General features: G+C 33.0%; 3 protein-coding genes, 1 long non-coding RNA gene and 1 other non-coding gene across 5 annotated transcripts; all 5 read right to left on the bottom strand.

Annotated features, from left to right (window-relative positions):
- Positions 1–9399: 9399 nt before the first annotated feature.
- Positions 9400–10368, bottom strand: LOC107960669 (putative clathrin assembly protein At4g40080). The gene has a single exon (XM_016896973.2). It carries the CDS (start codon positions 10366–10368, stop codon positions 9400–9402), a length of 969 nt encoding a protein of 322 aa, XP_016752462.2.
- Positions 10369–11541: 1173 nt separating this feature from the next.
- LOC107957792 (2-oxoglutarate-dependent dioxygenase 19) lies at positions 11542–13358 on the bottom strand. The gene is made up of 4 exons (XM_016893368.2): positions 13081–13358; positions 12742–12977; positions 12319–12652; positions 11542–12220 (listed from the first exon to the last, which is right to left on the bottom strand). Exons 1-4 carry the CDS (start codon positions 13300–13302, stop codon positions 11972–11974), a joined length of 1041 nt encoding a protein of 346 aa, XP_016748857.1. The 5' UTR covers positions 13303–13358; the 3' UTR covers positions 11542–11971.
- A 16996-nt stretch (positions 13359–30354) lies between these two features.
- On the bottom strand, positions 30355–32173 carry LOC121229487 (uncharacterized). Its single transcript, XR_005927265.1, has 2 exons — positions 32112–32173; positions 30355–30903 (listed from the first exon to the last, which is right to left on the bottom strand). It is a non-coding gene; the product is annotated as an uncharacterized lncRNA (long non-coding RNA).
- A 4837-nt stretch (positions 32174–37010) lies between these two features.
- On the bottom strand, positions 37011–37116 carry LOC121230156 (small nucleolar RNA R71). Its single transcript, XR_005928108.1, has one exon. It is a non-coding gene; the product is annotated as a small nucleolar RNA R71 (small nucleolar RNA).
- Positions 37117–50294: 13178 nt separating this feature from the next.
- Positions 50295–53212, bottom strand: LOC107957793 (protein DETOXIFICATION 27). The gene is made up of 8 exons (XM_016893369.2): positions 52750–53212; positions 52104–52645; positions 51933–52019; positions 51756–51812; positions 51032–51270; positions 50833–50948; positions 50605–50691; positions 50295–50506 (listed from the first exon to the last, which is right to left on the bottom strand). Exons 1-8 carry the CDS (start codon positions 53044–53046, stop codon positions 50456–50458), a joined length of 1476 nt encoding a protein of 491 aa, XP_016748858.1. The 5' UTR covers positions 53047–53212; the 3' UTR covers positions 50295–50455.
- Positions 53213–60948: the final 7736 nt, after the last annotated feature.

Genomic DNA, 60948 nt, shown 5'->3' with positions numbered 1-60948 from the left:
TCCACCTAGGGTATCAGCTTAGAACAACTTGTAAGCTCGATTACTTATAATTTGCTGGATTGTACTATTTGCAGACAATCCCCCACTTACATTCAAATCAATTTAGAAATTAAATCTAAAAAATAAAATTCACATATAAGTCTGACAAAGATTAAAGTTTCTATGTATGAATTTTGAGTATTAAACAGATTATATTTTTGTAAAATTTTAAAGAAAATCACATAAATTTATCTGCAAGTGAAAGCATGCAATGCAACTATGACGTACATATTAAACTAAATTATTAAAATGAAATCTAGGGTTACTGTATATCCCTACTCTATATTCCTGTAAGAAAAAAATAAAGAAGGAAATAGAATTACGTGGGAATATTATGTGAGAGTGGTAGTACAACCAGAGTCAACAGAAAATGATAGGAAACGAGGGATGATGAATATCGAAATCGTCTGATTCGAATGGAACAAAGAACAAGTTGTGGGGGTAAATAGGAGCCGTACACGTGGTCCAAAGCCCAACCACATGATTCTTGTCAGTGGCTCAGTCAGAGCAGTTGTAACGCAGCGAAACCGCGGTCCCTACCTAAAACCAGGGGCTACCGCCTCAATCTTCACCTTCTTATTACAACATCACCGATTGCATTCCACACGATAACCAATCCCACAAATTTGTTCCTTTCATTTTTTTTTTAATGTTTGTCGGTCTATATTATATTTTGTCGATAAATTCGATGTTAAATACTAGGTTTTATTTACACTTCTTCAATTGTAGGAATATATGCTCCATTCGTTTTTTTATTTGGATTGGTTGGGATAAACCTGATAAAATAATGAATAAATAAAATAACGTAGAAATTTTAAAAATTAAATATAAATATTTAAATAGAAAAATCTATTTGAAGAGGATAAAAAATTGAGTAAAGATAATTTTTATAAATCAGCAAAAACGAAGAGTATAAAGATGGAGATAAAAATTAAACTCTAAAACACGAAAAACAAAACTCAAAAAATTTAAACACAAAATTTCTTGAAAGCTTATAAAAGTTAATACCTAAAAGTGTTATGGGTTATCTTTTTTAGGTTTGTACAATGCCTATTTATAAGCTAATTTCATAGGTTAAATATTCTAAAAATTGCATTAATCAGAGTTCGACTAGGGCAAATAATAAGAATTTGACTAGAAGAAGAAAATAGAGAAATTTGCATGACACATCACCACGTCCCCTATCGTGTCATCGTGACGTCATTTCTACTTCTCCCCTATTTTCGTCGTCACAACGTCACTATCTGTTTGTGCCTTAATTTGACTAAAATGCGAGACATACTCCACAAATCTCCATCTTGACTCGTATTTCTAGAACGCCTTCTTTGCTAAAGCCCACCACAGACCTATCTCGAACTTTGTAGGATATTAATTGAGTCGAAGTTGTGCTTGAACTTTGAAGCTGGAAGAATTCTAGACTTCGACTTGTGCACTACCAAATCAAAATTGACCCATGTCTAATTTACACGAATACAATGCCAAATCTTTTCAAAACCTGCACCAAAAAGAAAACCTCTCTTATACAAAATGGTCATACCTTTTTCCCTACTATGACCAAGTTGCCTTCGCTTCAAACGAGTTGACTTCAACTCCTTAACAGACGAGGGACGTCCTGTTTTACCGATCATCGTTGATCCTTCCAGAACATAAAGATTGCCATTTTTTTACCTTTCATCAAAATGAGAGGCCCACGAGATACCTTAATACTGTTTGACTCGAATTTAGTTCTTGAACCCTTCGAGTCCAAATTTCCCAAGGAGATGAGATTTCTCTTTAAATCATGTACATACCTAACACTTGGCAGTGTCCTAATTGTCTCGTCGTCCATTCTGATTTGAACAGTACCAATATCGAATACCTTACTGGGTGAATCATTCCTCATAAACACAACTCCACCTTCAACTGAACTGTATGTGGAGAATTAGTCCCTGTTGGGAGACATGTGGAAAAAACACCCCAAATTTAGGATTCACTCGGACTTAAGCTTAGAGCTTTCGCTTGTTGACCCAAACAAGAAATCATCACTCTTGTCATCGGTTAAATTCGCACCAACTAAATATCCTTTGTTGCTCCCAAAAACCCTTTTTATTTCGCAGTTTGCAACAATCTACCTTGACGTAACCTAACTTCTTACAATAGCAACATTTCTTGAATCGCTTCCTTGATATTACCAAAAACTGAGGCTTCGTATCTAACTTACTATTCGAACTAAACTCATTGTCAAGTTTGTCTTTACTCAATAGATGATCATTCACATCATCGAACGAGAGTTTATCTCTACCATAAACCAAAGTTTCCCCGAAAGACTTGTATGAAAGGGGTAAAGAGCACAATAATAGTATAGTTTGATCTTCTTCGTTAGTCTAAACCTCGACATTCTTTAAATAATTCAAAAGAGTAACAAATTGACAAATGTGACTTCTAAGGTGCTCACTTTCGTCCATGCGAAATGTGTATAGACGTTGTTTTAAGACCAACCGGCTAACTAGAGACATTGTCACATAAAGAGTTTTTAACCTTGTCCACAATATGGTTACCATTTTTTCCATCTACGCCTCCTGCAATAAATTATTCATGAGGCACAACTGAATTGCAGACAAGGCCTTCTCATCAAGCTCTTCCCATTCTGATTGTTCCATATTTGCAACATTCTTCCTTGTAATGACCTTTTGAAAACCATTCTGGACCAGTATTGTCGTCATCCGAACTTGTCACAGATTGAAATTTTTTATGGCATCGAACTTCTCAATGTCAAACATTGTTCCTACCATCTTTGAACGAGTTGAATGCGAAAATTGAACTAGCTTTGATAGAAACTTATTGGGGATAAACTATTGTAAACAATGAACAAGTAAAATAACTTAGAAGTGGAAAAGATCGAACACAAATATTTTGAGGAAAAATCCTCCGAAGAGGATAAAAAACCATGGATAAAGATAATTTCACTAAATTGGCAAAAAAAAGAAGAGTACAAAGATGGAGATAAAAACTAAACCTCGAAACCCGAAAAACTTAAACACAAAATTCTCTGAAAGCTTGTGAAAGCTAATACCTAAAAGTGTCATGGATTTTCTTTTCTAAGGTTGTAGAAGGACTATTTATAGGCTAATTTCACAGGTCAAATAGTCTTAAAATAATCTACATTAATTAGAGTTCGACTGGGACTAATAATCAATATTTGACTAGAAGAAGAAAATTGAGAAAATTACATGACATGTTGTCATGTCGCGACATCCCCTATTGTGTCATTGCGACGTCATTTCTGCTTTTCCCTTGTTTCCGTCGTTGCGATGCTGCTATCTATTTGTGTCTTAATGTTACCGAAATGTGAGGCATAATCCACAAGATTTTATAATTTTGGTAATAATATTTAATAATTTTGAATAGTATTTGTTTTGATTTTGATATTTTCCGTGCCGTTTCAATAAAAAACCGAGCTTGACAGTACTTTTCGAATGTAAAAGCTACGTTTGAAGAGTTTATGTAATAGCCCAAATTTTAGTGATGTCGAAAATTGTGGTTCGAGGCCACTAAATTTGGAAAATGAGCTCATAAATTTTATTATTTAATATTTATGAGTTTAATGTGGTTTTTAAAAGATTTTTGAATTAGTAAATTTGTGTTTATAAAAATTTATTAGGTCAATTAATTGAGAAAAAGAGATATCGAGACCTCGGTGTTATAAACTGAGTATAAATATTTTTATAAATATTTACAGAGTGTCAATATGGTGGTATAAAAGTTTCGTCAGAAAATTTTAACGTTTCAGTAGTCAATTAATTAAAAAAGGACTAAATTGAAAAAGGACTAAATTGAAAAAGGTGTAAAACTTGCTAAAGTGATTAAATAGCCTAATAGTAAATAAAGGAGGACTAAAAAGGGAAATATACCATCTTAAATGGCTGAGGCGGCATAACGTGAAAAAAATCAAAGATATTCATGTGATTAGGGACAAAATTGGAATTAAAATAAAGTTTATATGGCCAAATGTTATTTTAATAGTTTCTAGACATTTTCTTAATCAATTTTCTGTAAAAAAAACAGCCACTGAATAGGGTTTGAGCTGGTCTTTCATATTTTAGCTTCAAGTAAGTTCAATTCTTGCTTTTTCTTTGAAATTTTTATGTTTTGGACTTTTACAATTAGGTCCAACTTGTTATTTCATTAGTTTTTGATTCTGTTGTAAGTTTTGGAAGATACCGTTGATAAGTTCATATGACTTTATTTATTTTATGATGAAATTGAGAAGTTAATGGATATGTAAAGATACTTTATTAAAGAATTTTGAGTGAAATATTGATTTAGGGATAAAATTTAAAGTTGTTGAGTTTATGGAAAATTCTGAAATTTCATGGAATTCAAGGGTTGTTATTGTTATATATGAAAATATTTAGGCTTGTTACAAGGATTAAATTGTATGAATTTTATTTTCCGAGCCTAGGGACGAAATCATCATTTATTAAAAGTTTAGGGGCAAAATGGTAATTTTTCCTAAAATATAAAATGGATTAAATTGAGTATGAAACTACATTAAATTGATGTTAAATTTAATTGTAAAGATCCGGTAGTCTGAATATGGAGTTAGAGCGAGGAAAGGAAAAAATGTCGAATTAATAGATTTTATGTACACGAACAACTATCGAGGTAAGTTCGTGTAACTTAACTATGTATGTTAATATGCTTAAATTGAATTGTATGAATGTGATGGTATATATATGTGTGTGATGATAAATAAATCATATATATATTATGAAATTAAAGATGTTCAATAAAGCCCAATAAATGATAATATTCCATAAATGGTAAGTCCCGGTTGAATAATGATTATCGATGGATAGTCGTGATTTCCCTATTGAAATGAGGTCCTGCACATGTTGCAGAAAGGATTTAGCTCGGACAAGTAATCCATTGATCTCATTATAGAAAGGATTTAGCATGGACTGGTAATCTTAATTGACTGGATTTAGCCTTGACTGGTAATCCATATTGGACTCTATAGGGAATTCTTTGTCATATAAAGGATTTAGCCTGGACTGGTAATCCGACAAAGCCCTTAGAGTATATGCTATACAAACAAAATTTAGCCCGGACTGGTAATCCGACAAAGCCCTTAGAGTATATGCTATACAAACAAAATTTAGCCTGGACTGGTAATTCTGCTGTATAATATGTGGCTCGAGAGTGTACCTAAAAGGTACTACTGTATATGAATTGACAGATTATGATTTGTACACTATGAGTGTACTACATGAGAATCCATCGATAATTTAAATAAATTCAACGGGCAAAGTTCTAATATGAGCAAATATGAAATTGAGATAAATAGTTATAGATTGAGACATGATATGTGAAAATATGAAAATATGTTACATGAAATGAATTATGGAAGTGTGAGATGTTTATATATGAACATGAAATGGTTTGATGAATACATTCATCTATGAGAATAGATTAGTACACCTTGAGTGTACTACCTGAGTGATTATCAATAGAGCAATTGATTATTGAGTAAAGTCTTGACATGAAATATATCGGAACTCGATATGAATTAATATAAAATATATCTGAAATACATGGAAATAATTTGTATATATGTTATGTGAATACATGTTGTGGAAAAACATGTGTGTATGAGAATCCAAATATTGATGAATTCATATATGTGTTTCTTGAAGTTTATATGAAATATGTGACTAACAAGGGTGATGAGAATGTGTGATAGGGCTTGTGAGATTAAATGGTTTGATTATGCCCCTTTATATTTATTTTGATGATGAATGATGGTAAGTTTTATTACTAATTTATACGGACTTACTAAGCATTATATGCTAACTCCGTTTTATTTTTCCCTGTCTTATAGTAAATCGGAATGCTCGCTGGATTGGAAGCTTGGCGGAGATCATTCACACTATCCAACAATTCATTCAGTGTATAAGGTAAAACAATTATAGTTATAATGGCATGTATAGGCTAATTCGACTAAATCTTGTTTTGTAAATTATGGTTTGAAACCTAGCCATTGGAATGACTAGTGATGATTGGTTTGGTATATTTATGAAATTATGATATGGTGATTATGTATGTGTTAGAATAGTCTGACTTTGAAAACTTACCAAAAATTGTGGAAATCGAATTAGAGGTTGAATAAAGAGTCTAGTTTTTTATAAAAGAAACAGTGTAAGAAACGGAGTTATAAATTATGAGATATAATAAATTTTGTGAGATAAGGTCAGAATGATTTTGAGTTCCTCTGTTCTGACTTTGGAAAAAAATTGAAAATTGTAAAAAAATAATTAGGGGTTCAAATTTATATGCTTAAATTTTTAATGAGTCTATTTTCAATAGAAGCAAACAGAAGCATCATCCAAACTCTATAATAAGAGATAATTAATTTTTAGTAAAGAAAGGTAGAAGCTGTCAAACAATAAAACAAGGGTAAATTTGAAGATTTTACTGTACTTATTGGCTAAACCATAAATTCTGAAAATTTTATGGTAGAAAGATATTTGAGTCTAGTTTCGGAAAAATCTAGTGGATCTTAATTTAGAAATCTGTAGCTCACGATATAAATAATTTAGTAACTATGGCTCAAGTGGAGAGTTTTGCTATGAACAGTAATTTACTCAAATTATCTGAAAATGTTCTGTAATTATCGGTAATGCTCCATAATCCTATTTTCAGCGTCGGATACGAGTTGGGGTGTTACAATTTAGATGGTTATTAAATGAATGTGATTATCTAAGGTGTCATAGTTTATTTATTGAGATGTTTTTGACTACTTAAATCAACAAAAGGGTTCATTCAAAGAGAAAGTAAGAGCTTTTTGAAACAAAGGAATTGAGAGTATAAAGAAGAAAATAATGCAAAATTTATTTGGGATTGAATTTAAATTCTTAGATTTACACTATAATGTTTTTGTTACCGGACTAAGAGATTAATATTTATACTTAGTCTTTGAGGTGTTTGAAATACTGCTTAATATGTGTTCATCAATTGCTATATTTAAGAGTTAATGTGTAAAATTACTCCTTTACTTTAAGTAGATATTGAGATTTATCACTAAGTTTTGACTTCGATTGAATTTTGTCATATAAGTTTAATTTAAAATATTTTGAAGACCAAATTTAGTATAAAAAAATATTTTCAATAATTTATTTAACATTTAACCATAATAAGTTAATATAATATTTAAAATTAATAAAAACAATTACTTTATAAAGAAAAAAATTATTTTTGTATTTGTTTTTTGCTTTTCAAGTTTGTTTTATAAAAAAATTAAGGTAATTTATTAAATTTTAATATTTTATAAATTAATTTTCTGTGTTTTTTTCTTGTTAATTTTTTTAAAAATTTTTGAAAGAATATGTTTGTTTTGCGTGATAAATTTTAAATAGCGTTTAAAGTTTTGTAGGTGCAATAAGAAGGGCCCACATAGCCCAAAAGCAGTGAAGTTTAATTAAATAGATGAGCCCAATTGTGTGCTGCTTACGAGCCGAGCATTCCGAAATGTTGGGCCTGAGTGGAATTTTAGGTATATTAGAAATACTTCAAATTTTCAATGGGAGGTGGGAGCTCCGTTGAATTTTCTTATAATTTAAGCTTGAATATATTTTAATTGTGATTGTTGTTATTCAAATATACTTACTAATCTACCTGCAATTATACTAAAATCAACAGACTGTTTTCATATTCACTTATCAAAATTCCCATTTTGTCACATTAAAAATCCAATTCAATTTCATTACTTCAAATCAATATAATCAATATTAATGAAGGAGAGTGATACGAATAAATAATTGTAAATGAAGACAAGAAAAAAAGTATATATTAAAAATGAATGGTTGGTTTAATATACTTTTCCTTGTATCTCTTTATAAATTATAGGTGAATTGTCTTATTTTCTGCTTAATCAAACTTCATACATGTCTTTAAACTAATTTCTTTTTTTCGCATTTAAATTAGAATTGATATTATTGAAACAACTTTACATTAATATTAATCCAGCTTGAATAGGACTATATTCTCTACTATTTTTTTCCTAATTGTAAAAGTTGTAAGCTCATTTTCAATTCGTCCACCATTTATTTCAATCTGTTGTATTTCTTAATCACTCGCCTTTTCATTAAGTCTTTAATATTATTGAACAAATATGGGTCCATACGCAATAACCATAATATTTATAAGAACCTCAAGTTGTAGCCTATTCAAGAATAGTTTAGGTTTAAATTATCGTTGCACAAAAAAATTCATAATATATATAAGCTGATCAAAATGCTTTTTACTTTCCATTAATAATTAATTTAGAATTATTAGTTTAAAAAAGTTTATCTAAAATAGAAGTAGTGATAATCATATATTTAGAAATAATTATAATTTAATAGAAATTGTGATAATATAATTTAATTTTGACGTTTTACAGAAAAGAAAAATACCTACAAAAAGTTGTACTAATTTTATTAATGCAAAATAGAGTTATTACTTGAATAGAATGTTAAATATCTTAATTATCACTTAATTAAGATTAGAGTTATATATTAATTAGAAATTAAGTTTAACTTTATAAGTAATATTTTGATAGTTAAGCATAATCAATCAAGTAACACCTACGAAAAATTACTTGTAAAAAAATAAAAAAATATTAGCATAAGTTAGAATTATATAAAAAAAGAATTGAACATTAAAACAATGGTTATTTGAAGAGGCAATATTAAATCACATTTGGAAAAAACAATCACACCGGAGAGAGATGAAGTAATAATATTATGATATTATTTTTTAAAAAAAATTAGGTTGGAATGGAACTGTTTTTATTTATTTGTTTGTTATTTATATGGTGTAGGGGATTTGATAATTAAATTAATATATTTTAATTATATTTAACAATTCAAATAAAAAATAAAAAAAATAATTAAAAATTAAACGCATATAATATTATAAACTAGTATATTAAAATTGTGAATTAAAACAATCAAATCTCGTAACTTTTTTTTAAGAAAAAAATAATTTTTCAAAAATATTTAGATTATAAATAACAATAATTAATCTCTTTATTACATACTCTTTAAAAAGTAAATAACTCACTATAAAATATAACCCATTTTAAATAAAACTCCGGTCATATAATTAAAAAATAAAATAAAGTAAACAACCCTCACACAACATTATTATTTTCAAGTCAGCAAAAATAATAAATGCCACACATGTACCCAAAAAAGAGAGAACCACGAAATGTATATGTCCTTGAAAGAACATCATTGTAATTTTTCCGAAAATAAAAGGGGTTATAGGAACCGGTCAAATAGACCCCAGCCAACCACCACTCAGTTCCACACCATATGCCAACCGGTTAACTAAACCTAGTCAACTCGCTCGACTCGTTCGTTGTAGTAATCTAACCACTAACGTCCTTTTGCCGTCATTTCCTCTATCTTTCATCACTGCCACAAGCTTTGCCTTTGTTTCCTTCACTAAATCCCACAACTCATCGTTCCTGTTTCTGTTTCTAAACAACAAAGATATTCCCTCCTTGCAATCCTCGAACTTGGTTAACGAATTCAGGAATTGAGTCCACTCGCTAGAACTCAAACTTATCATTCGCGCTTCGAGTTCCGCAACTCGAGTACCGATTTCACGCTGGACCAATCTGTAATCTTCGCCGATAGATCTTACAATCTCGTACACCAAACTTTTTCGTTGAAGATGAAGGGAATCGGGAAGGTCACCTACCTGGCATGCGAACTCAACGAGAGCATCGATATCATTTAGTAAATCCGAGTTCAACGAACTCGAGATATTGTCTTTTTCCTTACCGATAACATTCTTGGCACGTTTACTGTAAAGGTGACAACCTAAGACCTTGGAAACCACCAAGTTTTGTTCCAAGATGGCTGCGTACCATCGAACCCATTTGGACATTTCCCTTGTTTCTGGATCCAAATCGTCTCGAAACAACAACAACTTGAGGAAATTTCGACCCCCAAAGTACTCGTACATTGAGAGCTGGTCTTTCAAGATGAAGAACCCTTTCCCTATGATGTTATGGATGGTGTAGAGGCATTTTAGTGCAACCAACGCGTCGCTCGTGCTATGCAGTCTATCCATGAGAGCTTGGATACAAGAACATGCCTCGGTTTTTGATTCAAGGCCAAGGGAGATGACGGCTGCAATTCGATGGTTTGATGGTGGGGAGGAGGAGCCGTGGGTGGTGGCGCGTAGGATCACGCAACGAACGGCAGATTTGTGGGGCTTTGATGATAAGACGGTCTTGATCAATGAACCCTTATCTTTCAGGCTACCGCACACTATTCTTAGGTTTTTCCGATACCCCATTGAATTCAAGAAAAAATAACAAGAATGGAAGAGATAAGAGGATAAGATAACAGTTAGCTTTCATGGAAAAGGAGGTTAATTTATTGCAGTTACGAATGAATAAAGTAAAAAAACCAACGGTTCTTTTGTCAACTATCAAGCTTTTCGCTTCTAGAATGAGCTATATTTGGCATTTGGTCGCGGTAATTATCCGTCATATTTCCCGAAAAGAAAAATCTCTCCGTAACTGGATAGACAGGGATCCACGTGTTTCTTGTATCGGCATTCATTAAGTCCAGTCAACTTTTTTCATTTTTGGATAGAAAAGTCCAATCCGCTAATTCTATACTACGTTATGGCGAGTAAACAACAAAATTCTATAATTATATGTGTATAAAAAATTAATATAGATAATAAAGTATAAATGTTTAAAGTTATCAGGCTTGCGTGATATAAAATAGAAAATTATATTTGTTTAAATAATATAATTTATTTTATAAAATAAGAATATTTTTATTATTATCCAATTGACATTTATATTTAATTGTCTCGTCATATAAACTCAATCAGTTAATATACAACAATATTATTTACTACCTAATCGTGATCTAGAAGTAAACGTAAGCTTTAGAGAGCATGGATGATACCCCCAACACTTCACCAGTCCAGTTAGAGGTGCTAATTAAACTCGCTTCACTGAAGCTTACTGGTGCTTATGGGGGAGTTTTGAGGGATGATAACCGTAGAGTGAAGATTCTTTTCTCAGGGCCTTTAGGAATGTTGGAAACTATTGATGCAGAACTTGAAGCTATTAAGGTGGCATTGGAACTTGTCTCGCTTGCTGATTGGAAAGATTATGTGAGGATGTTACTTGAATCAGATTCTCAAACGACGGTATCATTTTGTCATAATCCGGCATCTCGAGTTCGACCTTAGAAACTGAGGGCAGTGTTGGTTGCCATTTCATCTGTTCAGTTCTGTTATATACCAAGAGAGATGAATTGTTGGGCTGATGCTTTGGCCAAGACATGCGTTGACAGAACTTCGATGTTCAAGGTTTGTTGGTGAATTTTGTTTGCTTATGATTTACTTATGTGTTTTGTATCATGACCCCTTATGGTTATTTGTTCTTACTGCCATAGCGATGCTTGTTTCTGTGTTCTGTATATAGTTATTGATTTTAGGGCATAATTAAAAATAATCATGATTTCTTTTTGATGATCCTTATCTAACAATTTAGTCACAAAAGCATGGTTCAACAAAATATTATATACCATCTATATAAAGACAATAATTTTTGCAAGTGATACAGCAGGATAATTATTTTTTGAACCAATCATTTAGGTACAATTACCATGGTTGACTCGAGCAACATAGCACCAATTAACTTTTTCCTTTTTTTTATGAATTAAAATAAGGCACACGTGATGTTGACGAAATGATGAACACGGTGACTAGAACGATATCATATTGAAAGGCGGAGGCGATCCAAGCTGGATTTTCCACTGAGACTTTTACTCGGTTGTAGCTCCACACCAATTAACTTTTTCCTTTTTCTATGATTTAAAATAAGGCACACGTTATATTAAGTGACGAAATGATGAACACAGTGACTAGAACGAGATCACATCGAAAAGCGGAGGCGATCCAAGCAGGATTTTCCACTGAGACTTTTACTCTGTTGTAGCTCCAAGTAGTTCCTATACGTGATACCTAGATATGCTTGGCCGGCGTCGTCCGCCACCAGCTCCTTTGCTCGGCTTACGGGGGTGTCAAGCGGTGGGCCATGTGCAGTTCCAATGGATATCCTCGTGGATTTGTTGTTCACCACAGCTCTGTGCACCACGCTTTTATACTTGCCGTTAGTCAGTATCTGAAATCAACAGTGCAAAAGGGTAGGGATCCATTTTTCAATCAATAACGTCTTAATCAACTATCAAAAACCTTACAAGAAAGGAAACCCATAAGTACCTCCATGTGATCGCCTGTGTTGACGAGGAAGGAGTTGGGAAGGGGATTGATAAGAACCCATTTTCCTTTGTGCATCACTTGAAGGCCTTGAATCCCATTTTGCATGAGGATTGTGAGGAGCCCGTGATCAGAGTGCGGGGGTAGACCCATTGCAAGCTCAGGTTGTGGGCAAGGAGGATACATATTCGCAACGAACAGCTGATGAGACTCCGAAGATTCCACTCCCAGTTTCTCATTTATGTACCTTTCTTCCAGTCCCAGGCTTTCAGATATCCCTCTAAGCAGCTCACTTGCCATTTCTCGAGTCTTTTCGCAGTATTCCCGCAGAACCTTGCTGTTAAGCAAAGAAGCAAAAAGAAACATCTCCCGGTTCATGAGTTGGCAAAGATTAAAAAACAAAAAAAGTAATGGAGCATGAAGTACCTGAAGCCATAAGGTTTGGAAGGAGCATTGAAATGGGGATGAACGTGAATCTTGAGATAATCCCTCCAAAGAAGAGTCTTATCCACATTAGCATTGAAACTGGTTCCACACCTTATAGGATCAAACAGCTTCTTCCCTGCATACTGTTTCTTTTCGTCCCCTCTTAAATCGAAGAAACTTTCAGTTTCCCTTACCATTTCGTCTCTCAATGTCTCCGCCACTCCATGATTTATTACCTGCTCAAAACAATAAGATAACACACGCTAAGACCTTTCATCTGTACGTAAGAGAAAACATACATACATACATATACATATGTAATTGAACCGATCAGTTTACCATGAAGAATCCCCAGTCCAAGCATGCATTGCCGAGTTGAGTAATGGTTTTGGATCGTTGATGAGGATCATGAGATGTGAGCAGAGAGAAATCTATGATGGGGACTGTTTCTTCTGGCTCCATGAGCAAACAATGACGATCAGATTCTGTATTACCGAAGATATAGTTGGAAGGAAGTGAAGTGAGGCTTACTGACTCAACTAGTTCTTTTACAGAAAACATTTTTCAGTTTCAGATGAGTTGATATAACTAAAAATCTCAAGGCTAAGATATGTTTGTATTTTGTGAGTGATTCACTTCCCGTTTGGCTTCTTATATAGACCATGAAAAGATGTTGGTAGTGACTACTTGATAAGAATCAAGTAAGAGAAACCTTATCTCGTGGCCACATTTAAGGTAAGTTTAATGAATGAATAATAATATATAATAATTAAATAAATATTAATAAATTTATTTAAACATAATTAAATATTAATAACAACTATTAAAAATAAATATTAATAACTCTCAAATTTAAAATATTAAATTTAAGAGTTTATAGTGTCGGATTTATAATCTGAGGCTTCAAAATTTAGCATTTATTTAAAATTAACTAATTTTAAAAAAAAATTATCAATATTTATTTATAAGTTCTACACTATTTTATATTTTATTTAATGATGGTGTATGACGTTATTATTCATTAATAGCGAATAAAATTTGTACTAGAGTACATTAAATATTCTACATTATTTTTATTCGAGATAATATAGTGACACATATTTTAGTTTTTATTTTTGAATATGTTAAATATAGATATTATTTTGTCAATAATTATAGATATTGTTATATTAACTTGATATGTTTATTTTTACATTTCTAAAAGTAAAAAACATTAGCCAATAAATAATTCGGTGACAAAGAATTTGTATTATTATTTAGTGTCGAATTGAGACTAAATCAATCAAGAAAATTACTTAAATAATTTTACGTATTTGCAAAAAAAATATTTTATTATGAGAATATTTTTATTTTTTTCTTATTTGTAAAAAAAGATAAAAAAAATTCAAGTGTAAATAATATTTTTAAATATAAATTAATACATGATTATAAAACGAAAAATAACACAAATATGATACAAATGTATAAAATTTTCATGATAAAAAATGAAAAAAAATAATAAAAACTATAAAATAAATAACATGAATTATTTACCTGAATTACCTGAAAAAGTAATTTAAAGGTAATAATTAGTTGTCTAATGACCAACCTCCTCAAATTATAATCTGATCAATCTCAAACAAAAGAATAACATTTAATTTTTAAGAATTAAGTTTAATGTTGTACAAAATTTTGTCTTTAATTTTTAAGAATCAAGTGTAACATTTAATTTTATGTTGTTAGTTAAAAAAAAGTAAATAATCTCACATTGTCTAGAAACAAACTACAAATGGGTTATGAGTCTATATAGATCCATATCCCATATTGCTTAAGAAAATAAGAGAAATGAAACTTGAGATCTATATATAGACTTGTTTTATAAATTTTATTTTTACAAGAGATGACACGAAAAGATATTGGGGGTAGTAAGCATTTCCAATTGGAAGTATTTTATTGTCAAAAGTATTTTCCTGTCATTACACTAAAAATGCTTTTAGTTTAAAGACATTTTCTTACAAATTTATTGAAAACACTTTCAGCTGGAAATGTTTCGTTATTTCGATTTAATATTAAAATTTTTTTTAAAAAATAACTTAATTTAATATTTAAAAAAAACCGTGATTTTTAAAAATTTACTCCATCTCTTAAATATAGAATGATAGAACAGGTTACTAAATTTTAGTGTAAAAAATTTATTGCATTTTACAGAATTCGTATTGTAATGATATTTTCAAGGCGGTAATAGATTGATAGTAATTTGGGATAGATAATTTTTTCCACAAATTAATAGTTTTCTGGTAGAACTGAAACAATTGGCTCACCTCGACTTATTGATGGGATGCTCTAATGTGCTACGAAATTCCGCATTAAGCAATTGGACTGCCTTGCTTTTCATAGATAAAGTACTAAATTTGATTAAATAAAGGCAAACGATTCAAAGGCTAATGATGATATGACTACCATATATTATAATCCAACTTTGGTTGTGGTTTATCTTTGCATATTATTATTATTCTTATTTTGTGGAGAATTCTTAATATTAGGTGGAGAACACAAATGAAGTGAAATATATATAAGAAAAATGAAAAGAAAGACTGAACCAAATCTCATAAAATTGATTGTAGCGCAACGTGTAGGGTTGGAAGAGGCTTAATGCATCAATCTGTATTTAAAGTATATTGTATTTCTTGCTTAGTTTTTCTTTTTTCAGATTAGAATATAAAATATAAATCCTTAAACGGTTCAATCTTTTTACCTTTTTGAAAAAAAAAAAAAACTTCCGGCTAATAAAATCTTACCAAGTTAAAAAAAAATTTCCATCTCATTAACCTACGTGAAATTATCGTGTAAGTACCTTGAATTTGAATAAAAAAATTAATTTCTTTTTCATTAAATAAAAACCAATAAATTAAATTAAATTCCCATAACAATTTCAAAAAATGGTTTCTCAATTTCTCATTTCTTTTCTCACATTTTCTTCATCTTCTTTAAAGTTAAGGTTTTGCCCGCCGGAAAGAATCATCTATGGAAAGAATCATCCATATGCTTTCATCTCTTGGTCCACTTATTTGAAGTAAGATTTAGTACTAAAGGTTGTCCAATGTCCACCAGAACTTTGAAATAGCACACAGGTTCCATGGGTAGCGTATGATATTGTAGATAGAAGTCGCCTATGAAATAATTTATTTTTCAGTGGTATCGAAAATAATAATTTTGGAATCATAAGTTCAACGAGTAAGTTCGTATAAATTAATATTTAAATTACACAAGTCACTAATAATATTATATTAAATTTTGATTTGATGAATTTTAACTAATATTAAATTAATGGTTAGTATGAGTGGTTGTTCCGAAAGTCAAGTGATTTCAAAAAATGAGGTATCGGGACCCCGTTTCTGTAAACCGAGCTCGTGAATATTTTTATTAAATATTTACAGAGCTGTGTTATAGGTGAATTGAAGTTTGGTCCAGTAATTTTGACAATTGGTTGCTTAATTAAGGTAAAATGATTAAATTGAAAAAGAGGTAAAAATTAATCGCTCTAGATTTAAAATAGTAAAGGGACCAAAATGGCGATTAGACCATGATAAAAAATTTCAAGACGTGGATATGATTAATCCACTAGCTATTAGGCTATTTGCTCATTTAGTCCTAATTAGTTTAGGGTTAAAATTGAAATAAAATTTAATTAACTAATAATTTAAAATAATTGAAGGACCAATTGTGCAATTAAACCCTCATTAGATAATTAAACCATATACTTATATTATGGACATGATTTAGTAATTTTATAAGTTGTAATAAAAAGGGTAATTTAATAAATAGTTAAAATCAAAGAAATTAAATGATAATATGAACATTTTCTTTTCTTCTTCGAGGAAGAAAACCTGAATAGCCCTTGTTAGGGTTGGGAAAGCTTTGGTCAAGCTTTAATCTCCTTTTGGTAAGTGAAATTTCACCCATTTTTAGTAATTTTTATGTTTTTGAACTTGTATTAGCTTAATCTAGCTAACTCGAGGACCAATTCGTAAAACTATCAAATGTTATAAATTTTTCCGTTGGAGATTTGAGTTTTTTCTTGAATGTTTGTGGACGATTATTAAGTTTTGGTGTTAGATTGCACTATTTTGTAAAGTAATTTTTGATGATTTTAACGTTAAAGAACTAAATTGTTAAAGATAATTAATTACAAGGATTTGTTGTGAAATAAAAGCAAATAGGAGCTGTAGAGAGGCCCTAAGAGATTCGGTCAAGGTGGGTTTAAAATAAAAATGGTTAATTTGTATGTTTAGGGCCTAGGGACTAAATTTAATAAAAGTGAAATGTTGAGGGTAAATTTGTAAATTTTCAAAAAGAACTTAATTGCATGAGATTATTTAATTTTTCTGCTGATATAGTTAATTTAATGAAATTATTATTTTAGATCAAGAAAGTTTTGGGAGTGGCAAAAAAGAGAATAGTAGAATAGTTTCTGTACTTTCGTTGTCACAGCAAATTAGTCTTGTAAGTTCACTCGATTTAAATCTAATACTTTTAATTGCATTTTTGGATGAAATAATTTGTTGCGACTTGGATATTATGTTATGTATACATATGAAATTTGGATGAGAAATCATTATAGCATTGAATATTGTTGAAATCTCTTGAGTTGATAAACGTAGGATAGAGTACGATTGGCATGCCAATAGACTATTTTGTATGTGGCACGAGATTGATATGAAATGTAATAATGACTCCGTATATCTTTTGTTTACTGAAAATACTAAAGTCTTGCATTTGTCGCGGACTATCGTGTCATATTTCAATGTTTTTCTGGTGTGTTACCGGGGGCAGACGTTAGCCTACGAGCTAGGCACTTGACGCCAAGGTGTGTTATCAGTTGGATTAGCTCGTATGAGCATTTGGCTTGTTCTCGGGTGGTTAACCGTGTACTCTTATCCGTGCATCTTTCATTAGGCGTTGATTATTAATTCACTTTAATGCTTGAGTATTTTTTACTTGTTGTTAACTGTGATTGATAGGAATTTTGTTATTAGTCTTGTGATTAGAACTCTATTCATTAATCTATTATTTGAATTATTGTGTTTAAATTCGGTAAGTTATATCGTTTTATCGACGAACTTACTAAGCTTTAAGTAAGTTTACTCATATTCTTGTTTCCTTTATAGACTACGTTTTGTGAAACCAAGAGATTGAGTCAACTCAAAAAATCATACTATTCGAAAACTTACACCTAATTAAACCCTTGTAAATCAATCCTTTAATTAACATTCATAAAAACATTTTTAACCACCAAAATATATTTTATCACTTATTTTTCATGGGTATCCCAATTTCTATTGTTAGTTTAATGTTGAGACTTGTCTCCGTCCATTCTTTTATGTTTTTTCTCGGCATTCCCGTTGTCTTTTTTACACTATTTTTTTGTCTTTTTGCCAAAGTTTTGGGCACAATATAAATGTTTACAAATTAACCGTCCTCATTTTTAAACGCGGGAATTCAGCCTAAGAGTCTTCAACAGCAAAATGGACCCACAAAATTATGTTTATGTTTATGTTGCTTGCATAAAGTACTAACAATTTGGTCAATGGACCCATATTTAGAGTTTCCTTTTTCTAAATGGACTTGTCTGTGACTACAACCTCATTCCTTTATTGTTCCACACATATCACGCGTTTCACGCATATTTCAATTACTCAGAAGTTCTAATCATACTCAACTCTATTCCAGCAGGTGCGAAATTAGAAAAATATTTTGGGTTAAATTTAAATTATAATTTTTATAATAAAAAATATATAAATATTTATAGGCTATATTTTTATATTTTTTAAAAGATTAAATCAAATTTTATATTTTTAGGAAAGTCAATATATAATTTTACATTTATTAATTTAATAAAAGAAATTAAAAACAAGTTCATTCATTTAAATAAATGAACACAATGTTTGTGATTGAAATAAATAATTTATATGTAATAATTAATTTAAGAAAGTAATCCTCTAATGATGACAATATATGTAACTGAGATTTCATTTTAATTATTATTATTTAAAATTTGGTTTTAATTTATAATTAAATAATAATTCCTGTTATTGTTATCTTCACTTACATAATTTTAACTAATAATCAAAATAATTATTGTAAATTTATAAATAATATATACCTTTGAAATAATATTGTTTCAAATATTTATTAGTTTTATAAAATTAAAAGATGTTTTAAATTCTTAAAAATTTTATCAATTTTATAGAACCTTTTTATAGCAAAGTGTGTAACGTCATGAATTAATAAATTAAGTCTCCATATCTCTTGAAATCTAAGACCTTCTAATATATGATACTAGTTTGTATATTTGTACAATGCAAGATTTTGATTATGATATTTGTAAAATAAATCTTCCTTATTTGTGTGTAAACTCTTTCAAAATGATGTAAAAATTTTATTATTTCAAAATGTTTGATTTAGTGAGAATTAATTAACCACCGACATAAATAATTATATTAAAATATAGGTAAAAAATTTACAAATTGAAAGGAACATTTTTAAAATATTTTATCTCATTTTTAGAATTTAATAAAATATATACCCGTTAAATATGATACGAAACAGTATTTGCAAGTTTAATATTTTTTAAGGGAGTAATTAATATTGAGTTTATTTAAATAAAAGTTGGTGGTATATTTCAAAACTGGTTTCTAAATATATGTTTTATGAATATTGACTTTGATCTGATGATTTTAATGTGAAATATGACATTAAATTTGATTTTTTTAAAATTTTAAAATATGACAAGAAAAAGCCCTTGTTTTTTAAACATAATTCTTTTGTTACATTGTTATTAAATGATTTTTTTTTAAATTTTAAAATATTAGATCAATAAATTTAATATAAAATAACAAGTGGAGTTAAATTTTTAAATTTAAAAATGATTATTGTCATTTTTCGTGAAAAAACTTTTACTAAATCCGTCAAAATCATCATAGATTAGGGGCGAAACCAAGAGCAAGTAGCGGCCTCGACTCTCTTAAAATAAAAAAATTTTCATTTAAGTCATTTGTTTTAAAATTTTAAATTAGTAAAGATAAAATTACATTTTAACCCCCTAAAAATAATAAAAATTAATTTAATCTTTTAAAAATTATAAAAATAAAAACTATTAAAATATTAAAATTATATTTTTACTATAATATATATTATAATTTAATTTCGATTCTCCTTTAAAAAAATTTAACTTTCTCCCTATAATATGTCACATCAACCTAAGTCTCAAAAAATCATAAACAAATAGGTGTGCTTTACAATATATATATATATGTAATAATTGGTACTTTTGCTTTCAAAAAGAAAAATAATAATCTGTACTTGATTTCGACTTCACAGCTGATTATTTTGGCGGTGGAGAATTTTGTAACCGTTAGTACATAGTTTTCCACGAGTGCCACGTTTATAAACAAGTTACAACAAAGAGATCAGGAAAATATGAATGAAATTTATTAGGAGGGTCCATTTTTATGTTGGATATACCACGTCTTGTCCCCATCTAAAACCAGCTTTGTACCTTTGATTTAATTTTGAAAGACAATGACATTTTCTTGGATAATCTTGAAATGATTTAAAATTTTGAATCAATTAAATTTAAATTATTATCAAATTTTGAATTTAATTGATCTTGAGTTCCATCACATCTTTTAAAATGTACAATGATTAATTATTTAAGTTTTTTTTTTGACGACTTCAAGTGAAATTTTAGAGGCTCAGTTTAGTTTACAACTATTCTTTTTGGTAATAGAAGCACTTATTAGAAAATATTAGCTAGCATTAACAACATTCATAATACCCATGGTATCATTAAGAAAAATTCTCTATAGATGTGCCAGAGGTCTTCCAAATTGTTCCATCCATAAGGGTTGACCATAAGCCAACTTCATCATGCCGTTCGCAAGCTGATTCGCCATTCGATACACATGTTTAAAGGATACTTCTCAAGGCCGATCACACATCGAGACCATATCTCATACTAATCACAATCTGTTGGAGATGACAGCTGCACAAAGAGAAAGAAACTCAAAACAACCTTTAAAAAATAAGAGATGGTAAAAAAGGTTTCTAAGAGTAATCTTATCAAACAGTCTATGGACACAAATAAGTTATAGTATATTTGGGAAGAACTGATGCATATTATTCAACTAAAGATCAGCCTCTTATATAGGCTTTACACAGCAGCAAATCTTAATAGAAAAATTTAGCACTAAATTATATCTCAACAAAAAATAGAAAAATAAGGAAAATAATAAATTGATGCACAACCCAATTAAATCTAAATTTAAAAAAAACGACTAACTTTGAATCATTCTCCAACACTCCCCCTTGATTCAAACTTGCACACACCAAGTAAGGTTCTAAAATAATAAAACTTCTCTTTAGACAATGACTTGGTCAGCACATCTGCCAGCTGATCTTGAGTGCTGCAATATTCCAATGTTATCTCCCCATTTGCAACCAGATCGCGTATAAAATGATAGCGAATGTCTACATGTTTCGTTCTATTATGGAATGTTGGATTTTTTGTCATGGTAATAGTTTCTTTGTTGTCACAAAATATTTCCATTGCTCCCTTTTGCTCATGTTAGAGATCTGCTAACACTCTTCTTAGCCAAATGGCTTGACAAGCTGCTGAGGTTGCTGCTATATACTCAGCTTCTGAAGTTGATAGTGCTGCTGTAGCTTATTTTTTTCGAACTCCAAGTGATCACTCCCGAACGTAGAGTGAAAACATTTGCTGAAATACTTCGTCTATCATCCAACTAACTTGCCCAATCACTGTCTATGAACCCACACCATCTGAAATTTGAAGATTTGGAGTACCAAACACCATACTCTAAAGTTCCTGCAATAAAACATAAAACTCTTTTTCAGCTCCATAATAAACTGTTGAAGGTTGTTGTATAAACTGAGAACTAACACTAACAGGGAATGCAATATTGGGCCTGGTGTGCGTCAAGTAGATTAAACCACCTACCAGGCTTCTGAACCTTTTTGCATCTGCCATTTCTCATTTATCTTCTTGCTGCAATTTCTCATTGATATTCATGGGTGTAGTTGCAGACTTGCAATTAAACATGCCAAACTTACTAAGAAGGTCCTTGGCATATTTTCTTTGTGAGATAAAAATACCATCTTCAGCATGATAAACTTCAAGACTAAGGAAATAATGCAGTAGACCCATATCCGACATCTCAAATTCATTGATCATTTGATATTTAAACTCATCCACAAGAAAGGTAGAAGGACTAGTATAAATGATATCATCAATATAAAGACAGACAATTATGAAATCATTACCTTCCTTTTTCACATACAAGGTGGGCTCGTTCTCACTTCTCACGTACCTTTTTTTTTTGGAAATACCCATCAATCTTGCTATACTATGCTCGAGGGGCTTGTTTCAATCCGTATAACGCATTTTTCAGCTAGTACACCTTCATTTCATTGCCCTTCTTTATGAAACCTTCCGGCTATGCTACATAAACCTCTTCTTGTAGATATCCATTAAGGAATGCTGACTTGACATCAAATTGATAAACAGGCCATTGCAATTGTGCAGCCAATGCTAGAACAAGCCTCACTGTTTCAAATCGAGCTACTAGAGAGAGTTTTTTTGAAATTAACACCATGTTGTTGTGCATAACCTTTCGCCACAAGACAAGCTTTGTGTTTCTGTACGCTTTCATCGGCAGCAAACTTTGTTTTGAACACCCACTTCAAGCCAATTGCACTTTTGTCTTTCGGTAAGTCTACCATTTCCCATGTTCCATTCTTCTCAATAGCTTTTATCTCTTCCTCCATTGCCATTTGCCACTCTTCTTTTTCGCCAGCTTCTTGATAATATATAGGATCTGAAACAGCAAGAGCAAACTGATAAGATGCATAAGTGTCATCAACATATTTCGGATTCGGCTTTCTGACTCTTGTTGATCTTCTAAGTGGGAGTTTCTCAGCTAAAGTCTCTTCAGGAATTGTAGCTCTTAGTGAGTTAGGAGGTGAACTTGCTGAATTTAAATCTTGTCTTTCATATTGTGAAACCTCAATCGGCATAGAAATTTGCTGATGTACCTGCTTTTTATTCCAATCCCAGCTTGCATTTTCATTAAAAACAACATTCCTGCTAATAATCACCTTGCCACTCAAAGGGTTGTAAAGCCTATATGCTTTGAATTGAGAGCAATAACCAACAAAGATGCATTTTACAGACTTTTCATCAAGCTTGCTTTGATTGTGTGAATCTACCAAAGAATAGGCAATACAACCAAATATTCTCAAATGGCTTACTGAAGGTTTCCTAGCACTCCACGCTTCATAAGGTATTCGGTTAAAAACCACCATTGTTGGAGACAAATTCAATAAATAAACAGCAACAACAACACTCTCAGCCCAAAACTTATCTGGCAACCCCTTAGATCTCAACAAACTTCTTGCCATTTCGACAATTGTTCGATTCTTACGTTTAGCCACACCGTTTTACTGCGGTGTATAAGGTGTTGTCAACTCTCTATGTATGCCCTGCTCCTCACAAAACTGGTTAAATTCATTAGACAAAAATTCTCCTCCTCTATCAATACTCAAAGCCTTGATACTTCTTCCACTTTGCTCTTCAATGAGTGCCTTGAACTTCTTAAAAGTCTCGAATGCTTCTGATTTGGAGTGAAGAAAATACACCCAACTCATACGGCTGCAATCATCTGTAAATAACAAAAAATAGTGACTTTCACCCAAGGATGCTGTCTTCATTGTAACACCTCTTGCCCGCATCCGACGCCGGGACAGGGTTCGAGGTGCTACCTAACTTTTACTAACACTTCTATACTAAATAGGGCCATGAAATCTCAAATAATTAAAATGAATTTATAATCCCATAATCAAAATAGGCCAACACATATGGTCAAAGCCAGATCACATACTCTAATATTTAAACTCCTATACATGCCATAGACTCAAAGTACTTGAAATCACTACACCAATAGCGTTAGCTTGACAGTGTGATAATATCTCCGACGAACTCCAACCCGAACAAACCTGGAAACCCTAGAGAACATGGAAAAGAAGGGGGTAAGCTTTCGCTTAGTAAGTTCATATGAAAACAATAAGCAACTCATTAACTTGTTTTATCAATGTTTACAACATATTCTCAAGTTTACGACAAGCTGTCTTCCTACACAACAGTCACTGAATTATTTATATCTGGAGCTACGAAACTCCGAATTAAGTTCCATAAATTTTCCCTGAAATTAGACTCGTTTATCTTTCTTCCATAAAATTTTCAAAATTTTTGGTCGATCCATTTAGTACAGTTTATTAGTTAAAGTATTCCATGTTTTAGGGTATGACTACTCTGACCCCTGTACACTACGAACCGAATTTCTCCCTGTACAGAATTCCAATGACCATGCCGTTTGTTTCCCGTAAAAATAGACTCAATAAGGAATCTATGCATGTAAGGTATGACTCTTAATAATTTTTTTACAATTTATGGTGAATTTATAAAATCAGAACAGGGGATCTCAAATTCATTCAGACCCTGTTTTACAAGAATTCAAATATCACACAATATAGAATTCTTTTTCTTATCCTGTTTCTTTCATGTGAAAAAAGACTCATTAAGATTTAATCCCATACTTTATTCTGCCTCTAACTCATTTTTCACTATTTTTAGTGTATTTTCAAAGTTACACTACTGCAGTAACTCAAATCTGTCAAGGCTAAGTTACTCATTCATGATCATTGTTCACAAAATTAATACAACATCATTTCATCCATCATGGTAAGAACACATATTATGCATCATAGATCATCACATATCAAGGCATTCTCATAGGCTTAGTATACATACTTGCACAACTCGTAACATAACTCAAGTGCATACTCACCAATGACTTACCTCATTGGGACCATCATCAACTCTTTCCTTGGATTACCCGTTGAACACTTGGAATACTAATTGGATACTCGGAAAAGCCTTTGCACATAAGTGCCTCAATTGTAGCTAAAGCTACCTCATATCTCATGACATTTCAATGCTCACTCTCGAGCTAGTCATCTAGACTCATAATTCCTAGAGACATGTCACTCGTATCCTATTCTATTCCAAATGTTCAAACGGGATTTTTCCTCGTCTATTAAGGCTTTGTCTTATCATATTTCTATTAATCACATACACATTAGTATTTGTACAATTCATGTAATGATAACATTTAAATACATGTATAACATGGTATTGTTTACATACGAACTTACCTCAATACCACAAAGGTAAAAAAAAGACGTAATTATCCCTTAATCGATTTCTTTCCGTTCTAGGTCCAAATCTCGATTTTCATCATCTAAAACATCACATTCAACTTATTAAAACAATGTACTGATCAAATTAGTCCATTGACACACTTGGGCTATTTTTACAATTTTGCCCCTATATTTTACCAAAATTGCCAAATTACCCCTAGGCTCGTAAAATAATTTTTATCATGTTTCTTTACTCTTTGAGTCTAGATGAACCATTTTTATAACTATAGCAACTCATAATTTCAACTATTTCACACATTTTACAACTCATTTTACAACTTAGCAATCTAGCCCCTTTTAAGGTGTTTTCATGCAATTTCTTTCACAAAAGTTGTTTATTAGACAACTAGAACTCATAATCTTCCATAAAAACACAACAAACAACACATTTACTCTCATGGAAAAACCCTAGACTCTTCATCATTTTGCACAATAGTCCCCTCTTATGAAAGCTCATGCTTTAGGGGTTACAAAAATGTAAAAATCTTCAAGAAAGACATTAAAATCACTTACTTGCTAAGCCTCAAAGTTGCTGAAAATATGAAGCTTTCAAAACCCATTTCTTGGCTGGAAAAATCGGTGGAAAGAAGATGAAAAAGGGATGATATCATCCTATTTTTATTTTATTACCTATTTGGTCAAAAGTCACCTAATATCCCATAAATTTTGGCTTTTTTAAAAATTTTGTCTCCCCTTGGCCGGCCACACACTTAAAAAGGGTCCAATTGCCCTTTAAAGGCCTCCAATTTTAGTTCTCTAGTCTATTAACACCTTTAGGCACTAAAATACAACTTTTACCTTCTACGCGATTTAGTCCTTTTTCGAAATTGGACTAGAAATCGCTAAAGTTAACTTACCAAAATTTACATGCACTTATAAAATTATATTATAACACATAAAATAATACTAAAATATTTTTCTCTAGCCTCGGAATAGTGGTCCCGAAACTACTGTTTCGACTAGGCCCAAAATCGGGCTGTTACATTTCTTCCCCCCTTTAGGGATTTTCGTCCCCGAAAATCTTAGTAGCGACTAGGTTAGTCCTCTTATTGAATTATGTCCATATAAACATTAGTTCATCAATAACAATTGTAATTCATTACTGCTTTGACATCGATCTACAAAATCACTTTCTTATCTTAAAACAAATACATAAACATTTCTACAAGTATACACATACATCTCATTTTCTTGATTTCATAAGCAATAATCACTTAATTGAATTTATACTTGCATTTCAAACACATATAAATCACATATTAACATGTATAATGCATAACATCAACTCACATATTCATAACCCACATTTTCATTCATGTATAAGCTGCAACCTGGCCGAAAGTATACATATTCTCAAACATCCCAATGAATATCTTTTATAACTTTATCACATCTCAATATTCAACTTAACTCATTTCCAAAAGAAAAGTCAACTTCCACGTACCTGAACATTTAGTTCATTTAGCACATTCAATCATAGTTAACGTTACCCGTATACAGTCGATTAGGCATAAAGCTTAATATAACACACTAGCATGAGATTTATTCTAGCGCATAACTTGTATATCCAAAATTATCAGCATTCATCAAAAATTCTTACAAACTTTCGAATGTCAAAACTTAATCAAAATAACTTCTTGAACAAGATTAACAAAATAGTGTCCATTCAGCAATAGCACATATAACTTCATATACCGAGAATCTCATAGACTAAATCCATAACACATTTTCAACTAAGCACTTAAGTGTACATATAACGTAAATCCATTCCTTAACAACATATCCACCATTTTTTTACGCATCCACTTATAACAAAATTACAGCCGAAACAATAATCAATCGTCAATTTATATCTATTAATCCCCAATTCAAACTCAAATACCAAATATCAGTATCTAATTAAAATTCAACATCTAACTTCAATTCTACTTCCTAACATTTGTCAATTTAAAGAGCGTCGTACTTGTCTGAGTATGTCGTTTACTTAAAGCCATAGTCCAACCATGTTCTTACATGTTATCACATATCGAGTCGATGCCATGTCCTAGACATGGTCTTACACAACATCTCAAATCAATGCCTTCATCCTAGATGAGGTCTTACATGAATCTCATTTCACACACTTAGTGCCCACTGACCGATCTCGCACACATAGTGCTCGGTTGAAGAACTTGCACACACAGTGCCTCAATTACCAATCTCGCACACATAGTGCTCGGTTAAAGGAATTCGCACACACAGTGCCTCAATTACTGATCTCGCACACATAGTGCTCGGTTAAAGGAATTTGCACACATAGTGCCTCTAATCATTCGCACACATAATGCCCATATTCATTCGTTATTACACATTGAAATGACTTAACCAAGTCTATAAAACATCATATATGTACACTTTAAACGTATTCTTTCATTTAACTTTGAATTCATATAGTAATGAACACTTAAACCTTGCTCGAATCACCAGTATTAAGCCTGCTAAGCACGAAGACCCGAATACACATCACCGGCACGAAGCCTGCTAGGCACGAAAGCCTGAATACACATCACCGACATGAAGCATCTAGGCACGAAGGCCGAATACATATCACTGGCACGAAGCCTGTTAGGCACGAAGGCCCAAATACACATCATCGATACGAAGCCTGCTAGGCACGAAAGCCCTAATACACATCATCGGCACGAAGCCTGTTAGGCACGAAGGCACGAATACACATCACCGGCACGAAGCCTGCTAGGCACAAAGCCTGCTAGGCACGAAGGCCCGAATACACATCACCGAGTTTCATGCATATTTATTCACATTTTAATACATTTCATATAGCATATCATATTTTTAATTCACTTACTTCGTTTCAATATATACATATCATATACACCTTGACATTATATCATAGATATCATTTACATGTAGGCTCATTCCAAATACATTATTTTCTCTTCAAAGTTCTCATTCACATATTTAAAACATAACATCATATATAACATTAACAAAGCATAAACTACACAGCAATTCCATCTCTAATAGATGACATATATATGTATATATTTCGCCCATTTACATAAAATCCTGAACCAAAATATAACTTCTCATGCATACAATATACATCACTATTATCCTAATATACCTTTCCATATTTATTTCATAACACATTCAGCAAAATTGTAACAGCCAAATTTTTCAGTGGTGTTGGAAACAGTGATTCGAGATCACTAAATCCGACGAGTAAGTTTAGAAATTTTAACAAATAATAATTATAGGCCAAGCGTGAACTTAAAAGAATTATTTTTAATTAGTGAATTTTGCGATTTTAAAAGAATTAATCAGGTAAATTTGGTTGAAAATGAGGTATCGAGACCTCGGATTTATAAACCAAGCCATAAATATTTTTATAAATATTTATGGAGTGTTATTAAGTTAGTATTAAAGTTTCGTTAGAAAATTTTAACGTTTGGTTAGTCAATTAATTAAAAAGGACTAAATTGAAAATAGTGCAAAATTTATTAAATTGTGATTAAATAGTTTAAGTGATTAAAAAGGAGGGATTTAAAAGGCAATTGGACCCAAATTGTATGGGCTGGACGGTTGGGCAAGAAAATCAGCAAAAAAGACAATGAGAAACAAGGGCAAAATGGGAAATTTTGCAAATTAAACATATAAAACAAGACAAATTTGAAAAATCTAGAGATATCATCATTTTTCTTCAGTAAAAACGCCATGGGAGGTTTGAAAGCTGCTGGTTTTTCATACTTTGACATATGTGAGTTCAATTCTTACCCTTTTCTTTGAGATTTTTATGTTTTTGTGACTTTTACAATTTGGTCCAAGTGTTTAATTCATTAGTTTTTGATTTTATGAACAAAATTAAAAGCTATCATTGATAAGTGTTAGCTGTTTATGATGAAATAAAATGAATTTTAAGCTTTTATTTTGTTTTTTGATGATTTTATCAAGTAATTTCAATAGAAATTGATTTTAGGACCTAATTGTGAAAAAGTTGTGAGTTAAGGTTTAGTGTTAAAATAATGATTTTTAAAGATTCTGTAATAGTTTAGAATGATGGAATAAAATGTTAATTGAGAAAAATTAGCTTAATAGATGGGCTAATTGAGCAAGGACTGAATTGTATGACCTTTGAAATTTAGAGGAAAAATGGTAATAAACATCTTGAACTAAAACAATATTGGACAGCAGAAGTAGACCAACTTTGAAAAATCACCATAAATTCTAGAAATCGAATTAGAAGATGAATAAAATATTAAATTAAAGCTTATTGAGTCTAGTTTTTCATAGAAGAAACGGTGTAAGCAATGAATTTGTAAATTATGAGATATAATAAATTTTGTGAGATAATGTTAGAATAAATTTGGGTTCCCCTGTTTTGACTTTGGAAAATCACCAAAAATTGGAGAAAATTAATTAGAGCCTAAAATTTATATGCTTAGAATCCTTAATGAGTCTATTTTCAATATAAATCAATGGGAACATTATCTGAGTTTTGTACTGTGATATAATTAATTTTTAGTGAAGAGAGGTCGGAACTGTTGGATAGTGAAACAGGGGAAACTTAAATGAATAAACTGTACTAATTGGCTAAACTAAAAATTCTTAAAATTTTATGGTGGAATGATATGTGAGTCTAGTTTTAGGGAAAATTTACAGATCTTAATTTTGAGCTCTGTAGCTCGAATTATAAATAATTGAGTGACTATGACTCGTGTGAACAAATTGATGTGAGCATTAATAAGTAAATTGTGAAATCGTACTTACAAGAATGTTATATACATTAAGGATGTGGAATGGAGAGGAGGAGGAGGAAAAATATATATGAATATTCAGTTAGCATGGCTAATTTGCATGTTTTAAGCTCATGGACTAAATTGAATAAAAATAAAAATTTAGGGGCAATTTTGTAAAAATGTCAAAAATGACTAAATTGAAGGGAATAAATTGTTTTATTATCTAAATTGATAAATTGAATGAAATTATCAATTTAAGATTGGGTGAAATTTGGGAAAATGGTAAATTACCAATATGCCCCTAAATCTTGGTATTTCTGCAATTTAGTCAGGTAGGTTCGGATACCCTGGATGAGCATGTAAATATAAAAATTTAAGTATTGTATCGTATTTTATATGATATTTTGAATTGAATATATGAAAAGGATGTTACATGAAACATGAAAATGAATACTAAATAATATAAATTAATTGAAATTATTTTGAAAATTTCGGTAATGCCTCGTATCCTATCCCGGTCTCAGGTACGGGTATGGGGTATTACAAAAATTACTTTGCATTTCAATACTTCAAATGTATATCATACTTCTATTCATACCTTTCTCGATTTTGACACATCATAAGCATGTTTCAATCCTCTCAATACCATCTGCTACAGCTTGATCGGGATTGGAATTCATTATATTACGAAAAACACATTTTAACTGTCAGAAATCATCACACTATCATTTTATCACTTTATGGCATGTATAGCTAGACTCACACGTGCTACGTTAGTCCTAGAATCGACTAAATGTAGCCTGATACCACTAAATGTAACACCTCTCGCCCGCATCTGACGCCGGGACGGAGTTCAAGGTGCTACCTAACTTTTACTAATACTTCTATACTAAACTGAGCCATGAAATCTCAAATAATTAAAATGAATTTATAATCCCATAATCAAAATAGGCCAACACATATGGTCAAAGCCATATCACATACTCTAATATTTAAACTCCTATACATGCCATAGACTCAAAGTACTTGAAATCACTACACCAATAGCGTTAGCTTGACAGTGTGATAATATCTCCGACGAACTCCAACCCGAACAAACCTGGAAACCCTAGAGAGCACGGAAAAGAAGGGGGTAAGCTTTTGCTTAGTAAGTTCATATGAAAACAATAAGCAACTCATTAACTTGTTTTATCCATGTTTACAACATATTCTCAAGTTTACGACAAGCTGTCTTCCTGCACAACAGTCACTAAATTATTTATATCTGGAGCTACAAAACTCCGAATTAAGTTCCATAAATTTTCCCTGAAATTAGACTCATTTATCTTTCTTCCATAAAATTTTAAAAATTTTTGGTCAAGCCATTTAGTACAGTTTATTAGTTAAAGTATTCCATGTTTCAGGGTATGACTACTCTGACCCTGTACACTACGAACCGAATTTCTCCCTGTACAGAATTCCAATGACCATGCCGTTTGTTTCCCGTAAAAATAGACTCAATAAGGAATCCATGCATGTAAGGTATGACTCTTAATAATTTTTTTACAATTTATGGTGAATTTATAAAATCATAACAGGGGATCTCAAATTCATTCAGACCCTATTTTACAAGAATTCAAATATCACACAATATAGAATTCTTTTTCTTCCCCTATTTCTTTCATGTGAAAATAGACTCATTAAGATTTAATCCCATATTTTATTCTGCCTCTAACTCATTTTCCACTATTTTTAGTGTATTTTCAAAGTTACACTACTGCAGTAACTCAAATCTGTCAAGGCTAAGTTACTCATTCATGATCATTGTTCACAAAATTAATACAACATCATTTCATCCATCATGGTAAGAACACATATTATGCATCATAGATCATCACATATCAAGGCATTCTCATAGGCTTAGTATACATACTTGCACAACTCGTAACATAACTCAAGTGCATACTCACCAATGACTTACCTCATTGGGACCATCATCAACTCTTTCCTTAGATTACCCGTTGAACACTTGGAATACTAATTGGATACTCGAAAAAGCCTTTGCACATAAGTTCCTCAATTGTAGCTAAAGCTACCTCATATCTCATGACATTTCAATGCTGACTCTCGAGCTAGTCATCTAGACTTATAATTCCTAGTGACATGTCACTCGTATCCTATTCTATTCCAAATGTTCAAACGGGATTTTTCCTCGTCTATTAAGGCTTTGTCTTATCATATTTCTATTAATCACATACACATTAGTATTTGTACAATTCATGTAATGATAACATTTAAATACATGTATAACATGGTATTGTTTACATACGAACTTACCTCAATACCACAAATGTAAAAAAAAGACGTAATTATCCCTTAATCGATTTCTTTCCGTTCTAGGTCCAAATCTCGATATTCATCATCTAAAACATCACATTCAACTTATTAAAACAATGTACTGATCAAATTAGTCCATTGACACACTTGGGCTATTTTTACAATTTTGCCCCTATATTTTACCAAAATTACCAAATTACCCCTAGGCTCGTAAAATAATTTTTATCAATTTCTTTACTCCTTGAGTCTAGATGAACCATTTTCATAACTATAGCAACTCATAATTTCAAATATTTCACACATTTACAACTCATTTTATAACTTAGCAATCTAGCCATTTTTAAGGTGTTTTTATGCAATTTCTTTCACAAAAGCTGTTTATTAGACAACTAGAACTCATAATCTTCCATAAAAACACAACAAACAACACATTTACTCTCATGGAAAAACCCTAGACTCTTCATCATTTTGCACAATAGTCCCCTCTTATGAAAGCTCATGCTTTAGGGGTTACAAAAATGTAAAAATCTTCAAGAAAGACATTAAAATCACTTACTTGCTAAGCCTCAAAGTTGCTGAAAATATGAACTTTCAAAACCCATTTCTTGGCTGGAAAAATCGGTGGAGAGAAGATGAAAAAGGGATGATATCATCCTATTTTTATTTAATTACCTATTTGGTCAAAAGTCACTTAATATCCCATAAATTTTGGCTTTTTTAAAAATTTTGTCTCCCCTTGGCCGGCCACACACTTAAAAAGGGTCCAATTGCCCTTTAAAGGCCTCCAATTTTAGTTCTCTAGTCTATTAACACCTTTAGGCACTAAAATACAACTTTTACCTTTTACACGATTTAGTCTTTTTTCGAAATTGGACTAGAAATCGTTAAAATTAACTTACCAAAATTTACATGCACTTATAAAATTATATTATAACACATAAAATAATACTAAAATAATTTTCTCTGGCCTCGGAATAGTGGTCCCGAAACTACTGTTCCGACTAGGCCCAAAATCGGGCTGTTACATTTGGCCGGCCAAGGGGAGACAAAATTTTTAAAAAAGCCAAAATTTATGGGATATTAGGTGACTTTTGACCAAATAGGTAATAAAATAAAAATAAGATGATATCATCCCTTTTTATTTTATTACCTATTTGGTCAAAAGTCACCTAATATCCCATAAATTTTGGCTTTTTTAAAAATTGTCTCCCCTTGGCCGGCCACACACTTAAAAAGGGTCCAATTGCCCTTTAAAGGCCTCCAATTTTAGTTCTCTAGTCTATTAACACCTTTAGGCACTAAAATACAACTTTTACCTTTTACGTGATTTAGTCATTTTTCGAAATTGGACTAGAAATCGCTAAAATTAACTTACCAAAATTTACATGCACTTATAAAATTATATTATAACACATAAAATAATACTAAAATAATTTTCTCTGGCCTCGGAATAGTGGTCCCGAAACTACTGTTCCGACTAGGCCCAAAATCGAGCTGTTACATTTGGCCGGCCAAGGGGAGACAAAATTTTTAAAAAAGCCAAAATTTATGGGATATTAGGTGACTTTTGACCAAATAGGTAATAAAATAAAAATAAGATGATATCATCCCTTTTTATTTTATTACCTATTTGGTCAAAAGTCACCTAATATCCCATAAATTTTGGCTTTTTTAAAAATTTTGTCTCCCCTTGGCCGGTCACACACTTAAAAAGGGTCCAATTGCCCTTTAAAGGCCTCCAATTTTAGTTCTCTAGTCTATTAACACCTTTAGGCACTAAAATACAACTTTTACCTTTTACGTGATTTAGTCTTTTTTCGAAATTGGACTAGAAATCGCTAAAATTAACTTACCAAAATTTACATGCACTTATAAAATTATATTATAACACATAAAATAATACTAAAATAATTTTCTCTGGCCTCGGAATAGTGGTCCCGAAACCAATGTTCCGACTAGGCCCAAAATCGGGCTGTTATATTCATGGGTCCACAAATGTCAGCATGTACAAGCTCAAGACACTCAGACGTCCTTCTCGAGTTTCCTACAGGAAATGGTTTTTTACATTGTTTCCAAAATATACACCCTTTACATAAATCTAAAGACTCAATTTTTGGCAGCCCGAACACCATTTCCTTTTGACTCAACAATTTTAGACCCTTTATATTCAAGTGCCCATACCGTAAATGCCACAGCTTAGACTCACTATTCTATTTAACAACAAGATTCTGACTTTCTACATTAGAGACTTCAAAAGGAAAGAGCTTGTTTGGTGCCATCTGAACATCAACAATAATTTTTCCTGATTTTTTATCTTTAGTCACACAAGACATATCATCAAACATGACAGAATATCCACTACCCATAAGCTGCCCAATGCTCAATAAATTTTGAGATAAAGTAGGAATAAAATAGACATTATAAAGGAGCTTTATGTTACCATGGCCATTGCTTATCGCCAAAGTACCTTTGTCATCAACTTGCATCTGCTTATTATCACCAAGTCTCAGCTTCACCTTGAATGACTCATCCAACTCTTTGAACAAAGATTTTATCCCTGTCATATGATTTGAACAGCCACTGTCCAAAAACCATATGTCTTTTAAAGCTATATCGTCATTTTGATAAGCCATGAGTAGCTTAATCTCTTCGTCACTTTCTGCATAGTTGGCTTGTCTTTCTCTTTTCCAGCAATCCGCCTTCACATGCCCATATTTCTTGCAATAATAGCATTGAATATTACTCCTGTATTGCTTCAGTTTTTCTGTCATCTGCCTTTGTTCATCATGTCCAGCACCTCTACCTCTGCCTCAACCTCTTCTACCATGATAACTAATAAACCATAATTTATACATATTTTTATCCCATTCTTAGCCCATTTATAAATAGTTTCTCCTTAAATTTGGTGAATTCGATGCTCTTAAACCTTTAATTTCATGTTTTATACTTAGGTGAGCATAGGAGAGTAAAAAGAGCGAGAAACAGGCTGAAAATAAAGAAAATAGACCCACGTGGGAAATCAACACTGCCTGAACTTCCTCACACGAACGTGTCACACGGCCGTGTCCATTTGGCAGGATTGAAGAATGACTTACACGGGTAGACTACATGCCTGTGCCTATTCAACAGCCTTGACCACGGGTTGGAGTAATCGCACACGGTCAATGGAGGGATAGTCTTATTCGGAAAAGGCCAATTTTTTGGGCTTCTAGGCATTCAAAAGCCAATTTAAACACCTGATGAGGCACTTAAGGGAGGGATGCAGAGTAGGAAGCAGAGAATTACTCAAGGAAAGCCGATTGATCCATCTTAAAAGCTGGATTCATTATCAAGACTGAAGATCTCCCTTCAAGTTCCTTCAGGGGTTTTGGGTTTTCTTATGTTTTGTTATCTTTATGCTTTTGAGATATTTTCTTTCATAAGTATGAACTAAACCCCCTAAATACCTAAGGGGAATGAAACTTAAGACGAATCTTATTATTATTCTCTGAATTGTATGATAAATATTTAACTTGTTCTTAATTATGTATTCTTAATTCTTGCTTTAATATTCTAGGATATTGATTCAAGCTAATCTCTTATTCAGAGGAGGAATAGACCCTGTCTAAGAGTAAAATTGTCAAAATTAAGCGGAGTTGATTGCACGCCTAGAGATAGGATGACAAGATTTTTCCGGATTAGGGTGAAACCTAATAAGGGAATCCATAGATCGAGTTAATGCAATTCTAGGGTGTTAATTAGAAAGAGATTTCAATTATTCAACCTTGGGTTAGACGTTATTAGTCTCGAGAGAGATAATAATATAACTTAGGGATTTTTACGGATCAAGTCAAATGAATAAATCGTCTGATTCAGAGTCAAATAACAAGTGAAGTCTAGGTGGATTTTCCTTAGGCATTGTCTTAATCAATCGAATTTTCCAAAAAGTATTTTCCCAAATTTTCTTTCTGTGCATTCTTAGTTTAGTAATTGGTTTAGATAACCAAACATCTTAATTTTTAGGCTAGATCATAAAAAGGAAGTAAATACTAGTACTCGTGGTTCATTTGGGTTCGATAATCCGGTCTTGCCGAATTATTCTACTGTTCGATAGGTACACTTGCCTTAATCGTGATAATAAGTTAGTCTCAAGAATAATTCATCTATAAATCTTTAAAACCTGCCCAAATATCACGTATCAAGTTTTTGGCGCCGTTGCCGGGGAACTAGGATATTAGGAACACTCGATTTTTATTATTTTAGCCATTTTACTTTTATTTCAATTTCAATTTTTATTTTATTTTCTAATTATTCATTTATTTTCTTCTAACAGATTTTTCTAGTTTATGACTAGAAAAAACCCGTCAGGACCACTACTTTTTGACGGTGAGATCAATCGCACAGTTCGCAAAAACTGAAGAAAAATAAGGTAAAGCTTACGATATACAGAGGAAGAGCAAGAGGATGATACTTCAACCACAACCGAAGAGATGGTTGAAAACCAAGAAAATCTACTACCCCCTGCGATTGCTGCTAATCTGAATCCTGCTCCGCGTACTATGTATGATTATGCTAAACTTTCCTTAACAGGAACTAAATCTAGCATAGTTAGGCCTGCTGTTGCTGCAAATACTTTTAAACTAAAACCTAACACCATTCAAATGATCTAACAGTTTGTTCAGTTTGATGGTTTGCAGGACGAGGATCCCAACGCTCACTTGGTAAATTTCTTAGAGTTTTGCGACACTTTTAAAATCAATGGTATTTCTGATGATGCCATTCGCCTTCGGTTGTTTCCCTTTTCATTGAGGAATAAGGCTAAACAGTGGTTGAACTCGTTACCACGAGGGTTAATTACTACTTGAGAACAAATGACCGAAAAGTTTTTATTAAAATATTTTCTGCCGGCTAAAATAGCCAAATTACATAATGATATCTCCTCTTTTGTGCAGATGGATTTAGAAACACTCTACGATGCATGGAAAAGATACAAGGACCTTTTGCGAAGATGCCCTTACCATGGGTTACCACTCTGGCTACAAGTTCAAACGTTCCACAATGGCCTGAATCCTTCGACTCGGCAGATGATTGACGCAGCCGCTGGTGGAACTATTAATAATAAAACACCTGAGGCAGCTTACGAATTTATTGAGGAGATGTCACTGAATAACTATCAGTGGCAAGTTATGAGGACAAAGCCAACGAAATCAGCCGGTGTTTTCAACCTCGATGCGGTTACTATGCTATCCAACCAAGTAGAACTCTTAAATAAAAAGATTGACGGTTTGGGTGGTTCTACTCAAATTCATCCAGTGATGAAGTGCGATTCGAATGGAGGAGGAGCATGCACAGAATATCAACCCTTCAACCCTAGCATCGAGGAGGAACAAGTCCAATATATGGGTAACAATAACTCTAGACCCCAAAATAACCCATATAGTAACACTTATAATGCAGGTTGGAGGAACTATCCCAATTTCTCGTGGGGCGGTTAAGAAAATCAAAGGCCACAACATCTTTCGGGTTTTCAACAACCACCTTACCAACAAAAAAAAAGCCGAACCTTGAGGAGATGTTAACGAAATTCATCTCAGTGTCAGAGACTCGTTTCCAGAATATCGAGACAGCCTTTAAGAATCAACAAGCGTTAATCCAAGGGGTCGAAACTCAGATAGGCCAACTCGCTAAACTGATTTCTGAACGACCACAAGGTAGCCTGCCTAGTAACACAGAATCTAGCCTAAGGGAACAACTCAATGTGATTACCACTCATAACAAGGAAGGGTTAGTTGAGCCTGCACCAGAACTGAGGCAAGGCATTGTGGTAAGTCAAGATAAAGGTGAGGTGGACCACAATGACCAAAAATCGATAAGTAAATAGTACAAACCCCGTGTGCCATACCCAAACGCGACAAAGAAAGATCGCACAGAAGAACAATTCGGTAAATTCCTTAAATTATTAAAAATGTTACATATTAAATTAAAGTTTATTGAAACTCTTTCGCGGATGTCAAACGCAGTCAAATTTTTAAAGGAGCTTTTAACAAATAAACGAAAGTTGGATGAGGCGTCGCATGTGGAGTTGAATGCAGTTTGCTCAGCCATATTACAGAATAAACTACCCAACAAATTGAAAGATCCAGGGAGTTTTACGATTCCTTATTTAATTGGTAGTTTAGATGTTCACAATGCATTGGCTGACTTAGGGGCAAGCATTTATGTTATGCCTTATAAAATGTTTAAACAGCCAGGTCTTGGGAAACCCAAACAAACTAGGATGAACATTCAATTGGCTGATAAAACCATTAGATTTTCTAGGGGTATCATTAAAGATGTTTTTGTTAAGATCGATAAATTTATATACCCAGTAGACTTTGTTGTTCTAGACATGGAAGAGGATAGTAACGCACCTTTAATTTTAGGACGACCCTTTTTAGCGACTGCTAGAACCATTATTGATGTTGGTACAGGTGAACTCACACTTCGAGTGGGAGACGAAACAATCACCCTTCAAGCTCGTAATTCGAGTAACACATCAAAAATTGAAGGTGGTTGTATAAATCATTCTACTAGTACTGACCATGTGGTGAAACTGTCTATGTAGGAAACAATTTCGAAAAAAACATATAAGCCATGTTCAAACAACAATAAAGGACCTATCTATGAAGAACGAAGGCTACAAATCGAGGAGCTAGACGAATGGCGGACACAGAAATTGAGAACACTCGGTAAACCGAAACCGAGCCAGGACAAGCTAAATACCTCACCAAATCACTTAAGGTTATGACAAAGTACTACTAGATGCAGCAGATCCTCGCATTGCTACTTCTGAACCTAATGAAGAAATTCCTCTTATGGTACTCAGTATTTTGTCGTATGGTACAGTCGAGGGAATTTATCCCAAATTCGGAACATTTAAGGTAAACAATACTCGTCTTAAACTTTATATTGATAAAGTTGATAGCAGGGATGAGGAGTGTAAACTCCTCGTACCACCTTGACCATGCAGAAGAGAGGTAAGTCCAGCTTAAGACTATAAATAAGTGCTTATTGAGAGGTAACTCGAGCACTAATAGTGATGATTTATTTAAGTTCTAGTTTTTCACATCTAACCTACTAACTAAGTATTGAAACACAGGGTTTTCCCATCCACACGGCCAGGCACACGGGTGTGTCGTAGGCTGTGCTCACACCACAAGAGAAGACACGGCCGTGTGCTACGGCCATGTGAAAATAGGGTAAAATTTTTCCCCAACACGGGATGCGATAAGTCGCCACTACCGTGTGATATGGCCGTGGACGAAACTGCCAAAACAACACGGGTGTGCGACACGCTCGTGTTTTGAAACTGTGCGCGAACCTGTCAATTTAGCACGGGCGTTCGACACACCCGTGCCACCTACCTGTGGTTAACACTGTTAAAACGAACACGGGCGTGGACCTATGTACACAGTATGGGAGAAGCAAACGAAGCAAGACACGACCGTGCAACACGGTCGTGTGCACCCACACGCCCAAGGAACAAGGGCGTGGGCCGAATGTTAGACGCGCCCAAATTTTAAAATCGCGAAACACACGGGCAAAAATTAGGACACACGGGTGTGCCCTACGACCGTGTGCCCCAAAATCTATATAAACCCTTCACTATTCATCATCTCCCTCCCAAAAATCCCTAACCCTGGCCGCTGCAACTCCCTACGCCCTATCTGCCATGCCCGTGCGCCCTTACAACACTGTTTCCGACAACTCAAGCTTATCTCTTTTGCGTTTGTTTACTCTTTTCTCTCTATTTTTTTCCAAATATTTTGCCTATTTCATGTTTTCTCTGGTCCATTTGACTATTTTAAGTGAACATTCATAGTAGAATAATAATAATACTCATGCTTGTCATTAAAGAATATTGCTATTTTTCATACTACATTCATCCATTTTTCTCGTTTCCATGGATTCTATGCTTACCCACATACACTCATGCATTAGATATTCCCGTAGCATTATTCTCATAGCCCTATTTTAATGACTTGATATATTTGCTTTAGTTGTTTTAGTTTTGTTCTCTTCATTTAGTACGCGAGTCTTATGAAATTTTCCTAGTTAGTTTTGTTTTTCCATGCTATTTTTGGGACGTATTGGTTGAATTTCGACTTTTCAAATACAGGTACAATGTCGTCCTCACGTGGTAAGAAAACCGTTGTTCCCCCTCGAAGAAGAGAAAAGGAGTAGCGTCATCCTCGGGTCCTACCATGGAGGTTAGGCATCCGTTCCTCCAGGTTCCCTTGGGACTCCAGGAGGAATTATATTAGATATTACGGGCCTGACCCCTAGGTGTGGGCCACTGCATTGACTCTGCACTTGAACAGATTTATTTAGCTGACACGGTCCGAGCCCTCCTGACGACTAAGCTGTAGGGGCTCTTCTTTGAGATCGTCGAGCCAACGTATCTCGAGTTCACATTAGAACTCTGCTCGACGTTTCATCTTTAGACCATCATGACTAACTTTGACGATCTTAGAATGGTCCAGTTCCGCCTTGGTGGTCTAGTACGCCAGTTGAGCGTACCCGAGTTCGGGATTGCACTAGGACTATACACGGAGGAGTTCATGGACGACAATAAACTCGAAACCCTCCACCGCCACATCCACTACTCCCCCTCAAATTACTGGTATGACCTCGTCCCTGCCTCGGCCACCTACGATTTTAACTGCTACAAAACATCAGCTCTCCCTTCATCCTTGAGGTATCTATTTCTTATAGAGCATGGCGAACGGACACGCCCTCGACCTTGCTTACTTCATCACCCTCACCATCCGCCATCAGACGGAGCAACATAGGAGAGGGGTCATCTCTATCGGGCCCTATGTGACTCGACTGGCTCGGCACTTCGAGCTCCTCAACACAGCAGCACAATCATCCTCCCCCACTTTCATCGGCCAGATGTCCCTACAGGGCATCTAGAGCATGCTAAGTATGAGGATAATCGAGAAACGACGTGGCACTTACCCTCCTTAGTACCATCTCATCTAGTCTACCGAGGAGGAGGACCTAGAGGAAATTACTGATGATGTCCCTCTACGTCATGAGAACCCACCGTCTCAGCCACTACCCATCCATCGTCCAGTTCATGTGGCGGCTTCATATTCTGACATCTCTGAGCACCTTACATGATTTAAGCAGCAATATTTTCAGCGCTTTGATCACATTGATGCGACTCTACATCAGATTTGTCAGCACTTCCACATCTCATCGCCACCACCATCTCGCAAACTATCCAGCGATGACGATGTTTAAAAACTTTTTATTTTTTATTTTTATTTTCACTTTTATCTTTATTTATCTTAATTAAGTATTTTTTACTTCATTTTCCTTTAATATTATTTTAATTTTAGTTTTTATAATTTTTATTGAATAATTTATAGTTTTGGCTATTTCATTACGAGTAATTATACTTCATTGTATTCCCTAAAAAGTTCCTGATTCTATCACAGTTATAAAGAGCTCCAAAGCTCATCATCGCATAGGAACTACAAACTCCACTAGGAAAGGTTCTCCACGACTGCCATGTCCTGCTCGATCACTACCATAGCTACCACCAGATATAATATTCTTTTGGCACATGACCTATGGGCTAATGAACCTCTACCAACAACGGAGTATCCTCCTCCACCCTCATCATTGTTTTGGCCGATTATTCTCCATAACTCCAATTCAATGAGTTCATTCATCATTCAAGAAGTTTCACTTCTCTCCCTATCTTATGATTATATATCTATCTTTTTCAATATATATTAAGTGTGGGGAGTCTTTTATATCATCATTAGAAATCCCTGAATTTTGTCTTATTCTCATATGAATTACTTATATCACTATTAGAATGAATTTTAATTAATTTATTATTTTTATTGATATGTCTTGAATTAAAACATAGGCAATTATGCATTGATTGTTTAAACTTTAAGACATTAGGGAATCAAGCATGATAAGTTGATTTTTGAAGAATTAAAAAATTTTAGGTTGTTTCCCTAAGTTTAGGTATTATCTTGAGTTGAAATTCACAAGTTTAAACATCAAAAAGCCATAATTTTTGTGAGATCTTGAGCCTTTAGAGCATATTTTATTCATTTCATGAACACTTTCATTATGAGTGCGTCAATTTTGATTTGTTATTCGAGTACTTGCTTGATTATGCATGTCAAGACCACACCATTTGATTTGATATGTCAAGATGATAAAGGAACTTAGGTTTAACCCACTCACTTTACAAAAGTCTACCTCCATATTAACCCATAACTCATTATTGTTGAAATCCCCTAATTTGATCCCTATTTTTCTCGAGATTTGATTTGAACAAATTGTTTAGCTATGTTTTTTTCTTCTATGTATTTGACTTGTTCTTAAAAAAAATTTTACTTACATACATGTTAGTGATAATTCATCATTTTTGAGCTTGAGTGTTAATTCCATATTCTGGGAAGAAGCTCACTTGTATTCAATTGATGACTAGTTATTTTTCTAGCTAGGTAATTTTTCAATTCAATCTCGATTCTAACATCTTCTTTCAGCTTGTGACCACACCCCCTAACCAAAGCCACATTACAACCCTCTAAAAGACCTTTTTGATTGATGTATCAGCTCAATTTATAGTGGTGGAGATTTAATTTTCAAGCAAGCCTATGGTAATAACTTTTCATATTGACTAATGAGTGCTTTAATTGATGTCCGTAAACACCTTGAGTGATTTGATTGAATCTTTAGTAAGGATGTTAAACTCTGCGATATTTTGATTAAAGGTAATCACTTAGATGATGGGAGACACCTATGTTATCGTGATAAATGCTCAACTAGGAATGTTTGAAACTTTGATGTACTTTTAGTTGCATTTTTAATGTATGAGTACATATGGATTATTTTGAGATATTATTGATAGGGATTATAAATTGAGAAGAATTTATTTTGATTCTGAGTTAAGGATTTTGCTTGAGGACAACCAAATGCTTAAGTGGGGGTATTTGATAAACCATAATTTATACATATTTTTATCTCATGCTTAGCACATTTATGAATGGCTTCTCCTTAGATTTGATGAATTCGATGCTCTTAAACCTTTAATTTAATGTTTTATACTTAGGTGAACATAAAAGAGTAAAAAGAGTGAGAAACGGGCCAAAAACGGAGAAAATCGACCCACGTGGGAAATCAACATGGCCTGAACTTCCTCACATGGGCGTGTCACACGGTCGCGTCCATTTGGCAGGATTGAAGCACGACTTACACGGGTAGACTACACGCCCGTGCCTATTCAACAGCATTGACCACGGGCTGGAGTAATCGCACACGGGCGTGTCTCTACCGAGCCCAAGTATAGTCCTATTTAGAAAATACCAATTTTTAGGGCTCTTAGGCACTCAAAAGCCTATTTAAACACCTGATGAGGCACTTAAGGGAGAGACGCAGAGTAAGAAGCAGGGAATTACTCAAGGAAAGCTGATTGATCCATCTTAGAAGCCGGATTCATCATCAAGACTGAAGATCTCCTTTCAAGTTCCTTCAAGGGTTTTGGGTTTTCTTATGTTTTGTTATCTTTATGCTTTTGAGATATTTTCTTTCATAAGTATGAACTAAACCCCCTAAATACCTAAGGGGAATGAAACCTAAGACGAAACTTGTTATTGTTATCTAAATTGTATGATAAATATTTGACTTATTCTTAATTATATGTTCTTAATTCTTGCTTTAATATTCCAGGATATTGATTCAAGTTAAGCTCTTTATCAGAGGAGGAATAGACCCTATTTAAGAGAAAAATTGTCATAATTAAGCGGAGTTGATTGCGCGCCTAGAGATAGGGTGACAAGATTTTTCCAGATTAGGGTGAAACCTAATAAGGGAATCCATAGATCGACTTAATGCAATTCTAGGGTGTTAATTAGAAAGAGATTTCAATTATTCAACCTAGGGTTAGGCGTTATTATTCTCGAGAGAGATAATAATATAACTTAGGGATTTCTACGGATCAAGTCAAATGAATAAATCGTCTGATTCAGAGTCAAATAACGAGTGAAGTCTAGGTGGATTTTTCCTTCGGTATTGTCTTAATCAATCGAATTTTCCCAAAAGTATTTTCCCAAATTTTCTTTCTACGCATTCTTAGTTTAGTAATTAGTTTAGATAATAAATGAATTTTGTAATCCAAACTACAATTATTTCCTAACTTGTGGAAATTAAGGGTTAACTCATAAAATTGGGAAAATTTTTATATTAGAAATAAAAAAGTGAAATGCATAACACTTAAAATGAGAAATATATATGTTGTAGTAAATTTTGAAATATTAATAAGTATTGAATTGAATTGTGATTTAAATTGAGAATAATTTGAATGGAAAATATGAGAAAGTAATTGAATTGAAATATGAAAATTGAATACTCTATTAACTAGTCAGGCTGAGACGGATATAGTTGGCATGCCATAGGATTTGGAAGAGTACGGGATTTTTCAGCTTTGCCGATCAGGCACTTTATGTGTCGTATATCAGGCACTTTATGTGTCATATTTCAAGCATCTCGTGTGTCGTATCAGGCACCTCGTGTGTCGTATCAGGCACCTCGTGTGTCGTCTCAGTAACTTATGTGTCGTATACTGATTAGGTACTATGTACCATTTTAGGCACAATGTGTCGTACTGGTGTGTTTGGTTGGAATCCGTGTATCGACCAAGGTCCGAGTCTTGTTAATAGGGGTAAGAAAATGAGATTATAAAACGAATAAAAATTGATCAATTGATTTATTGAAGAAATGAAGAAGTTGAAATTGTTTAGCACATCTGTGCTTTCTAAATAGCACTTTAGTGCTCTCTGTTCATTAGTGCATAATAATGTATCTCTGTATTTGTTCCGTATATCTTATGTGTTCTATTAAGTCTATTGAGCCTCTGAAATTGTCAGAAATTTTAGCTAAATGGAATAAATGAAAATCTAAAATAAATCATGTGATTCTGGTATTATATAGATGATAACTAAATTAATATGTTTAGTTTGTGGATAATGAGTAAATAATAATAAAAGTGAACTTAATTGTAAGAATAAGTGAATTAATTGGTAAATTATGTATGATAAATACAAGCAAGTCATTTAAATGATTTTGTGTAGTAATAATAAATAAGTTATAATTTATAATATAGATTATGATCTAAATAATAGTTGTACTTACTAAGCTAGCAATAGCTTAAAGCGTGCTTATACACGTAGGTTAAAAAGTAGAGAAAAAAATGGATTTTTGAAGATTGAAGGCACCTCGTCTCATCACATCAGTGGATACGAGAAAAGGGTAAAGTATTAATTTTTATTGTTACAGTAAATGACATGTACCTAGGTGTGTGTATTAAGGTTGAATGTGATGAGATTTAAATGTGATACTCAATGTTTGCTTGTTTTATATGAAATAGTTTAAATGCTAATTAAGTGATATAAGAAAATTAAATCTTAGAATACTTAATTATGATTTACATTTGAATTAAATTGGTTTAAAATTTGAGAGGTGTACAAGGGTTAAACTAGGTAAACTTTAGGAATTAATATGTACAAATTATAATGTTATTTTTATTTAGAAATTAATATTAGAGTTTCTGAAAACCAATATAGCACTTCTATACTTGATCCGGTAATTAGGTTGGGTATAGGGGTGTTACACCAAGCCTTTCAATTTCTAAAATAAATAGATATGGGAAAAGAGGATCATCTTACTGTAAGCCTCTACTTGAAGAAACACATTTGACGATTCCCCATTTTATAAAATTTGCATAGTCGACGAAGAAGTGCAACTCATAAGCCTAAATAAACTAGTAGGAGTCTCCACAGAAAGTAGAGTATCCGCCATAAATTTCCACTCCACTCTATCATAGGCCTTCTCAAGATCAATCTTTATTGTCATCCACCCTTTCTTTCTTTTACACACACGTATGAAATGTGCAACCTCCTGAATAATTAAAATATTATCTATAATAATTTTATTAAGGGTAAAATTAGAGGTGTGCATGGGCCGGACGGCCTGGCCCGGCCCGAAGGCCCCCGAAAAATGGGAGGGTTTGGGTAAAAATATAGGCCCGAAAAATGGGCTTGGACAAAAAACGAGGCCTGTTTAGAAAATAGGCCGGGCCTCGGGTAAGATTTTTTTGGCCCGGGCCCGGGCCCGACCCGACCTGATTTTAATATTAAATTATTTTTAAAAAATTTTTATTTTTAATTTTAAGTAACTTCAGTATTTTACTTTACTCTTTTTGTTGTTTTTAATGTTATTTTAATATTGTAAAACTTTTGTTATTAATATAATTTAGTTCTTAATTTAATTTTAATTTGTTTCAATTTTTCAATTTTAATATAATTACTTTTTATTTTATTTTTAATTTATGTATTATTTTAAGAATTATTTTAGTCTTATTTTTTATTTGTTTTTTGTTTTAATATTTGTTTTTATGTTTTAAATGTATTTGATTTATTATATTTTAAAGTTTTTTATTTAATAAAAAAAAGATTTTTTATGGGCCCGGCCCGGCCCATGCACACCTCTAGGTAAAATTGAGATGAGAAAATTATTTAATTAGAAAATCAATGTTTATTTTCGAAAATAAAAAATATGTATTAGATTAAATTAAATTAGAAAGTGTTGGGTCAAAAAATTTAAAAAACACATATAATTAAGTCCAGTATAGTGAGAGGCCTGAATCCCCATCATAATATATATTAGCCTATTAGCCTCTCTCTCATTCTTAGTTGGATTAGGAAATTATTTTTTTATTTGAAATACCCCTTTACAATTCAATAAGAGTTCTAAATTTCTCATTATAAATAAATGATACTACTAGAGCTATTTACAAAACTTGGAGATATTGTTATTCTGTAAAAAAATAAAAAGAATTTATTCTCAAGTATTAAATATATTTTTTCATAATAACAATTCTAATGGTTTTTACTAAATAAGAAACAATTTTCGTTTTTACCCTAAAGATAAAAGAAAACATTTTCTAGTTCTATGTTTTGATTTAATTGGTTTGACCCCACACTCGAAGTAGTTCGTGGTACGAGAATAGCAAAGAATGTCGTTTTGTTGAAAACTAAAAAACGTCAAGAATTCACTTATCTGAAAACGTAAGTATGATTTCAGTTCAAAGTTTATTTTTATAAATAAAAAAATCGATTAATTTTTAAAATTTTAATTTTTCGCTCCTAAAAAACCGTTTTCAAACTAAATTTTTCCCAACAGCTTTCCCCTTACTTTTCAGTCCATCCATCAACCTTCACGTTAGGAAGCCCAGTTCCACCCTTTACACTCTTTGATCTTAAGGGCCGGTGAACTGGTCCATCCTCCTTATTTGAAACTGACTCAACAGTAGCTTTACAGCCCACAACCGAGCAATCATTTACCCTTTGCCCAATTTCAGTCTTTTACTACTCATCTCTAGCGCCAATTAATTCTTTCTCTTCCACCAAATTGGATATGATATCAAATCTTGATCCTAAATTAATGTGATTATAATCAATCTCCTTATTAAAATCCCTAAAATTATTCTTCTTCTTCTTTTGTTTTTTTGTTGAACGTTCATCCCTGGCCCGTACGCCTCCTTCACCGCCGTCGACTCCATCCTCTCCACTGGAGCCGGAACCTCCTCTTCCGGATCATCCCTTGTTCCCTTATGTCGTGCCATTAGGCATAAAATTCCTTCAAATGCTAAAGCATCCACATTTAAAACAGACATTTCACAAGGACTCATATTCCACTCATTGCAATTTCCCATCAGTTAGGACCTTCGACACTAAAGACTTTGACAAATCACTGGTCATGGCCATCCTTGCAAAGCGACCCTGAGCCCCATTGTTGGTGTTGTAGTCAATCTTCATCACTTGCCCAATAATATTACCAATGGCTCGTAAGGGACTTTATTTAGACATTGCGCTCGACAACTAAGGTAATTGAATTCATGACATCAAATTCAACGGATAATTTTGTTCCGTAGTGAAAGTTTTCACCCATAATTAGATTGTAACGATCCTTTAGACAAAGCCTTTGTATAATCCCAAAAGGCTTGGAATTTAGCGAGGAAGTAACCATTCTCTACGTCAACCAGTTGGAAAGACTGAAAATTTCCATAGACTACAGATCTTGTTCCAGAGTGCATTAAGACTAGTCCGTTTGCCAAGCAGCTTGACGATCATTGTCTTTGCCATACTTTGCTTCACTAAAATATGAACTCTCTCTGAAAAAGAGATCGATGGTACACCATTCTCCACCCCAGTAATCACATCCCTATTTTCCAACATAATATCATCATCCAGAGCCCCTGTACATGGCAATGGCTTAGCCGTATGAGTTAGAATATCCTTGAAGGACGTCTGATCACCCTGATGCTCATTCATTATTACATCATTACTTTTGTCGTCCTCCTCAGGTCGTCTTCTAATCCTCTTGCTACCTTTATCCATCTCGCTGCCAATTTGAGGGCCCCCGTTTGTTACTTTTGGAAAGATTATGAATTTTCATGTTAATTATCGTTCTTGAATAACTGAATCAAAAGAAAGGAGACATGTTTTTTACTATGCTCAATGAGTAAGTTGTAGATAATATATAGTAACATTACTATTTTGAAAGGAACATTAATGAAAATAAAGGTGTTATAGCAAGTATTAAACAACTTACTACTACGAGTCAGCTTGAAAACAAAACCATGTTCCTTTCTTGCTCAACAATGTAAAAATTGCAGAAACTAACCAATATAAGTACCTTCAACACTAAAAACCTTATTCAAAAAGTAAGAATTTGATCGAGTTTCATCTCTAAACCTTGCTTCTTTGTTCTGGTTGTTACTTTTTCCCAGTAGCAATATTGAAACTTTTTTCCTAGCCATGTCTGTTATTATTACTCTCTTTTAACTTATTGCTTGTTGACTGGTTCCAGCTAAACCATTTGTTCCCTTCAGATGAATTCAATGACTTCCAATTGTTATCTCATCTAAATTGAAAATCATCAAAATGTAACATAAAAGAATGTGTTCATCATCAAAACTAAAATCAATGTTTGTAAATACCAATACCCTCAGGGACTTGACCTTAAAGTCGGAAATGCCTTCGACTCCCTACAAGGATATAAATTCTTTAGGGTCTACAAAAAACTAAACCTTTTTCAGAATTCAATAGCAAATATAAATTCATCCATAGATAAAGCAAGTTGAGAACACTCAATAGATACGTTCACCTCATGAACCAACAACTATAAGAAGAGTCAAAACTAAGTTGATAGCTAAAAAGAAAGAAATTGATACAGAAAACAAGCTGCACTAGAGAAAAGAAGAAGTCTAATCTGTCGAGCAAATGGAAACATAAAACCCCAAAAAACAAATAGATATAACAAGTAAATTTCAAACTGAAGCAAGAATTAGAAAAGGATATTAGCACAACAAAAATAAGAAGTAAAACAAAAAAAAACGATCTCTTCTTCCTTCTCTCTCAATTTCTTTCTCTGTCTTTGGGTTTTGTTTCCCAAACTAAAAAAGTGCCAAAAACCAACAACTTCCCATTGTTGAATTTACTAATTATACACTAACTTGGTGGGATCAATTGTTGTGTAGGAGTCAAAATTGACAACTTCCCATTGCTACTTGGGAGGATATGAAGATTGTTATGGCTAAACAGGGCTTCAATGCCTTATTTTAAGGAGATAGAGATGATCATGATTCGTTCTAATCTTTAGGAGGATCAAGAGGGTGTCATGATGAGATTTTGTAGTGATCTTCAAATTGAGTGGACATAAATGAGATGCTACGAAAGTATATCAAGATTTAAAAGTAATTGAAGAGTAAAAGGGGTTCCAGTTTGAATACAATTTGTAAGAATCAATGGCCAGAAAGAGAAGAGAAAACTAGATTTTTCGAATCCAAAGAGACACATAAAGAGAAGGTAACCATATTCTTTCTCTCAATATTCTTTCAGTATTTTTCTAACTTGATTATTTTTTTTTCAATTCAGTTTACTTCTGCAAAATGAAATCTGATCATTAAACGATTTAATTAAATTAGTGTAATTGAGTGCAGATGAAGAAAATTTAATTAATTAAGTGGTGAGTTGAGTGAGTTCCCAAGTGAAAACTCATCATCCAAGGCGTGTCCGATAATATAATAGCAACCATGGTTTATGCATGCTATAGTTCAGTGACTCCTACTCATTTAGAAGAATGCAATCTTTTATCTCTTAAAAATACATAATTTTGTTTTGAACTTATGAAAACGAAAATATTATACAAAAAACATAAAAGAACTATCCTATTCACTCACAGCTTGAACAAAAAGAATTGTATTACAAGTATAATCACACTTTAAAATGACGTTATTGGTATGAAGCTGTTTCATTTGATATATATGAACGAGCCTTTCTTGCCTGTAATTAAGATTTAAGACAAGAAATTTAGTAACTTGATTTAGAGCAAAGGAAAACAACCAAGGGTTTATATTTGAAATATTACAACAAAACCTTACCTCTATTTCCCATTTGCATTTAATTGTTATGACAGCTAGTATCAATGTCTGAACCACAGTTCCACATAGCATTCCAGCCCAGATACCCTGGTATTAAAAACATAACATGCTTCAGTTTTAAACACTCGATTTCAGCCATGTTTTTTGTGTTCCAGTTCAGTAATACCGTCTGTTTACGAAAGAGAAGATTCTTTTGTCAAAAACTTGTGACACGATAACTGTACTTACAGTGATACCAAATTGAAGCCATCCGAACAGGACACCAATAGGAACTCCAACTAAATAGTAGCTACCTATATTTACAAATGCCACTACACTTTGCCAACCAGATCCGACCGCCACACCTGAAGGCAAAGCATGAAGATCAAATATACAATGAGCCTTAGGTCATGATTGCAAATAGATATACATTGTTTGAGCTTATTACCTGAAAGAACTGGTTGAATGCAGTTGAGAGGAATGGTGAATGCCAATAAGGTAGAGTACATATTAACCATTGTAATAACAGAAGAACTTGAGGTGAAGATCATTGCAAGTGTCTCATGAAAGGCCATAATAATTAACCAAAACAAAATTCCAACTGCTAAAGATGTAATCACTGACACTATAGTTGCAAATTTGGCGCCTTTCGCATTTCCTGCACCGAGCTCGTTCGCCACACGCACACTGCATTAAGGAAACACAATGTTTCGTAAGATGAAAGAGCATTTAGCATATACTCCAATGAAAAAATCTTTGTTGGTTTTTATGTAAATGAATTCATTTTATATCAGACTAAAAGAACCTAACATTGATTATATGGGGATAAAATACATTTTATATAACCCAATGCCAAACATACGAATTGGTGATGGGTCAATATCTTACAGCAGTTAGCATATATAAATGTCCTTCAGCAATCCACCATTTTGCTAGAGACACTAGAATGAATGATATCATCATTGAAACCAACATATCAGAGTAAACTACGGCAGAACATGTATTCAAGGAAATCAAAATTACTCGTCAATAACACCGATGATAGGGCAAAGTTCCATTGAATTTAAATTAAAGACAATAGGTATAGTGAGATGGAAACCTAAAGATTCCTATTTCTATTGCTTAGAACTTGTATAGTGAGATGGGAAGGGAGCTAAGGAACAGCAACTTACCCGGTTGCAGCCAAAAATCCCAGCGGAATCATGGATTCCCAGCCAAAGATGGACATGCTGCCAAACAAAGAAATGAAAATGTATTAAAAAGTAGCAGCATAGTATGAAAACAGCAACCAAATAGTATAATTTTATGTAACATTAATAATAAAGGTGAGCAAGGGAAGTGGAGCTAACCAAATTGAAAGAGCATCAACTGCAGTTTCTGTATTGTGCAAATATCCAGACACTATGATAAATGTTCTGTAATAAATATTCTCCAAGCTGAAACATTAAAAAGTCGCAATCCATTACTAATTACTTCAGTGTTATATAGGAGGTTTAACTGTCAATTAATCAAGAACATACAGAATCATGACACCAGAAGCAAGCGAGAGTTTGACGAAATCCCAAAGCTCAGAGAAAGCCTGTGTAGAAAAACCAATCCAAGAAAGTGGACAACCACCATAAACAACATAAACAAAGAATCCTAAAACAGTCAACCACCAGGAGAAATCAAGGGTGAGAGCTGTCCCAACAATCCCAACTCTTAACTTGTAAACAAAAATCCAACTTATTAATGCGTGAACTGCAAGTGCAACCCCACAAACCCAAGCAATCACTGCAGTCTTCAGTTGGCTCTGCAGAAATCTTTGCAGTGTGAACTGAAATGGTAAGCTTAAGTGAAATGGTATCAGCCAAATTGCAACTAAACCTGTTTGATCAGCCACGTCGGTTGGCTGTCCCATGAATTTTAAGAGCGGAGCAGCAAAAATGAATAATGGTAGTAAAAGAATGGAACAAATGAAGAGAACAATCCATGAGCGTTGCAAGTATAAACCCAACATTTGATACTGTTTTGCTCCGTAAGCTTGTCCACATAAAGTCTCTAGTGCACTAGCCATTCCTAACTGTAAAAAAAAAGAAAAAAAAACACACATTAAATCAATTTACAAAGGAGATATTTTGAGATGAGAAAAAGAAAAAAATTTCGATATGGGTTATCGGTCCTTACCAAGAATCCAAAAGTGATGCAAATAATAACAGTGGTGGCAATGGAAATGGCAGCGAGATTGAGGTCACCTAGGTGGCCAGCAAATGATTGGGTTATCGTAGTCATGGAGAACATGGCAAGGCGGCTGAAGATGGAGGGTCCTGCAATTAACCATAACTTCTTTGATTCAACCCAGAATTTGCTAATCAGATTTGAGTCTTTAGGCCGTTGATGACAGTGAAAGTGTTGAGTTTGATCGGAGCTTGAGAGAATCAAAGCTTCTTCTTCTTCTTGTTGGTCGTGGTGTATAATGCCCATTTTTGGGGCGTCTGGCAGGGATCCTCTGACTCTGCCACCACGCAATAGTTTACCCTGTAGACGCGGTGGCTTGTCTTCAACTCCACTCAAAATCTGTACCCTTGGGTTGCGCCTTTGGGCCAGGCGATCTTTTAAGTGTCACTAAAACGGTACAATTACACTCATCAGCTATAACGGTAAAATTAATTCAGTACAAAACACAAGGATGAAAAATAAAATATAATTTAAAAAAATTATTCATGAGATTCGATGTGACGGAAACTCACGCATTGTAAATGCGATAAGACTTAAATTTGAGTAAAATAAACTCAAATGCTTAAAATATCAATAAAATTATCAGTCTATTGAACTTTTCTATAAAGATTTTCGCTCTATTATGTAATTAGTTGATAGTTGATTACTTATTAGTGTGGATAATTTAATCAACTGATTTTATTAACTTATTTGATCAACTAATTTTATTAATTGTTTATTTAAAAGTATTTAGTAAAATTTAACTAATATCTTAAAGCTGAAATGTATAAAATAACAAATAAATGCATGACACATTTTAGTATTAAGTATTTATTTGTTTATAATATTTTAGTCTTTATTAGGTGAAATTATTGAAATCATATTGCAAATGAATATCTATAGTTGATTTTTGTAGATTCACGATGATGTTTTTTAAAATTTATTTTGGATTTTGTAGATGAAAGTGAAAATGAAAGAATGGAGGCTATTTTTACACCCTTATTAATGTTGAGCTCAACATTAACAACTATTCAATCTCTTTCATTTGGTTCACTTCTCTTGTATTTCTTTTTATCAAATTAGGAAACGACTTACGAAATTGAGTACGTTGTTGTTCAGTGTCACGATTCATAACTCAGTATGGTTTTCCTCATTGAAATACCATACCTACATTTTACAACTCGGTATGGGAAATGCCATACCTACATTTCTTAACTCAGTATGGATTTGATAATACCATACCTACATTTCACAACTCAGTATAGATAATACCATACCTACATTTCACAACTCGGTATGGATAATACCATACCTACATTTCACACTTTTCCATGGAACAACCATGGTCTTATCTGCCAATTCATCACATGTCACGATACGAACATACTCAATCCTGCGTTTTTCTTAATTTGCATTTCCACATTTATTCTTTCATTAACAAAATTTTCACAATCTCATAACAAATTCAAATATAATCACACATTATATCATTCAATCATTCGCAAATAAACATCTAAATTCAACCATATGAACTTACCCGGCTAATTTGTAGAAGATATTGAAATTTAGGGACTATTCCGCAACTTTTTCTTTTCCTCGTTCTCCTTTGGATTCTTGATCTATAATATAAAATATTTCCACTCATTATCATTTATTTGATTTCTATTTCACTTCACAATTTATGCTCTTCAACTTTCAAAATTGCACTTTTACCCTAAAATTTTCAATTTTTACAATTTAGTCCCTGCTCAATTCACCCATCAATTGAACTAATTTTTCTAAAATAACACTTTATTTTATCATTATAAACTATTTCAAAAACTTTGAAATTCTGAATTTCAACATCAACCTTCAATTCATAACTTTTTCACAATTAGGTCCTAAATACCATTTTCTATCAAAATCACTTAATAAAACCACCTTAATATGAAATTAGAACTTAAATTTCATAATAATTAATCATAAAATTCCCTTACCCATCCATGGTAACATCCAATTTCACCCGTAAAATCAAAAACTAATGAATTCTATAGTGGACCTAATTGTAAAAGTCATAAAAACATAAAAATTATCAATAAAAAGCAAGAATTAAACTCACATGATGTAAAAATATGAAAAACCATCTTTCTCCAGACCTTCTATGGTGTTTTGGCTGAGAAAATATGAGGAGATCTCTAGATTTTTCAATTTTGTCCTTATTTTATATGTTAAATTGTAAAATTTCCAATTTTACCCTTATTTCCCTTATTTTTCTGCTAATTTTCTTGCCCTTTCCGTCCAGCCTATTCACTTTTAGGCTTAATTTCCCTTTAAATCCTCTTTATTTTAACACTTGAGCTATTTAATCCTTTTAACAAATTTTATTTTTATTACAATTTAATCCTTTTTATTTAATTGACTACTCAAACGTTAAAATTTCTCAACCAAACTTTAATACTAGCTAAATGACACTTCATAAATATTTATAAAAATATTTATAGCTCGATTTTCAAATTCGAGGTCTTGATACCTCTTTTTTGACTTGTTTGACCTAATAAATTCTTTTAATTTACTAAATTCACCAATTTACAATTTCTTCTAAATTCTTACTTGAATCATAAATATTTAATTACTATCTTGTTCAATCTTACTTTTTGGATTTAGTGATCTCAATTCACCATTTCCGACACCACTGAAAATTAGGCCGTTACAACTCTCCCCCCTTTAAAAATTTCGTCCTCGAAATTTGTTACCTGAAAATAGATTTGGATACTGTGATCTCATTGACTCCTCTGTTTCCCAGGTTGCCTCCTCCATACCATGTCGATGCCATAATACTTTAACCAATGGTACTCTTTTGTTCCGCAATTCTTTAACTTCACGAGCCAAAATCTTCACTGGCTCTTCTGACTAAGTCATATCTGGTTGAAGCTCAATTTCAGTATGAGGAATTACGTGTGAAGGATCTGACCTATACCGCCTTAGTATAGACACATAAAACACATTGTGAATCTTCTCAAGTTCCGGAGGTAAAGCCAACCGATAAGCTACAGGACCAATCCTTTCCACAATTTCATATGGCCCTATGAATCTCGGACTTAATTTTCCCTTTTTACCAAACCGTAACACCTTTTTCCATAGTGAAACTTTTAAAAACACTCTATCACCCACTGCATATTCTATGTCTCTTCGTTTTAAATCCACATATGACTTCTGATGGTCTAAAGCAGCTTTTAGACTATCTCGAATAATACGGACTTTCTCTTCAGTTTCTCGAATCAAATCAACCCCAACTATTTTTGATTCACTCAATTCAGACCAACACAATGGGGTCTTGCATTTTCTACCATAAAGAGCCTCAAATGGTGCCATTTTTATACTAGACTGATAGCTATTGTTGTAAGAAAACTCAGCCAGCGGTAAATACCTTTCCCAACTATCACCAAACTCGAGTATACAACATCTTAACATATATTCTAAAATTTAAATCACTCGCTCTGACTGTCCATCTATTTGAGGATGAAATACTGTACTAAAATTCAATCTGGTACCTAAAGCTTCTTGCAATTTATTCCAAAATCTTGAAGTAAACCTTGGATCCCTGTCTGAAATGATAGATACTGGAACTCCATGTAGTCTTACAATCTCTGACACATACAATTCTGCTAACTTCTTAAGTGAAAAATCTGTTCTGACTGGAATAAAGTGTGCTGACTTTGTCAATCTATCAACAATCACCCATGTCGAATCTTTCTTTCTTGGAATCATAGGCAATCCTAACACAAAATCCATTGTAATATGCTCCCACTTCCATTTAGGAATCATAATAGGTTGTAATAAACCCGTTGGCACTTGATGCTCTACTTTAACTTGCTGGAAAGTCAAACATTTTGCAATAAATTCTGAAATTTCTCTTTTAATACCAGGCCATCAATATGTCTTTTTCAAATCACTATACATTTTTGTACTATCCGGATGAATAGAATGCATACTATTATGTGCTTCAGAAAGAATATCATTCTTTAAATCAGAATTATTTGGAACACAAATCCTATTATGATAACGCAACATACATTCATCATCAATACTGAACTCTGAGTCTAAATATCCCGAACCATTTGCCGTTTCAGCACCAATTTTGGATCTTCATTCTGCAACTTCTGAATTTTTTGAAGGAACATTGGTTTTACTTTCAATTCTACTAATACAAAACCTTCTTCATTAAGAGCCAACTGAGCATTCATTGCCTGAAGTGCAAAAAAGGATGACTTTCGACTAAGTACACCAGCAACTACATTAGTTTTCCCTGGATGATAGTCAATAACCAAATCATAGTCTTTTAGCAACTCTAACCACCGTCTCTGTCATAAGTTCAGTTCCTTCTGAGTCATTAAGTATTTCAAACTTTTGTGATCCGTATAAATATAACACTTCTCACCATATAAATAGTGTCTCCAAATTTTTAAAGCAAAAACAATTGCAGCTAACTCAAGATCATGTGTAGGGTAATTCTTTTTATGTGGTTTTAACTGTCGTGAAGCATAAGCCATCACCTTTCCCGACTGCATTAACACACAACCCAAACCATTTAAAGATGCATCACTGTACACAACATACGGTATACCTGATTCTAGTTGAGTCAAGACTAGAGCTTCTGTTAACATTTTCTTTAACTGATCAAAGCTCTGCTGACATTCATCAGACCACACAAACTCAACATTCTTCTGTAATAAACGAGTCATTGGTGAAGCAATCATGGAAAAATTCTTTACAAAACGGTGATAGTATCCTGCTAATCCCAGAAAACTTCGCACTTGAGTTATATTCTTCGGTGTTTTCCAATTCACCACTGCTGAAACTTTACTTGGATTCATACGAATTCCTTCAGCTGATACAATATGACCTAGAAATCCAACCTCATGAAGCCAAAACTCACATTTACTAAATTTTGCATATAACTGCTTTTCTCTCAAAGTCTGTAGTATAATTCTCAAGTGCTGTGCATGTTCGGATTTCGTTCTTGAATAGACCAATATGTCATCAATAAATACCACCACAAATCTATCCAAATAAGACTGAAAAATTTGATTCATTAAATCCATAAATGCAACAGAGGCATTTGTTAAACCAAAAGGCATTACCAAAAATTTGTAGTGACCATACTGAGTTCAAAAAGCAGTATTTGACATATCACACTTTTTAACCTTCAACTGATAATACCCAGATCTAAGGTCTATCTTTAAGAACACTGCAGCACCTTTCAGTTGATCAAACAAATCATCGATACGAGGTAATGGATATTTATTTTTAATTTTTACCTTGTTCAACTGTCTGTAATCAATACACAATCACAACGAGCCATCTTTCTTTTTCACAAATAAAACATGTGCGCCCTAAGGTGATGTACTTGGTCTGATGAACCCTTTATCCAATAGCTCTTGCAACTATGTCTTCAACTCTTTTAACTCAGCCGGTGCCATTCTATATGTTGTTATTGATATCGGAGCTGTACCCAGACTTACATCAATTGCAAATTCAACCTCACGATCTGGGGGTAAACCAGGTAATTCCTCAAAAAACATATCAATAAACTCATTAACAACTGGTAATTGTTCCATCTTTAATTCAAAACTCCGAGTATCAAGAATATAAACTAAAATGCTTCATTACCTTTCTGAATCAATTTTCGAGCTGCAAAGGCTGAAATAATTCTGACATCATTCTTTTTATCCTCAAACTCAGCTGAAACTATTTCCCCTGTCTGACACTTTAAATCAATCCATTTTTCTCTACAATTCACTATGGTATCGTGTTTAATCAATCAATCATTCCAAGAATAACATCAAATTCTCGGAAAGGTAACAACATTAAATTGGCAGAGAATTCACAATCTTGGTATTTTCAGTGGACAATTCCGATATATTAAATTAACTAACACACTTTGCCCTAGTAGATTAGTGACTTGTAAATCAAGGTTAGTGGACTCAACAGTCATTTTCTTTTCTGACACTAATGCAATGCAAATATATGAATGCGTAGATCCAGGATCAATTAAAACATACACAAAATCATCAAAAAGATAGAAATTACCAGCTATCACATTTGGAGCAGAAGCTTCTTCCCTTGCCTGGATAGCATATGTACGTGCAGATGCTCTTGTTTCTGATCGGGCTGCAGTATCTCTCGTTCCCTAATGAACAGTCCCAATAGAACTGTTTTGACCCAAACGTTTACTTTTTTTAGGAGTATTTGCTTACTTCTCCCCTTGTTCTCTATCTTCTTTTAACAATTAAGGACAGTCCCAAATAAAATGATCAGTTCCACCACATTTATAGCAAGCTCCGGTTCTTCCCTAAAATTCACCAATATGAAATCTACCACAATTTTTGCATCTCGGTCTTGGAATATTTTGCAACTACTAACACTAGTTGCTGGTTTCTTAGTTACTCCGACATCTTGTTGAGTTGTTTTACTTTTATTCGATCGTTCCAGAATTGTAACAGGTCGACTAGAATCATCTCTGAACTTTTTAGCTGAAAAAGTCGAAGTTGGTTTAGAGAAACTTCTTTTGTATACCTCTTTACCTCTTCTTTCTCTTTGCATCTTTCTGTTATACACTTCTTCCATCTTTTGAGCTCGATCAGACAGAACCACAACTTCTCAAATCTCTGTGCCTCCAATCATCATTCTAATTTCATCATTAAACCCTTCTTTAAATCTAATGCACATTTCCTGTCGGTACAACATCCCGAGCATATCTACTGAGATACACAAATTCTCTTTCATATTCGGCCACTATTTTATTCCCTTGTCGAAGATCAAGAAATTCCCTCTTCTTTTTATCTAAATATCTCTTTCCTACATACTTCTTTTTAAATTCGTTTTGGAAGAATTTCTAGGTAAGTTTATCTGCAGGTACCACTGCCTCAATAGTTTCCCACCAATTATACACTTCTTCTTTCAATAACGAAACTATACACCTCAGATAGTCCTCCAGAGAACACATCATCTGTTTAAAAACTCACTCCAAACTCTTTAACCAATACTCTGCTTTAACTGGATCATCGTCTGATCTCCCTCGAAATTCTTCAACTCCGAGCTTTCTGAGTTTTTCCATCGGTGTTCTTTTGCTAGATTCATCTATTAAAGTAGGAGCAACTGAGGTTGTAATTGGTGGTACAGTAGGGGGAGGAGGAGGTTGTGGTACCTGACTTCTTCCTTGTATTGTTTCACGATACCACTGATTCATTAACCCGTAAATCATATTTTTAAGTTCTTCCTCTCTCATCAAAGAAATCGGAACATTACCACTTGTTCCCTGCTCAGAAGTCAGTATTCTACTATTAACTTCCTCTTCCCGACTAGTACCCTCAGCTCTATCAGACATCTTTTCAATCTATAACAAAAATTTGTAGTTAGATCGGATCATTCACACCACACTATCACAGATTTATATGGCATGTATTTCTAAACACTTTACACATCACATTCATTCTGAGAATCGACTAAACCAAAACTCTGATACCAATAAATGTAACGCCCCCTTACCCGAGACCATCGCCGAAGTCGAGCACAAGCCATTACTAAACTTATTTGAGAACTTAAACAAATTCAGACAATTTATATCATACTTCCCAGACAAGCTGTCCAACTGTATCACAGTCGCTAAAAAAATCATATCTCGAGTTACAAAACTGAAAATCTAAATTTGTAAATTTTCCCCAAATCTAGACTCATATATCTACTCACTAATTGTTTTCTAGAATTTTTGGTTGGTCCAATTAGTACATTTTATTAGTTAAAGTCTCCCCTGATTCAAGGTTTGGCTACTCTGACCCCTGTGCACTACGAATCAAATTTCTCCTTGTACAGAATTCAAATAACATGCTGTTTTTTTTCTTAAAAATAGACTCAATAAGGAATCCGTACATATATAATATGACTCCTAATTATTTTTTTACAATTTTTAATGATTTTTACAAATTAGAACAGGGGAGCTCAAAATCAATCTGACATTATCTCACAGAAATTCAAATATGTCCTGATATGAAAGTCTTTTGCTTACACCGTTTCTTCCATGTGAAACTAGATTCAATAAGTTTTAATTTCATATTTTATTCAACCTCTAATTAGATTTTCATAATTTATGGTAAATTTTCAAATCCAAACTACTGCTACTAACCAAAACTG

This window comes from Gossypium hirsutum, chromosome A05, assembly GCF_007990345.1.
Source record: "Gossypium hirsutum isolate 1008001.06 chromosome A05, Gossypium_hirsutum_v2.1, whole genome shotgun sequence".
Taxonomy (NCBI): domain Eukaryota; kingdom Viridiplantae; phylum Streptophyta; class Magnoliopsida; order Malvales; family Malvaceae; genus Gossypium; species Gossypium hirsutum.
This window is presented reverse-complemented; position numbering and strand designations above follow the sequence as displayed.

Coding starts and splice junctions, on each gene's coding strand:
- LOC107960669 (XM_016896973.2), bottom strand. CDS start 10,368: ATGGGGTATCGGAAAAACCTAAGAATAGTGTGCGGTAGCCTGAAAGAT.
- LOC107957792 (XM_016893368.2), bottom strand. CDS start 13,302: ATGTTTTCTGTAAAAGAACTAGTTGAGTCAGTAAGCCTCACTTCACTT. Junction 12,653..12,741: donor TCCAAACCTTATGGCTTCAG/GTACTTCATGCT, acceptor TTTGCTTAACAG/CAAGGTTCTGCGGGAATACT. Junction 12,221..12,318: donor ACACAGGCGATCACATGGAG/GTACTTATGGGT, acceptor TGTTGATTTCAG/ATACTGACTAACGGCAAGTA.
- LOC107957793 (XM_016893369.2), bottom strand. CDS start 53,046: ATGGGCATTATACACCACGACCAACAAGAAGAAGAAGAAGCTTTGATT. Junction 50,949..51,031: donor CATTCAACCAGTTCTTTCAG/GTAATAAGCTCA, acceptor CTTTGCCTTCAG/GTGTGGCGGTCGGATCTGGT. Junction 50,692..50,832: donor GGCTTCAATTTGGTATCACT/GTAAGTACAGTT, acceptor TTTTAATACCAG/GGTATCTGGGCTGGAATGCT.